At 47.4% G+C, this 71,237-nt stretch overlaps 4 protein-coding genes, 1 long non-coding RNA gene and 3 pseudogenes across 6 annotated transcripts; 4 read left to right on the top strand and 4 right to left on the bottom strand.

Annotated features, from left to right (window-relative positions):
• Positions 1 to 5,398: 5,398 nt before the first annotated feature.
• On the top strand, positions 5,399 to 8,351 carry LOC125533106 (putative oxidoreductase At4g09670). Its single transcript, XM_087531053.1, has 2 exons — positions 5,399 to 5,993; positions 7,566 to 8,351. The coding sequence occupies exons 1-2, from the start codon at positions 5,505 to 5,507 to the stop codon at positions 8,184 to 8,186; spliced, it is 1,110 nt and encodes a 369-aa protein (XP_087387179.1). The 5' UTR covers positions 5,399 to 5,504; the 3' UTR covers positions 8,187 to 8,351.
• Positions 8,352 to 24,123: 15,772 nt separating this feature from the next.
• Positions 24,124 to 24,888, top strand: LOC147992585 (uncharacterized; annotated as a pseudogene).
• A 5,140-nt stretch (positions 24,889 to 30,028) lies between these two features.
• Positions 30,029 to 31,831, bottom strand: LOC125528674 (uncharacterized). Its single transcript, XM_048693120.2, has one exon. The coding sequence runs from the start codon at positions 31,748 to 31,750 to the stop codon at positions 30,353 to 30,355; it is 1,398 nt and encodes a 465-aa protein (XP_048549077.1). The 5' UTR covers positions 31,751 to 31,831; the 3' UTR covers positions 30,029 to 30,352.
• A 109-nt stretch (positions 31,832 to 31,940) lies between these two features.
• LOC125538696 (uncharacterized) lies at positions 31,941 to 33,712 on the top strand. Its single transcript, XM_048701971.2, has 5 exons — positions 31,941 to 32,086; positions 32,226 to 32,290; positions 32,498 to 32,586; positions 32,667 to 32,764; positions 33,406 to 33,712. Exons 2-5 carry the CDS (start codon positions 32,281 to 32,283, stop codon positions 33,527 to 33,529), a joined length of 321 nt encoding a protein of 106 aa, XP_048557928.1. The 5' UTR covers positions 31,941 to 32,086; positions 32,226 to 32,280; the 3' UTR covers positions 33,530 to 33,712.
• Positions 33,713 to 42,099: 8,387 nt separating this feature from the next.
• LOC147992584 (uncharacterized) lies at positions 42,100 to 47,438 on the bottom strand (annotated as a pseudogene). The gene is made up of 2 exons (XR_015615375.1): positions 46,106 to 47,438; positions 42,100 to 42,573 (listed from the first exon to the last, which is right to left on the bottom strand). The product of XR_015615375.1 is annotated as an uncharacterized LOC147992584 (transcript).
• Positions 47,439 to 54,363: 6,925 nt separating this feature from the next.
• Positions 54,364 to 58,676, bottom strand: LOC147992583 (uncharacterized). The gene is made up of 2 exons (XM_087539074.1): positions 55,373 to 58,676; positions 54,364 to 54,995 (listed from the first exon to the last, which is right to left on the bottom strand). Exons 1-2 carry the CDS (start codon positions 58,674 to 58,676, stop codon positions 54,364 to 54,366), a joined length of 3,936 nt encoding a protein of 1,311 aa, XP_087395200.1.
• Positions 58,677 to 58,708: 32 nt separating this feature from the next.
• On the top strand, positions 58,709 to 59,668 carry LOC125533105 (putative serpin-Z12; annotated as a pseudogene).
• A 4,630-nt stretch (positions 59,669 to 64,298) lies between these two features.
• On the bottom strand, positions 64,299 to 65,287 carry LOC147992582 (uncharacterized). The gene is made up of 3 exons (XR_015615374.1): positions 65,093 to 65,287; positions 64,844 to 64,944; positions 64,299 to 64,711 (listed from the first exon to the last, which is right to left on the bottom strand). It is a non-coding gene; the product is annotated as an uncharacterized LOC147992582 (long non-coding RNA).
• Between the last annotated feature and the right edge of the window lie 5,950 nt (positions 65,288 to 71,237).

Raw genomic sequence — 71,237 nt, 5'->3', positions numbered from 1 at the left:
TTTCTTTTTATTTGCAAAAGAATATACTTTCTTTGATATGTACACCAAAAGAACGAACGTATTCGGCGCCACGGCACCACACTGTCGGATCAGCAATGCAGCCGTGTGCGAGCCGTGGACGTGATGGATGTCACGGTGATGTTATGTGAACAATGGCAGACCTAATGAGGGTACCAAAGTGCGATCTAAACTCTAATATATATACTAATGCTAATCATACAACAATTTAATGCTATTGTGGAGTATTTGCTAGGATTATGATGACATTTAGATCAAATTGTGCTATTTGGCACCCCAAGACAACGATTGGTCTGCCCTGTATGCTATCCTTATATAAGTCTAAATTTTTTTTCTTAAATACGCACGAGTGTGCATACTATATATTAAAGGAAGAGGGGGACAAGAACCCCTCCACGTTGGCGGTTACATGTTACAATGATACATGTGGACCAACTCCGCCGGCATAGCCGGAAACCACTCTAGCCTAACTTCTCCCCTCAGCCCACCTGACTAGCCCTCCGAGGAGAGGCTCTACATTCCCTTTTAAGATGCCAGCTTGCTTCCATGCACGTCCCTCGGTATCAATTCTGTTCGTGAGCACCCTCGAAGAGAGGGGGGCACCATCGAAGACAATCGCGTTTCGGTACTTCCAGATCTCCCATAGCACGAGTAGTAAGATTGCACGCGTGTCCTTCACCCCTTGGCCATGAGTAGATGTGACGGCGCACCAGTCTCACAGCCTCGAGTTCTGGCTCGGCGTCCACTATGGCCTATCAAGTGCTTTGCAAATAATAGACCAAACTTCTCTTGCGCCCAAAAGAAGATGACCGATGGTCTCTTCGTGTTGATTGTAGAAGGGGCATGCGTCTTGGTGATCTAATCCGTGCCTAGCAAGTCTATCCGAGGTCCAACATCTATTATGCATCACAAGCCAAAGAAAGAACCTGCAAGATAGTGGGGCCTTGGACTTCCATGTAAATTCTGCTGTTGGCTCCACCTCCCGTCCTACGAATTTGGCCTCGTATGCTGATTTCGTGGAGTAGTCCCTGTTGGCCTCCCAGTTCCACCTGATGTGATCCGTCTCCTTCGGCATGAGCATTGTACTGGTCACCTGGCCCCATAGGAGCATGTACTCGTTTAACTGTTGGCCCGTGAGGTTGGGCCCAATGTCCAAGGCTCATTCACCCGTTGAGACTGCCTGGTAGACTGTCCGAGATGTCCGCGCGCTGGGTGCAACAATGGCGTTTTTTAACGGGGCCATGTCCTGGACCGTAAAGCCTGCAAGCCACCGGTCTTCCTAGAAGCGAGTGCTCATGCCATTTCCAATCACAGCTTTTGCCGCAGCCCTGAAGAGCTGCCTTGATTCCTTTGGGACTTTCATTTGAAACTCAGCCCACGAACGGGATTGATCAGTACGTTGGAACCATAGCCATCGGGCTTGAATGGCGATGTTCAGCCACCGGAGATTTGGAAGGACCAAGCCTCCCGCCCACTTTGGCGTGCACACGGCCTCCAAGGCCACCCTGCATTGTCCACCATTCGCGCTGTCACGCACACACCAAAGGAAGCCTCGACATATTTTCACCATGGTCGTGAGTACTTTCTGAGGAATGTCAAGTGCCATCATAGCATGTATCGGGGTGGCACAAAGGACCGATTTGATCAGTAGTAAGCGGCCACTCTTTGGCATGGAGGATGCCCTCCAAGTTGGCAGCTTTCGCGCAAGGCAATCCACATGTCTCATGAGCTGAGCCAACGTTTGATTTCTTATCGTTAGCGGGAGGCCGAGGTATTTGCAAGGATACGAGCCCGTCGGACATCCCAGGATTTCCTCCACCCTTTCCATTTCAACTGAAGTGCAGCGAATTAGCAATGCCATGCTCTTAGAGAGGTTTACCACAAGACCCGATGCCTCACCGAAGCTATGGAGGATCCAAGCACTGGCCCGCAAATCAGCGTCATTTGGTTTGATAAAGAGCATCACGTCGTCAGCAAACATCGAGAGCTGTTGTTGCATCCCTGATCTTGCCAACGGTGACAGGATAGCACGGGATGCCGCCAGCTGAAACATTTTGTGTAGCGGCTCCATAGCTAAGATGAAAAGCATCGGCGAGAGAGGTGCTCCTTGCCTCATACCCCTGGCATTGTATATGGGCCTGCCGGGATGCCCGTTCACCATAATCCACATAGATGAGGTGGCCAAGAGTCCACAAACCCACTCCATCCACTTCGCGCCAAAGCCCATCGTCCGTAGGACCTCAAGGAGGAAAGGCCATTGGACCGTGTCGAAGGCCTTCGTGATGTCAAGCTTGAGCATCACCGTGGGTTCCCAAAGGGCATGGAGCCGACGTGCCATGCATTGGACCAACATGAAGTTATCGTGGATCGACCATCCTGTGATGAAAACGCTCTGGTGAATGCCCACAAGTGTGGACAGCTCGGTAGCCAACCTGACGGCCATTGCCTTGTCAAATATCTTTATTGCCCCATGCATGAGGCTGACCGGTCGGAAGTCCCTAAGATCCACCGCTCCCTTGATCTTGGGAAGGAGTGTAATATATAGTCTGCTGATATACCGCTCCGTTTGTCTGAAGCAAGCAAGTAATACTGTTCTTATCCAATGCTCACTAATGTTAATATATATGCATTCATTCTTGTATGGCAGCCGAAACCTAGTACTACAGGGGCTCAGGAAGAACTGGAAATGCATTACCAGAAGAAGAAAAACGAGTTGTTCGATGTGCTCGTGGAGTTGACAAGGACAGGCACGTACCCAAGTCTCTCCTGGAAAGGCTTCCAAGTTAATCGCCTGATGACTCAGCTCTCTGCGCATGTGGAGCCTAGGCCTCATGACTCTTACTGGTATATATAGTCAGTCTCAAACATTCGTTTTATCGTTTTTCTTTCCTATTTATCTTTTTAAGAGCTTATTATTGTCGTCACTTGCAGGCGCAGTTATCGGTTTGATGCCAGACTCAGTGACTTCACAATTTCATACTTATTTATATATTATTTATATATGGAATACTTTTGGGAACCCAAAAAGAAAGAAGATGGCGTGACAAGCAACAACAGTGAAGCCAAGATCCTCCCTGACGGCAACAAAGACCCAAATAATCACATGAACTAGTACCACTTATGTAATACTATGACGTTCTATCCTAGTTAGATTGATTTCCATTGTTTTGCTAATGTACTGGCTCTCTCCATCTTGGGAAAGAGCCGGCGGAGGTTAGATGCTGATAGACTCTGAAACTCGATTTTCCAGTGTGGTTTTCTGTAGCTCAGGCTACATGATACCTTTTATCTTTGCCATCTATTTATGCATCGTGATTCGTGCAAACGCATTTGTCTTCTTTATTTCTCTCAAACGACACAACATATGAACTTCAAATTTTGCAGAACAACAATACATTCTAACTACAATCTGGGAAAAAACTTTCAGATGTTTATGCATTTTAAATACTTAAAATAATACCTTTAGTCAAACAAAATATCATTTTGTATATTTATATCAGACCAAAAAATCTGAAAGTTTTTTCACACATTGACGTTCTAATATTTGTTCGGTCTGCAAAGTTTCAAGTTCATATGTTGTTTCATTTTAGAGAAACAAAAAAGAAAGATCTTCTTGCTGTAAGTTAATTGAAGAGTACTGATCTCAAAGCAAGGCTGAGGGTTGAGGATAAGAGGTTTCATGTAGTCTGAGCTACAAAGAAACTTTGCGATGAAGTTCTAATTTGTGGAAAGATGTAGATTGGTCGTATTGACAGTCCTGGAGACATATGGAATTCTCCACATGATTTGCATCGCTGAGGCAGGAAGGATACAAAACATACCTTCCGCACATGAAACCCAACATAATGCATCCCTACTCTTTTGAAGCAAAAGAAAAAAAGGAAAAAACTGGTCATAACCTAAGCTGTAAAGGGAAAATAACGCTAACTTTTTTTTAGATTAACTAGATTTCATTACTGTGCAAGATGCACTCAGGTGATACGTGAAACCAAACTTACATAATTCCTGGCTAACTCCCTCTTCTTATTGCCAATGTTTCCACTATTTGAGGGTTCGTGATGTACCTGAAGATGATCGTCGAGGCGCCAAGATACACTCCATCACGATCCCTGCAAATCGCAGCCACATCTCCATATCTTCCCTGAGTTGATACCGCTGCATCCACATTAATTTTTGCACACCCCGCGTCAGGAGGCAGCCACCATGAGGGCCTCGGTGCAGCCAGCACCAACGGTTTTGGAGCACTATTGTTGACAATCTGAAGCCCAGACAAAAAGCTCATGATGAAGCCATGGGTCGCATGGGGAGACTGAAATATGTCCTCGTGGATGGCCTTCCTCCTAGCTCCCCATATTGCACATGCGGTCAGGACCAAACGAGCAAAGGTCAGCCTCTAGTATTTCATATAGAGCAAAGAGCCACTCCTTTGGACTTCCTTCCATGTGATCAATGATCTTCTCGACTAACTCCTCAACCGCAAGGGCCCGGCCTCTCCTTGACATGGGACAAGTGAGGAGAGCGTGCATCCATGTACCCCGTGCACCACACAAACAACAAGTATCCTCGTCGGCCGTATTATGGTGGTTGAGTACTTCTCCGGTAGGCATCGATTGCCTTGCTAAGCGGCAGACAAACATATGAAGTTTCAAGGGCACCCGAATATGCCACATTGCACTCGATTGTTTGTTCTCCTTAACACTGGAAGTGCCTTCGTTCTCCTGGAGCCAATCCTTCCTACTAAGCTTCGTTTGCATAATCATGCGGTAAGCTGAACTGACGGTAAAATTACCTCGATTCTCTTCATGCCATGCCCAGAAATCCGAAACTATCCGTGTACACAGGGGGTATCTTCAAGATCCCATTCACATCAAAAGGAGTAAACATAGACCGAACCAACACTTCGTTCCATTGTGCCCTTGTTGCATCAATAAGTTCAGCAACTTTCTCAACTGGGTTAGGAACTAGAGACGTGATGGGTCGCTTGAAATTGTCTCACGGAATCCAGTTGTGCAACCATATGTTAATAGTTTCACCATCAACAGAAATGGATAACGGTGACGGTAGTATCAAGTCTCATAAGACTACCCATAGTAGGTAGTAACTTAGACTAGTAACATGCATATATTACTAATCTATGTTACTACCTTTATAGTGAGGAGTAATATATATGTGGTATCATATAACACTTTATTTATTAGGTTGTAGACTCATCTTGTTTTTGTATGTGTGGTGTTACCTATAGTATGGATAAAACTAGCTATGCTACTTAAATCAATTGTCAAAACAAATTTACTGAGTTGGATCATATGTTACCACTGAAGTTACTCCAATGTGTAGTCTAAGCCAACGAGTGGGCTGTTGGTTTTCTCGCGGCCTTCTGTACATTTGTACATTTGGACACATTCGTCGCGCTCGCTCCAGCAGCTCACACACACACACACAAAGCCCACCCGGCGCCGAAGCAACACGCGCACCTGCCGCTTGCCATGTCGTCCGCCGCGCCGGCGCCGGAGGAGCAGCCGCCACGCCCTGTGCGTTTCGGCATCATGGGATGCGCCTCTATCGCGCGCAAGCTCGCGCGGGCCATGCTGCTCGCCGCGCCCGCCTGCGCCGTGACCGCCGTCGGCAGCCGCTCCGAGGCCAAGGCCCGCCTCTTCGCCGCCGACAACGGCCTCCCCGCGGAAGCGCGCCTGCACGGCTCCTACGAGGCGCTCCTCGACGACCCGGGCGTCGACGCCGTCTACCTCCCGCTCCCCACCAGCCTCCACGTCCAGTGGGCCACCGCCGCCGCCGCGCGGGGCAAGCACGTGCTCCTCGAGAAGCCCACCGCGCTCTGCGCCGCCGACCTCGACGCCATCCTCGCCGCCTGCGACGCCAGTGGCGTCCAGTTCATGGACTCCACCATGTGGATGCACCACCCCCGCACCGCCAAGATGCACGAGCTCCTCCCCGCCGACGTCGGCGACGTCAGAGTTGTGAGTTTTTCAAACTGATTTCTTGCGATAATAATTTTGCTCTCCAACTATCTAGAGAAATATACTACTATCCTTGTTGATGTGGTCCATTGCATTTGTGTTCTAGCCGGCCTAGATGGAGATACATTACCAATAATTTGTGGATCTTGTCAGGTTGCCTTAATATTCTATTGCATCTGCTTAAGCGCCAAAAGATTCTCTAGATAACTCTGAACTAGTTGCAGTTTGTCGTAGTATCCAGCCAACAAGGGCTAGTTAATTGCCTCTTGGTAACAAAAAAACTGAATTTGGTCTGTGAGATGATTTTGCCTTTTGAACAATGTGATTTTTTTGTCAGACATGGTGGTGGAAGATAAAATGATTTAGTTCCAAAATCTCTGTGCGAGGGGGTATCACTTACTGAGCAAAATTACATTGCAAAGTACTAATCTCGTTTGTTTGTAGCCACTTAATGTTCTTAAACTTCCCTGCAACAATTCTTACTAAAAATCATTTAAATATGGGATCTGGTATGAGAACAAATGCTTATTGACAATGAGCAAGCACACTGACAACATAAATCATGATAAAAATTGGGAGGATGCTCATAACATCAGAAAGGAAAATGACAAACTGACAGTGCGCAAAAACCAAAGACATGAAATAAAAAAATATGGAAACGTTATTAGGCAAGATAGGACAGCTACCTTCACATGATTACCTGATCTAGCTGCCAAATTGACCAGGATGAAAGTGCAGTGAATCATATTGTGTTTCTAGCACTTGATACCATATCATCTTACTTGAGGTGTAGGCTCTGTTCAATTTTCTCCTTCCCCCGAACTATGCGTAAGTTCTTTTCTCGTCGAATCCTATGTATTAGACAATTGATAAGGCTGTTATTAAGCAAAGCACGTCAACTAGCTTTCGATATATCAGTTGCCTAATTATTGAGTTCAGTGAAGATGAGTGACATTTTGTTGCTAGCAATTGGAACTAACCCGTCATTGTGTACCTCAAAACCAATTTGGCGGAGCCTTGATTAATAATTGAATATAGCATCTACCTGTCCTTGCTTAGTTTACTTGAAGGGGACAATGATGTCTTGTTTCCTGTTTCTTGGACTTCTCTCTTGATTGAGCTGTAGATTTTTGTTCATTCTGAGTTGTCCTCTACAACTCCTTGAAAGTCATTATCATGACCATCAATTTAAGATTAGCCAGTACAAATATTACGGTGACCAGGTTCCACGATGACTGTTTCCATTCAGTAGCAGTGTGATGTTACCTTTGTTGATGTAACTTCATAACTCTGGGCAGAACATATAGCAACAGCACCGATGTGGTTCCTGGTTTATGGCAGGGAGAAGTTTTGGTAAGGCCACAGGACCCTATAGCACATAATGGATTCCAAAATGCTTATGAAATGATCTATTTCCCATTCTGTGCGCCTCAAGTGTTTCGCCACTGCAGTGTGATGTTTCCTTCCTTGATAGAACTTCACAGCTGTTTGCATTCAGTTAAACGTGGACACTTCTACGGTTGTCACAGTTAGTGAAAATAAATCAAATGTTTTTTTGTTCTGTTGCTGCAGGTGAACAGTCTGTTCAGCTTCCGAGCAAACGAAGATTTCCTCCAGAATGACATCAGGGTAAAGCCAGACCTCGACGCCCTGGGCGCGCTCGGCGACGCCGGGTGGTACTGCATCCGCGCGATCCTGTGGGCCGTCGACTACGAGCTCCCGAAGAACGTGATCGCGCTTCCTGAGCCTGTCAAGAACCAAGCCGGCGTGCTCATCGCCTGTGGCGCGACGCTCTACTGGGCCGACGGCAAGATGGCCACCTTCCACTGCTCGTTCCTCACCAACCTCACCATGGACCTGACCGTCGTCGGCACGGACGGTACTCTCCACGTCACCGACTTCATCATCCCGTATGAAGAGAAGTCCGGCCCGTTCAGCGTGGCCTCCAAGTCGAACTTCGCCGAGCTCAGCAACGGATGGGTTCCGCAGCCGAGCAAGCACGTTGTCATGACAGACCTGCCACAGGAGGCCCTGATGGTCCAGGAGTTCTGCAGGCTGGTGCAGGGCATCAGAGACGCCGGCGCCAAGCCTGAGAACAAGTGGCCGGCCATCACCCGGAAGACGCAGGTTGTGCTGGATGCAGTGAAGACTTCCATTGACAACGGATTTGGGTCTGTCGATGTTGTGAGCTAAAATACAACACGCAGCTGGTCGTATGTCTTCCAAGCCATGGCGCATAGCTGGCCATTCCTGTGATCTTCCAGGCCATGGAGTGTAGGTTGTATGTTTGCTCAAATCGTACTTGTACGCAGCGCAAAACTGCTTATATTGGAATAATAACTCGAATGATTCTTGTCATATTATGAACACACAGTTGAATGGCATATTATTATGGATTTATTGTGTGATATACTGGCAATATGGATGTGACACCCACGATGATCGGTTATTGCCCAACGGGGACGAAACCCATCGGGTTTTGCCTTCCCAAACTCATCCCCACGAGAAAATCGTAAACCCGTCCGCGTCCCCATCACCGTGCGCGGGGCTAGTTTTCCGCCCGTCCCCTAAACCCATCGGGTTTCGGGGAACCCACGGGAAACCCATAAGAAAATCAAAATATTTAAACAAACATAGTGACAACAAAGAATAACATTTCAGCAGCAAAACAAGCACATTTCAGCAGCATAACTTGATCAAATTTCAACAAAAAAATATAGTAGATGGTTCAACAGATATATAGAGTGTATTTCGGCATCATGATACCACATTTCAGCAACAAAGATGATCATATTTCAGCAACAAAGATGGTCAGATTTCAGTTCCATGGCTACTAGAACTGAACCTCAAAGAAGATTGGCTCAATGTTTTACCATTGCTATGGACCTTCTTCATAGTACAAGCCGCCAAATGAATATGAAGATGCTTTGTCCCATTCTTTGATTCCCCTCCAAGTTTCTTCTTACAATGAAGACATTGTGCCTTCCATCTCCCATGGACCTTCACTTTCTTGAAATCAACCCAAACAATTGATGTGAGCTATCTCTTGGAACCAACTGCATGTCCTTCCTCAGCCCCATCCTCCTCTTCATGCTCAACCCAACTGCATTTCGCGGGTACTGCTGGGTTTCGGGTTCGGGGACTACCGAAACGGGTGTAAACCCACGAAACGTGTCGGGTTGTATAATGTGCCCAACAACAGCCCCGCGGGGATGAAAAGATGTCCATCCCCGTCCCCTAATAGGGTAAAAACCCACGGGGACGCGGGTTTCGGGGCCCCGTTGCCATCTTGAGTCACGTACGCTGGGATGTGGGGAATTTCTGATTTGATGGTCTTGAGGAGGAAGAAAGTGTTCAGGGAGAGAGGGGGTTCAGCTTAGCTGTTTACACATCACACGCACACCCATTGCCCCTCCAGCCGGTGATATGCTCTTAGGCCCGTCTTCTTTGCCCGCTTGCGTTCCCTCCTCTCCTTGCCATTTGCTTCCTGCGCCTAGAAGGTTGTGGCAGGATGTAGTTCAATAGTTCATCTTGAACTCAGGATTTGTGGATTTTAGGTTTCTCTCTAATGTTGCTTGAGGAAAGGCTTTGCGATGTGATGGATGCAGTTCACAGGCGCAATCATCTAGTGGATTTGGACACATAAACCGAACTACCAAAATGCCTTACATTAGTGTACAAAGGTAGTATACCCAAAGATGATCGGGATTAATTCAGTCGCTTAACGATATGCGTTTCACCCTAGCCAGACACATGGCGGCTAGGGTTTATATCCAGATACAAGGAAATGAGCTCTATCTGCTCCGATCCATTGCTTGTATATAGCCTAAAAGTTGGTAAAAGTAAAGAAATGAACTGAAAAGTAAAGTATAGAGCTACAACGTTCATTGTCGGAATTTAAACAGGGCGGGTGAATCTCAGGAGCACCGTAAATTGGTAAGCAGCCATTGGATGGGAATCGGATGGCTGAGGTGAGCCGCAGATGGCGCGCTCGATGGAGGTGTTAAAATCTTCTCCAGATCCAGATTAAACAGAGCAAGTATTGATTTCGTCATACATGCTTCAGGGCCTAGCACTAGCAGCAGTGAAAGCTTCCATGGAAAATGGATTGAAATCGGATTTATTGTATAATACTTGGCGTGAAGAGGGTCCAACTCCTAGCTAGGAGAAAGGAGAGGGGAGCAACACCTACATGAAGAGAGATTACAAGAGGGACACGGTGATTGGGAGAGGTTTCGCGAGGTCGGCGGTGTGGGAGAGGGAGGTCCAAGGGGGTGCCTCATTGCCACGGCAGCTCGGTTGATCAATCTTGAAATGGTCAAACATGGACAGGTCATGAGAACATCGCAGAGTTATACACGGTCACCTCAACTCAAAGCCATTTTTTCCCACTTGGTGACCATTATGCCTCAGCTCCCTGTCTCAGATCAGGTTTTTCCTGATTTAAGTTGGTATACTTAACCACATAATTTAGTTTGAAGGAGTATACATTTTTATCATAATATAATTACTTAACCACATCATTTAGTTGGTATACTTAACCAGTATTTTGTTATCAGTTGTAATATATATCTCTGATTCAGTAATGTCTCAAGTTATATCCGGTCACTTTATTTATACCAAACATTTATATTTATTTATTTTATTTTCATGATACAACAATTTTAAGGAGTATACATTTTATTATTTACTTAGTATAGTTAATCACATAATTTTATTAGTATATTAATCAGTGTTGTTTGATGTATCTACGATAACTTTGTATACTTCAAGTTCAATGGTGTCGCTGAAATTATCTTCGAAACATTTTTGTGACAATTACACAAATTATATCATGCACACATACATTTTTTGTATGTGATTATGTTCATGTATATTTTAGTTCCATTAAATATCATAATAGAGGTTTCTAAACAATAATGTCCAATGTCCAACTAATATCTTAATAGTGAATTCTGGTGTATTATTAGATTTGTATATTCATAGAACATTGTAGTATAAATTGTACTAAGAGTAAAGTAATGTACTGCACAACTCAACAATTTGGTGTTGGGATTTGGCAAGTAAACTACACTGAAAAGACGTATGAAGTAAACCTGCTTAACAAGAGTTATGTGGTGTTCCTTGTGAATATGCTTGTGTGGCTATATTTAGGGCCAAGGAATGGCATGAGATTATGTTGATGATTTCTTCAAGTTCGAAACTTACTGGAAAGCATATGAACACATGATATACCCTTTTCCACATGAACCTAAGTGGGTTAAGCCATCCAGACCAGATATCGAACCACCAGGGTACATTGCTCAGCCATAAATGTCAAAGTAAATTGGAACAAAAGGGCCTAAGGAGAGTGGTACTACGTATGCAAGAGAAAAGAAATAACATTACGGTGTGAAAATTGCAAGGAACTTGGCCACGATGTCAAGGGATCCAACAAGCCACTCAAAGCATATCTTTGCTCTTATGGTTAGAAAACATGTGATAAGCACTCTCTTTTCCTTTAGAAGCAATTACATTACTAACTTGCTGTAGTTATTTTACCACTAAAAACCTATTTTACTCTACAATGCAAGCCTTTGGCAACAAGGACATATGGGAGCAACGTGTTGGGGAACGTAATACAAAATAAAATTTACTATACATACGGACATGCATGGGAACACTATGAAGAAGCATGGATAGATCAACCTCACCAACACAATGCAGCGAAGATGGTGTTTATGTTGATGAAGATTTACAGATTACTGCATCTACGTATTACCTCCCAGGCGCGAGAATTTTCCTGACTGAGAGTCAAAAGCACGACCGCTCTATGGTATCCACCCGTCCCGTATCAATGATTTGGCTGCACTTTAAAGAGACACCAAAGAAGTAGAGGAACAACAGCCTAGCAATGTATCGATCGAACCAAGAGAGAGAGAGAGAGAGAGAGAGAGAGAGCTTGCGTAGGGGGCGTCTCTTTTGGACGTGTGTGTTTGGAGGGGGCGCACCTACCATCTATTATATGGTTGGGGAGCGCGGCTTGGAGAGGGGTTGCCCCCTCCTAGGGTTGGCATACCAAGGGGAGGAGGGTCCTCCCAGGATCGCCTCTCATATGAAGCATCTTCTTGGCTTGGCCCCCAAAGCTTGGGGGTGCATTACCACTTATGGGCCCTATAGCCCATGTGGTTGCTTCCCCTTAGGCTAGCTAAGGGTGCATCCCACTTTGGAACATTATGGAAACTTCAATAGTCTCCCAAATATCTTTTAGGACCTTACGAGACACTCCCGGATTCACCTGGACATTCTCGAAACCCCTCGGAACATTTCCGAAAGGGGTAATTAGTTTTGTGTTCACGGTTGGATCCCACCCGTTTGTTTTTTCCCAAGCGTGTTTGCTTCTCTTATGCTTTTGCCCTTTGGCCGTTTGAACGTCACTTTTAAAACTTCATAACAAATTCATATAACTCGGAAAAATAAGATATCAAAATGATCAGAAAGAGATCACCTATATGTGCATCTCATTTGCATTCATGACAACAGTCTTGTTTAAGCCACATGAGGTTACTAATATTATTAATGTTATTAAACCTAAAAAGTTATGAACAACACTTGTGTCATGAATGTGTTTAACCTGGCTAATGGCGCTAAACGGGTGCCACACCATCTTAAAAATCCCTTTCCTTGTGTGCTCGAGTCATCAAGGCAACCTTGGACGTGCTAAATGATGAAGCCAGGCTTGAGCACGGTACCATATGCAATAGAAATTAAAGTCCTTAAACTGGGTTTAATCACGAGGGTGGGAATGGCGTGGACATTGATATTTGTGAGTTAATTGCATAAAGGTACCACAACTGTGGCTAGTTACTGAATTAGTACTGGCTTTGAATTTTTATGCAAATCAGTACCGGTTTCGATCCAACCATTATGTTCTACAGCTCGATCATAAGCTTCACTTAATTTGAGCTCGCTCGAATTTTCATATGAGTTGAGCTGAGCCAACTCCAACTCGCTCGAGCTCGACTCGTTTGCAGCCCTAACTGTGGCTAGTTAACGAATTAGTACTGGTTTTGAATTTTTATGCAAATCAGTACCGATTTTGGTCCAACCATCACATATTGGACTGATCCTCATTTGATCACATTTTGACAGATAAACCTGACAGATGGGCCCCATTGGCCAGGGATGATGTGGCAAAAAAACGCGTAGACATATAGTTGACTCATCGCTCTCACACTTCCTTTTATTTTCTTCCAACTGAGGCATGCCAGCGCTGCCGCCGCCCAACCTTGCCGGCCAATCAGTGCCGCTGCTGCCCCTGTTTTTCGTGCCTACCAACGTCGCCCAGCCGACCAGTGTCGCCGCTAGCCCCATTTCCCGTCGACCAGCGCAACCCAACGTTGATTCGGAGCACCGAGTAGCAGCGATGGAGCAGACCGTTGATGACGGGTTAGAGTGGGCCAGCGCGGGGACATAGCCGAGACGTGCGTGCTGGCGGAGACGCGGGCCGTCGTGCCGCCGCCGCCACAAACAGCTTGTGCGGACGCCAACAAATAGTCGTCGGTCGGTTCCTCATCTACCACGATGGTCGCCTTGGTGTTCGCCTCCCCAAGCTCTGCAAGGCCTCGGGAATTTTGGCGAGCACCCTGCATGCGCCAACCAACGAAGATGCAAAGCGCGAGAGCCTTTGCAGCTCCATCGAGTCGTACCGCGTGCACCGATGCTAAGCCATGCCGCCTGTTAGATAATAACGAGATAAAAGAGACACGAGAGCATACAGATTTTTATATGGAAACCTTCGCGGGAGAAAACCACGGACGCATGAAGGCGCAATCACTATGAGGAGGAGTATTACAAGCACGAGACGACAGGCCGTCTGAGGTGCGACTACATGGGGTATATATGAGGGGCAACACATAGGAGTCCTTATAGGACAAGTAAACGAGTTGTACTCATACGCGTCGGTACCAACGCAAAAGGCCCACACCGTATGTACTATGTCTAGTCTAATACGGTACTAGAATTTGGATCACAATTTAACAATCTCCACCTTGAGCCAAATTCCCTCCATTAGTCGAAGAAAGTGAATAACTCCATCCAAATCAGCTTAAACACCTTGTGCGTCAAAGTCCATAGGACTAGTGAGAAATACCAACTAAGCATGAGCAAAGCTCAAACTTATTGGTCGGAACTGGCTTTGTCATCATATCAGCTGGATTATCATGAGTACTTATCTTGCATACCTTCAAATCGCCTTCAGCAACAACGTCTCGAATATAATGAAATCTGACATCAATGTGCTTTGTCCTCTCATAATACATTGGATGCTTTGTAATATATATAGCACTTTGACTGTCACTAAATATGGCAGGGCAAGATGAATCTCCACAAAGCTCAGAATACAAACCTCTCAACCAGATAGCTTCTTTGCATGCCTCAGAAATAGCCATATACTCGGCATCAGCAGTGGAACAAGCCACAATAGACTGCAAAGTTGCTCTCCAACTCACAGCACAACCACCAATGCTGAAAACATAACCTGTGAGTGATCTTCTCTTATCCAAATCACCAGCAAAATCAGAATCAACAAAACCAACAAGTGATCATCTCTAGTTTTCCCAAACTGTAAATAAGCATTAGAAGTACCACGCAGGTATCTGAAAATCCACTGAACTGTTTTCCAATGCTCGTTTCCAGGATTAGCCATGTATCTACTGACAACACTCAATGCATAAAATAAATCCGGACGAGAACAAACCATGGCATACATAAGTGAACCAACTGCACTCGAATAGGGAACTCTAGACATGTACTCAATATCTGCATCTGACTTAGGACATAAAGCTGATGATAATTTGAAGTGTGCAGCTAACGGAGTACTTACTGGCTTGGCATTATGCATATTAAAACGACGAAGAACTTTATCAATATATCCCTTCTGACTTAGATACACTTTTCCAGACGGTCTATCTCTGGATATTTCCATGCCAAGTATTTTCTTTGCTGCACCCAAATCTTTCATCTCAAATTCATTACTCAATTGCTTCTTTAGTTCATCAATATCTGACATACTCTTTGCAGCAATTAGCATATCATCAACATAAAGGAGCAAATAAATAGTTGAACCTTTGACAGTTTTCAAGTAAACACAACTATCATAATTAGACCTTTTGAAACCTTAAGAGAGCATAAAGGTGTCAAATCTCTTGTACCACTGTCTCGGGGATTGCTTCAATCCATAAAAAGATTTCTTTAACTTACAGACAAGCTTTTCTTTTCCAGGAATAACAAAACCTTCAGGTTGTTCCATATAAATATCCTCTTCTAATTCTCCATGTAAAAATGCAGTTTTAACATCCAATTGTTCAAGCTCAAGATCATGCATGGCAACAATACTAAGTAAAGTGTGAATAGAGCTATGCTTCACAACAGGAGAAAAGACTTCGTTATAGTCAATACCTGAAATCTGACTGTAACCTTTAGCAACTAACCTTGCTTTATATCTTGTCTCATCATTTGGAGAAACACCTTCTTTCTTTTTGAAAACCCACTTGCAACGAATAGGTTTCTTCTCTCTAGGTAATTTTACTAAAACCCAAGTGCCATTCTTTTCAAGTGATTCCATCTCATCATGCATAGCGGTCATCCACTTATTACTATCACCAGAAATAATAGCCTTGGAATATGAAGAAGGTTCGGCATTACCTTCAATTTCTTCTGCAACAGATAAAGCAAAAGAAACAATATTGCACTCTTCAATTAACCTGTCCGGTTTATTAATACCCCGCCTGACTCTGTCACGTGCGAGATTCCAACTGGGTGGAACAATAGGCTGATTTGGAGTGGGAGTGACATTATCATCATCAACGACGGGTTCATCATGTGCATCAACAATTTCATTACCAGATGTATCACCTGAATCAATAACATGCTCCACCTGAACAGTAGGCTGCTGAATAGGAGGCTGTTGTTCACTCTCAACAGGAACATTAGTAGATGAAACATCATGTAACATAGAAGATTCATTAAAGATAACATTTCTGCTAATAACAACCTTCTGGGTTTCAGGATTCCATAATTTAAAACCTTTAACACCAGACTTATAACCAAGAAAGATGCACTTAACAGCCCTAGGCTCCAATTTTCCATTATCAACATGAGCATAAGCAGTGCAACCAAAAACTCTCAACTGTGAATAATCAGCAGGTGAACCAGACCATACCTCAATTGGAGTTTTCTTATTAAGAGCAATAGATGGTGAACAATTAATGAGATAACAAGCAGTGGAAGCGGCCTCAGCCCAAAAACGCCTATGCAAACCTGCATTGGACAACATGCAACGGGCTCTGGAAATAATGGTCCTGTTCATGCGCTCAGCAACACCGTTTTGTTGAGGAGTATAAGGAACGGTGTAGTGTCTGACAATGCCTTCAGACTTGCAATAATTCTTAAATTGCTTAGAACAGAATTCCATACCATTATCAGTGCGAAGTATTTTTACCTTCTTTTCAGTTTGTCTCTCAATCATAATCTTCCACTCCCTAAAAACTAAGAATGCTTCATATTTATGCTTCAAGAAATAAGGCCAAACTTTTCTCGAATAATCATCAATAATAGTCAACATGTAACTAGCACCACCTAGTGACTTTCTGCGAGATGGTCTCCATAAATCAGAATGCACATAATCAAGAATACCTTCAGTTGTATGGGTCGAAGTATTGAACTTCACCCTCTTGTGTTTGCCGAAGATACAATGCTTACAAAATTTCAGTTTACCAGGTTCATATCCATCAAGAAGACCTCTCTTTTTTAACTCTGCTAAACCAAGTTCACTCATATGTCCAAGACGCATATGCCAAAGGTTAGCAGCATCACAATCAGAATTCTTTGAAACAACCGGAGTAGCGTTACCTGAAACGGTAGAACCTCGAAGGTAATAAAGACCATTGGTCGAACTTAAGTCACCTTTCATCACAACAAGGGAGCCTTTGGTGACCTTCAAAACACTATCTCCACCTGAATACTTGTACCCCTTTGCATCAAGGGCACTCATAGAAATAAGATTTCTCTTCATCTTCGGAATATACCGAACATCTGTCAAAGTTCTGATTATGCCATCAAACATCTTGATTCGAATAGAACCTATGCCTTCAATCTTGCATGGTGAATTATCAAAACCCAAAACAGAACCAGCAGAAGTTGTGGAATCAAAAGTATTAAACCAATCTCTATGTGGACACATATGAAAAGTGCATGCAGTGTCAAGTACCCACTCATCATTGGTCTCAGCACATCCAGCAATAACGACAAGAGCATCATCGGAACTATCATCACGAGCAACGTTAGCAGAATTTTCACCTTGTTTGTTACCTTTCCTCTTTCCTTGTTCTGCAACTTGAAACACTCAGAGATGTCATGACTGTCTCTCTTGCAATACCTGCAATACTTCTTGTCTCTAGATTGCGACCGGCCCCTGTAGCCGTTCTTACTTTTGCCTCTGTTTCCATTATGTGAATTCTTCTCCTTTGTCCTGCCACGAACAGATAATCCCTCGGCTTGGGATGAACTTGAACCATCATGAGGCACCATTAATTTCATCTTCTCCTTAGAGTTCAAAGCTTCATAAACTTCATTAAGTGTGAGAGTATCACGACTGTATAATATGGTGTCTCGAAAATTGGTATAAGAACTTGGCGGTGAACAAAGTAACATTAGAGCAGTATCTTCCTCTTCATACTTAACCTCCATTGCAGCTAGATTAGATATAATCTCCTTAAATTCTGAAATATGATTCAAAACATTACCTCCCTCGGGTAACCTGTGCAGGAATAATTTTTGCTTCAGATGCATCTTGCTGGTGAGATATTTAGTCATGCAAATCCCTTCCAGCTTTAACCATAGAGCAGCGGCAGTTTTTTCGCTCAAAACCTCCTGCAAAATATTATTATGCAAATGGAGTTGAATTTGTGACAAAACCTTACAATTAATTCTTTTCTCCTCAGCAGTCCAGTCCTCAATTCGGTTTTTCCCAAAACTATCCAGTGCTACATCATAGTCGGCCTGTGCCAACAACGCCCGCATCTTGACTTGTCATAGGGTAAACCTTGTGTCACGGTCCAACAGCGGAAAATCATACTTCATGGATGCCATGAGTTGATAAACTGTGCACAAAGTAGTACAAGTCGGAAGTAAAAAATTTTAGATAGAATTAATTCGCGGGACAAAGAACCAGAAGAATAGCACCTGGTAGCTTTCTGGCGTAGATGTAGCGACTGGAGTTGGAAACACAGGAGCCCGAACTAGCAGGCTCTTGTCTTCACGTGAAGAGAACCCAACTCATACTCTGTAGATGAAAATTGGCTTCGATCGTGGGAAGTACTAGGAGCACTAGCGATTAATTAAAAACGCGTGAGTAGTAGCAGCAGCAACGCGTAATCTCCTCGGAACTTGAAGCCGTACGTGGAGAGGCAGCCGAACTCGGCGACTTGCTGATTTGCTTTGGAGCCTCGGGACTTGAAGCTTGCACCGATCAATCTCAACTTGATCTGGACACGGGCGATTGCTTCGATCTTCAAGTGGAGTTAGTGGCGGCTGATAGTTGTTTACCTCGGGACTTGAAGCGACCAACACCTGTAACTCGGCGGAACGGCCAGGGACGGCTCGATTGATGTAGTAGCAGCGGCAGCTCACGCACCAGCGACGCTGCGTGTGCCTGACGGCAGCGGATTTCGATCGGCTCAGCTGAAATCTTGTCGAACTCGGCTTCCTGCTAGGGCGGTGTAGCAGAAATCGATCCGGACGGATCGCCTGGCCGGCGTGCGGCGGTGCACGCGGACGAAACCCTAATCTCTCGATCTCAAATCTCGTATCTGTAACCTCAGCTCTGATATCACTTGTTAGATAATAACGAGATAAAAGAGACACGAGAGCACACAGATTTTTACGTGGAAACCCTTGCGGGAGAAAACCACGGACGCACGAAGGCGCAATCACTATGAGGAGGAGTATTACAAGCACGAGACGACAGGCCGTCTGAGGTGCGACTACATGGGGTATATATGAGGGGCAACACATATGAGTCCTTGTAGGACAAGTAAACGAGTTGTATTCGTACGCGTCGGTACCAACGCAAAAGGCCCACACCGTATGTACTACGTCTAGTCCAATACGGTACTAGAATTTGGATCACAATTTAACACCGCCACATCTGCTCCAGGCTCCCGCCGTGCACGAGCTCCGGCCATCCAACACACGCACGCATGGAGCAACAGGCAGAAGCGGTGGTTGGGACAACGCAGGCGAGGCCACAGACGCGGGTCAACTGTGATGCATTGGTTGTGTTGGTACTACGGGTGCTGGCCGATGATGCCATGAATACGTTTGTGCGGCGCAGGTGGAGTTCAGGCGGTGAGGTACTGCCTGAACTCATGTGGAGTTCAGGCGCTGATGATGCCATGAGATCGTATCGGTGCTGTGGGTGCGTGCAAGGATACGATCTCATGTCTCATGTGTTTCTTGTAGACGTGTTTTTTTGCCACATCAGCCCCGACCAATGGGCCCTAATGATTAGGTTTCCTGTCAAAACGTGATTAAATAGGGATCAGTGCAATGTGTGCTGGTTGGACCCAAAAGACGGTGTACGTACCTTTATGCAATTATAACTCCATGGCTCCATCAAAACAAATACTCCCATGTCCCAGCCATCAAAGCAGAGTAAACCAGTCGCACCAAAGCAATAGAACCGACAACACATAATAGCACCTCCCATGTCCCAACAAGCCTCTCTTTGCAAAGATCATTCCTTTCGAGTTTGGACGGCAGATGGGGATGGTGATGCTACTGGGGGTCGTTCCCTTGTTAATTGGTATGTGGTGTGCCGGCCAAAGGATTTGGGTGGCCTTGGCATCCTTGATTCCGAGCGTTTTGGGAGGGGCCTTCATCTCGGCTGGCCATGGTTACGGTGGACTGCCCCGGACCGGCCTTGGCATGGTTCTGAGCTTCCTTGTGATGCCATTGACATGGACCTTTTTCGTGTGGCAACCAAGATTGAGGTGGGCTATGGGATGAAGATAAGTTTCGGGTTTGATCATTAGTTGCATGGTTGCACCTCTAAGAGATCGCTCCTTCCCTGTTTGCTATTGCTCGGCGCAAACGTCTCACTGTTTTTCAAGCTCTTCGCAATAATCGTTGGATACGGACCTTTGGAATTTTCTCTCCGACTATTCAAATTTGTGAGTTTCTTGGCCTATGGATTTCTCTTCAAGATGTGCATCTTGACCCGGCTACTCCGATGCCATCACTTGGACGGCTTCTATGTATGGTATCTACTCTGCGGCTTCAGCCTATAGGTTGCAATTTGAAGGTAAGTCGACTCCTTTGAGGCACACAAGATTTGGGAGGCCAAAGTTGAGCCAGAGTGCAAGTTGTTTGTTTGGCTCCTCCTTTACCGGAAAGCGCTAACCACAGATCGTCTGGCTGTCCGTGGTTGGCCTCACGAGGAGGTTGGCAGTCTATGTAACACTGAATTTGAAACAAACGAGCATCTCTCTCGGGGATACCTTTTTGTCCGAAGCGTTTGGGGTACCATTGCTGGCTGGTCCACGATCTTGCCAAGCTCGGCCCCGGTTTTTTCCACACTCGAGGACTGGGTGGAACAGAAATGTTGAGGCTTTGGACTCGTCGAGGCGGAAGCATTTTGGCAAGGTGCTCATTTATGTGTTGTGGCATGTATGGAAGGAGAGGAATCCGAAGATTTTCCATAATGCTTCTCTGTAGGTGTTAGATGTTGCTTACCTCGTCAAGGAGGGCCTTGTCCAGTTGGGTTTAGCTATGGCAAATGAAATGTAAATTCTAGGGCTTTTTTGTCTTGTAAATATCGTTTGAACACTTCTTATTTTCCCCTATCTATATGAAGTCTGGCAAAGCGCCTGCCTTTTATCTAAATAAAACTCCCCAAGAAAATCCCAGCCAGCCATGGATGATGTTGCTCGAGCTAGGCAGTGAACTCTGACAAACCAATGTTTGCGCTACTACTTGACATTTTCCAAATGTACTACTATCTATTACTAGCATTCCCAAATCAACTAGCAAGACTTGAATTAATAAATTAAGAACATACAAGAGCTAAAGTTAACCTATACTTGAATAAAGGGACAAGGACATCAACTCATATCAACATCAAATTCATTCCCTCCCGCTCTCGGATGAAATTCATCAGTCACTGTCCTCATAATACACGGGGCAAGATGCAATAAACTGATTCTCACCTAAATTGAACTTGTATTAATAAACTAAGCACTCTTTCCTTTGATATGTCACTACAGGTGATGAGAATGGGGGTTGGACTGATTGAGTTTGTTTTTCAGCTTGCTTGTCTGCATATTGTCTATTAGCTTCATAGTTGAGTGGCCAATACCCTCATGCTTGGAATAATTGAGCTCGTTCTTCGGCTTGTCTTCCCGCAAATTTTATATCACCTTTATGGTTGAATGGATAAAATCCTCCAAGTATCTCCTGCCTAGATAGAAATATCAGAAACTCTGCCTATTAAGAATTCTAACATGGTAGTGGTTCACACGTGTATGCAGTGGGGATGGATCCAAGGAGCAAGGGGCTCCTTTTTTGCAAGGGCATGCTGGCCATAGGTTTATTGCTCATGTTATTGTAATGATAAGCTAATTAATTAATTAACTCTGACAATGACACAAACGAACTGCTCTGACAGTAGCTAGCTTAGTTTAGCTTTCATCTGATCGATAGTGTGTAAGGTCTGGGCCGTCTCCAGGAATTTGAGGCCCCGGAACGAATCACAAAATGGGGCCCTAAAATTTAAAAAAACTATAGAACTTAAGAACTATCCCCAAAATACAGCATAGCTTTATAAGAAATACCTCACAAGAAAGCATACAAAAATCTACTGGCTGCACAATATATGTAGAACTGAAACTATCTAACAAACTAGATTAAACATGACAAAAAGATACAAATAATATTAATGGATACAAAAGAATACTAAATTAATAGCTTGCTTCATCTGTGCCTCCCCACATGTGTAGACACCATCTTCATCTTATTTTTCTGTAAGATGAATTCATCAATTTGAGTCTAATACATACATATACACGGTGATTTTCAAATTCAATATAAATTCAATTTCAAAGGCATCAATTTAGAAATCAACTTATACAGCATCCAAGTTCAAATCTTGTCTCGGACCAATAAATTACCCAAGATTAGTGGCCAAGGCAACGAGCATTGTGGTTATTTCTCGGCTTTGTAGGTGCTGGCAAGTCCTGGACGTAGCGTTGGCATGGCCAACGCCCGTAGGTAGAAAGCACGATGGCTGGGGCGGCCGGGGAGCACTGCCGGGAAACGGTGCGGTGGCGCCAGCGCAGAGCAGCTAGCGGGTGGGGCTGGTGTAGAGGAGAGCGGCCAGCGGTCTGCAGCAGACCAGCAGTCATCGATTCGTTGCACCGGAGCATGGGAGAAGATGCGAGAGAGGCGGCGCGCGCGTGGGTGGGACTGGGGGCGGGGCTGGGGAGGGTCGACGCCCTAGGGCTCGGTGCGCAAATTATGCAGAACATCGTCGAACCATCGATACTTGGAGGCGTCCGGGACAAAACTGAAGCGCAGTAACTCTGACTTTCTCTTCGATCGGGGGCCCCTGGTTTTTGGGGGCCCCGTGCGGTCGGCCACTTTGGCCCTCCTTGTCGACGGGCCAGTAAGGTCAGCCATATGAAGATCGTACAAGGAACAAATACTTGTGGGACAATCACAAATGAATTTCTTCATGTTCAAGTGTGTATGCTGAGAAGTTGTTTGAACGAAATGAATTATTCACAAATTCTTGCTACAATTGTTTACAAAGTTCATTTTTCATTATAATCTCATAATCATGGTGGCATCCTCACCGCCTCAACGAGAAAGTAACCAAATCTATCAGATACGGACAGATACATGCGACCAGTCTCAGGAGAGTTTCCAGCAAAGCAATTATTAACCTACTACTGATTCAAGAGTGAGGTGTGTCACTCAGCGTTATTCGGCATCAGGGTCTCAAACTTAGACAGATCCTTACTTGCGCCCCCAAGCTCACTACTATTCACTTCCTCCACATGCTCCGGTGCCCTAATCAAAACAAGCACGATGATGTGTCAGTGACTATTGTGATGAAGACGGTGGAAATATATCTAGGATTTGTTGGCATTTTCTATTTTTTCCCATGAGAAAGACAGTGCAACAAATAGTTGCTACATTGTGATTTCTGACGGATATCGCCACAAATGTGGGAGATCAATTGTTTAGTGCAAATGCCTTTGACTCGCATTGGCGACTTGAACTTGTAAGAATGCGGTGTACTAGGTGTAATTGTGTGCTGGATGCAGTGCTGAACTCCTGTTCATAACTCGCCGATCAATGGATGGTGCTCTGTTTTTTTTTCTCTTCATGCTTCTTGACTGGGCAAGAATACCAAAATGTTGCAGGTTACAGCACGACACGAGCATCGCGTAGAAGAACGGCTTGGCCCCCAGCTACTACCCGATGACCAGCAGGTTGCGACAAAGGCTCTCGAGGATGAGTTACACCCGCAGGCGGACGGGTGCGCCAGGATCCGTACATGCGGCGGTGGCCGGACCGGAGGACCCAGAGGAACGGGTGCCCGCTGCCCTCCAGCCCCGCGGCAGCTTCGTCATCTGATCGGCATCGACGCTGTTATGTGATGCAAAGGATGTGTACAGAGTGGAGCACGTTGTTGACGAGGAGCGCGTCGGCCAATGTGGAGCTCCCTGATTGCCTGACGGGGGTGGCTTGCTCGGTGGAGTAGAGTGACTGGAAATGTGGAACCATGGAGGCTCATCTTTCAGAAAGACACAAGTTTAACAGCAGGTTATATGCAGAGGCAGCAGCAGGATGGAGAGGGTCATTACGCACTAATGAATTGGTCAATCAAGCTAGATTGTGCGTAAATGAAAAAATGGCATATTCAGAGTACTACTGTATGTTCCAGCAGAAGCATATATTCACATAATGGACCCAATTCTATGCAAGAGGCACAACACCAACGTCCAGGGGCAACTTTGGCTTTAATTACTCAGGGGTTACTTTCTGGACTTATATAAATATACATCATCAGCTATCCTTTCTTGGAAGAATGATGAGAAGCAGAGACGAGGATGCAGAGCTCGCTCAGGCCCTATCTTTCGACTTGCTTAAGAGCATCTCCAACAGCCACGCTAAACTAGCGTCGCGCCGCAAATTAGGCCGTTTTAGAGTGCGCGCAACGCGGCGGGTCGCTCCAGCGGGCGCGCAAAAACGGCGCGCGCGCTATAACGGGTTGGGCGCGCGGTTAAAAACACTTACCCGCGCGGCGTATTTCGGGCGCCAGCTACAGCGCACGGCACACTCGAGCACTCGCGCCGCACTCTCTCCTCTCCTCATCCTATGCCCCGCGCGCGCCGGCGCCGGCGCCCTGCCACCCACCTATGGACGCGCACACCGGCGCCCCGCTCACCCTGCTGTACAGCCGCGACCCCCCCCCCCCTCCCCCGCCGCCGCCGGAAACCCTAGCGCGGGAAGCGCTGGCGTCGCCACCGCCGGAGCTCCGCCGAGCGTCGGCCTCGCGCGCAGCCTCTTCTTGCCGCCGCGGATGAGCACGGCGCCGGGTGGCGTCGCGCCGGCGCCGTCCCGTGCCGCCGCCGCACCGTCGAAGAAGGTCCCCAATGCGTCGCGGACGAAGAAGGGCAAAATATCCGCGAAGAAAAACAAGGCGGCGGACGGCTCCGGCACCACGAAGGCGAGGGGAAAGAAGCTTGCAGGGCGTTCGACGGCCGCGGCGGCTACCAAAGCGCCGGCGAGCTCACTCGTTGAGCCGGCCGCCGACGCGCACCACGTGTTCGACGAAATGCCCCCAAGGTGAAAAAATTTCCAACTTTTCTTTTCTTCTTATTTTTTCAATGCATCATCATCACATATAGATAGCTTATTTGCATTGTTCAAAAAACTTTGTAGTCTCAACGATGATGCATACATGTCCACTATGGGTGTTGGGTCCAACAATTCGCATTGGTCTCAAACCAATGACATCCATTTCGAAGACCATGAGTTTGAGGTGGATGAGGAGGGTGAGGGAATTGTTGAGGCGCCGAAAGAAAGAGCGGGCAATTACTCAACCAACGATGACAAGTTACTATGCCATACTTATTTGCAAGTGTCGAGGGATCCATCCATTGGAGGAGATCAAAGTAGAGACGCGTATTGGGGGCGAATGAAAGAACACTTTGATGCTCACAACTTGAGTGGAATTGACCGCTCCGAGAGATCACTTCGGTCCCGATGGTCGAAAATCAACTCGGATTGTCAAAAATGGGCGGCCGTACAAAAGGCAGTTGACAAGATTAACCCAAGTGACACAAATGAGGATGATCGAGTAAGTGGCATCTCATATATGTTCATCATACTTGTTTTTGGTGACCGAAGTGCTAACTTGTTTTGTTTTTCTTGTAGAACAACATTGCACAAAACTTGTTCAAAGAAGAGATAAGGACAACCAAGAAGGGGAAGATCAAGAAAGGCAGGGTCTTTACCTTGCCTCATTGCTATGAAGTGTTAAAGGATGATGAGAAATGGAAGAAGCGTGATGGTTTGGAGGATTTGCATTTGAGCAACAAACGGAAGCGAGCAATTGAGATGAATGATGAGGAGGAGGATGATGCATCAAGTGATGACGGCAAGAGAAGCCCCACACCCAACTCGGTTTCATACTCGAAGCCAAAACGACCGGATGGGTGCAAGAAAGACAAAACCGAAAAGAAGAAGAGAAAAGGAGATGATGAGCTCAAAATGCTATGGAAGCTATTGTGAAGGCAAGGGTCGAAGCCAATGAGGTGAGGAAAATGGCAAGGAACCAAGATGCCGTGGCCGAGGAGAGGAGGTTGGCGGCCAAGGAGAGAAAGGTGGCTTTGGAGGAGAGGAAAGTGAGCAACGAGGAGGGAGCTAAGTTGTTGGAATGGGAGAAGCACTTGTTATTCTTGGACACATCTAACCTCAATGCGGCGCAAAAAGAGTATGTCAATCTTGCCCAACAAGAAGTCTTGATTCAAAAAAAAGCCTTGGTTCGTGCAATGGGTGGCGGTGGCCTCGGCGCCATGGGTGGCGGTGGCTTCGGCGCCATGGGTGGCGGTGGCCTCGGCGCCATGAGAGGCATGGGTGCACCTCCGGCCGCCATGGGAGGCATGGGTGGCTTTGGAGCACCCTCCGACGCTATGGCCGCCATGGGAGGCATGAGTTTTGCTTCTCTCATGGGAGGCATGGGTGCAATGTCTTTCGATGTGCCTTCTCACACACATTCCCATGAAGATGCCGTTGAAGATCTTGCCAACACCGTCGGAGCTTCACATGATGCGGTACGTGATGCGGTGCGTGATGAGGAGAGGGAGGAAGATTCATCTTCGGAGGCGGAAGAGTCGTCTTTGGAAGATGAGGACGAAGACGAAGACGAGGAAGATGAAGATTGATGTGTCTTTCATATCTTGAACTTTAGTTTGCATTTGAACTTGGTTGGATGAACTTGTGGGCATGATTTTGAACTTGTGGGCATGAACTTTTATTCATCAACTTGTTTGTGTCAAATTTCACATGTTCATTTTTGTCCAAAATATTATATATGCAAAATACCCGGCGAGTCGCGCACGCTGTATTTTTGCGCTCTGCTGGAGCGGCGCGCGCGCTGCATTATAGCGCAGCTGCTGGAGCCAGCGCAGGCGGGCGCGCAAAACCAGCCGCAGCGCGCGCGGTAAACATGTTTTTTGCGCGCGGCGCTTAGCGCGGCTGTTGAAGATGCTCTAACACAAGTACAACATGCCGCATCAGCAGTCCCTCACACGGCGACAGGTAACTACTCTACATAGCAGAGCAATTTTCAACAACTCAATGATAGACGGCGACTTTATCTTCCAAATCCAGATTAGTGTCGAGGATCCCTGGGTCTAGAGAATTGTCCCTCATGTGATTTTTCGGCCCATGCTACGAGATCGCCTCCCAGTTATATTGGTCGCACAGGTGCACGACCTGTTAGCAGCTCCAACAGCACAACGCCATAACTGTGTGTCAGATTTCTCACCAACCATCATGGTGTACGCATATTCTGATCAAATGACAAGAGCTGGATCAGCCCTTTGTACATCAGCAAACCAGTAAAAATTCCTGAATAAATGACAGTAAGGCAGGGCCAAAAATCCATTGGAGCTGAGTAAGGCAGGGCAAATCCATTGGACCAGTAAAACAGAACTACAGCAACTGCTCTTTCATAACTCATACGTAGAATGGAGCTCTTAACAACAATCTACAGTAGGATTTACTTACTGGTTGGTCAGCTGCGATGTACTTACAATGGTGTATGTAAACTGGAAGGTGATCTTGCAGACGCGATGGTGCGGACTGACCATGTTTCATCATCACAATGTAGTTCTTGCTTGAAGAACCGAAGTTCTTTCTGATTGACAACTCATGCATTTCCTGTACTAACCAACAAACTGGAAGAAGTTCATATACAAATTTGATCGACAATCATGTACACTGGAGACTGGACACCCTATCGCCACATCAAGAAGTTTAATTCAGTATAAATCGCTAAAAAGCTTGATCGAACCAACCGTTATAGAAATGCTCTCATGTATCACCCGGCAAGTTTACTCTCTACACTATATCTTAGCTATTACTTCAGGTAATCAGTACCCAAGCAGAGTAAAAAATTGGTGGGGTGGTAAATCCAAATTCAAAACTGATGCATTATAGTGGTAGAGATATTGATATACACATAAGACAGAACAGGAGACTGCAATGATCAAGTAGTGCTGTAGTTTTGTAGCACAAAAAGAAGTGAACAATCCGGTGATCCAAGTCTGAAGCCAGAGGCTCAATACAGAACTTAAGAAATTAGAACAGTAAGATATAGTGGATTATTAGGTTCAGTCACACAGGTCTGAGAATACAGGGAGTAGACAGTCAAATGCAAAGAACTTTGAAGCTCCCCTCCAGCTGATTTTCCAATTGCATACCAATAGAGTTTAGGCTCTGTGGCCTGTGCGGCCTGTGCTTGTGACGAGGCAAAGGAAGGAAGATGATGTAAGAAGAACAAACCTCAACACACGAACGGGGCAGAGGAAGCAATCCATCGCCGCAGACAGAACGAAACCACAGGCGACCGAGAGGTTAGGGGTTCAGTGAGATCCAAACGGTAATTCACTGCATATGAAGAAAGTAACATTTTATCAACACTATTTGGTCTAAACTCTGAAGTGATTCAGTAACAAAGAATATGCTAATGGCGCACTACCAAAATCTCTTATACCACTTGGATATTACAAGGAATAACCAGTGGTTGTAGTACACACTTCACAGAAAATGGCAATATGGGCATATGCATCCAAACGACCATTGTTAGAAAGAAGCATATATACACATGCAAGCGGGCAAACGACGTACAAACAATTGCATGGATACACACGGACAGAGACGGAAAAAAGGTAACGACCTGATCCCATGGCAGCATTTCTGTCATCTGTGTCGTCTAAAGAAACGAGCGGGACTGCAGCAGCTAGCTCACTGGAAAAAGAATAGTCACATCCAACTTAGATATAAGCACAGACGACACACGTGGACAGAAGAAGATCAAGGGCTAGAAGAATCACCAACCTGTAAACCCAGGCAGCAAGTTGCAGCAAGATCATTACCTGCAAGTAAGAAACTGGAGCACCAGAGCACCCAGATTAGTAGAAAATCTAAGAGAAAGGAACTAAAATAATGAGCTCCAGAGAACAACGGTCAAGAAAAAATCAGTCTAGTTACTAGACGTTACTTTGCGTAAATTATTAGAACTGAAGAAATGGAAATAAATCTTCAGGATGTTCAATATATCATGTATGCCTCAAATAGTATAATAATGTAGAAGTAACTACAACCGAGAGGAGCACAACACAAACCATAGGATAGAAGATGAGCTGCGACCAATCATCCAAAACCATGGACATCATAAGTCAAATTAGTAGAAGCAGGACTCAAAATATGCAAATCCAAGTGTATCTGTGGTAGAAAGTAGGGCATAAAAAATAACACTATGATTCCATGGTGTTCCCACCTAGAGCAATGAATCACACATAGTTTGGGGAAAATTATCCCATCTAGGAGACATCAGCCATAAATACTTGCTGATTGATGCTGTTCCAATTCATAATACGAATGCATGCCTCATAAATATCTGTAGGTCATCATCTCAAAAAAGTATCTTTGGGTGGTAATACCCAGGGGATCCTTCATGGACAAGTGGAAGTCAAAACTACAAACAATTCAGAATATCTAGACGCAGTTTAAGGAAGAAGAGAGAGACGGGGTCTACCGTTTATTCACTGTAATCTATATATCCTCTAAAATGATCTGCATTATAAGGCTGCTTTAAAACTGAAGGAAGAAGCAATTAAGATGAAAATGCATTAGAACCATTTTGACCCAATTGATGCATCAAGTAGTGTTCAGACTTCAGAGAACGCGGAAAATGAATATATAAGCATCTAAAAGTTAGGATCTAAACGCTCTTCTATTTCTTTACAGAGGGAGTATATACCAATGAAAAAGGAATCCGTTCTCTGTGGGAGAAAAAAAAGCTCTGCCGTTTCAGCAGCAGTCACCCCTTTCCTGCTGCACCGAAATAGACCAAGAGCTTCTGAAGAGAAGGGAATGGCAGAGTTAGGATCTCTGTCTCTCTATGGCGAGGCATTTCATCGAGCAGAGAGATATGGAAGTCCAGCACACAATATATCAAGTCACAAGTGATTGATCGCCGTAATTAGATATGAAAGCATGAATTCTGTGTTATTCAAATTGGATAAGCACATGAAGTAAATAAAATGTTGGTAAATCATTCTTTGGTTCTATACCTGCTGACTGTCACAGATGTTGGATCATGTAATAGTCCAGATGACTGTCAAAGATGAGTACCTGCTATCCAGAATCATCAATAAGCTACTATTAAAAGGGTGCATTATTGAAGACAGACCAACACGTGAATGGTAGTATCAGACTCGCACAAAATTGTTGCATACCAGATGGATTACAAAAGATGAAAAGAAAAACAGTTCCACATAACTTTTACCACAAAGGTTTCAGCTACTAAAATCTGAAGAAACTACCTCCAGAAATTCCCCCTCGCCCCCGTATTACACCCAGCAGTATAATCTCAAGTGCAATCTCCTAATACAAAACAGAAGCAGATTCGACAGTAATCATATTAACCAGCTTAACTATGCATGGAACATGCAGCTTGGTCTCAATTCAAGAGATTGGCATTCAACTGACAAGCATCAACTTCAGGAAAAACAACTACAGCCTTAGACCCTTGCCCTGGATCTCTTCATCTTATCACCACTTGATTTCTTCCCCCTGCTCTTCTTCTCTTCCTTGTCAGCTATAAGGGCAGCAGGAGTGCTTTCCCCATCAAAAAGGATTTCACCATCATCAGAATCACCCTTCAGGCTCTTCTTCTTCTTCCCTTTATTCTTCTTGCTGCCAACATCCTCCACCTCCTTGGGTGCTTGCTTGTCCTTACTTTTCTTGTTGCTGGCTTCCTTCGATGCATGCTCACTCTTCTTACCCTTCTTTTCTGCAGGACTGGCATCATCCTCCACCTCCTTGTCCAATGCACGCTTCTTATCCTTGCCCTTTTTTGGGGTCTTCAGGTCTTCACCAGCAGAAAGCTCCTCAACCGACTCCTTCTTCCTCCTCTTCTCAGTCGCCTCTGGGGCTTCTTCCATCACAGCATCTTCAGTCTGATCCTTCTTGTTCCTTTTCCTCTTGTACTTCAAACCTTCAGCTCCACCATTGGCATCTTTCAGCGCCTTCATCTTCTTGTCCTTGCGCTTGCTGCCAGTCCCAACTTCTGCAGCATCGATGACCTCTCCGGCACCAACTCCTGCTTCCAAACGCGCAACCGGAGCCTCAATCTTCATGCCCAACTCCGGCACAACCTGGTAAATTGGCAGGGCAACCGAATCCACAGCCTTCAAATGCAGAGCCCTCACGTTTTCCCACTTCTTGGGCACCTTCTCCACGGCGGCCTCCACTGCCGCCATCACATTGTCAACAATCTCCTCCTCCTCCATGTCCAGCCTGCCCACCTTGATCCCCGAGCAGGTCCCGGTCCGCAGGTACAGGAAAGTGGAGCTGAGGACCTTGCGGACCTGCTCCGGCCAGCCGGCGCGGGTGAAGTCGACGGCGATGGGGGCCTTCTTGGTGGAGTAGAAGGACTTGCCGAGGAGGCGGGGCAGCATGGGGAGCAGGGCGCGGTCGGCGAGGAAGAGGTCGTAGGAGGCGGCGAAGCGGCGGCGCGACTCGTAGGGGCGGTAGTCGGTGCGCAGGGCGGAGAAGGGGACGACCTCCGAGACGGGCAGCTTGAGGGACCTGGCGGCGTCGAGGATGGCGGCGGCGGCGGGGGAGCCGGAGCCGGCGCGGTCGTCGGAGATGACGCAGACGGAGGCGGCCGAGTGGGCGACGACGGGGTGCGGGAGCGGGAGCAGGTGCGGCTTGGTGGTGGGCTTGGGCGGGACGCGGCGGAGCGAGAGCTGGAGCACGACGAGGTCGTCGCGCTCGTCGGCGAGCAGGTTCGGCGGCGCCTCGGCCGCGCGCTGCCGCATCCACTTGGTGAGGGACGCCACGGCGCTGGCCGCCGTCGCGCGCGGCACCTCGTGCGCCGCCTTGTCCTTCAGCTGCGGCTGCGGCGGCGGCGACATGGCAGCGGCTGTGGCGGCGGTTTAGGGTTTAGAGTGGCGGCGGGAGAAAGACGAGAGGAGGACGGGAGGAGCCGGGCTGCGATGCGAGACCTTATTATATGTGAGACGAGACTGCACCTTACGCGGCCCATCCTGCGGGAATGGCCCAGCCCAATTGCCCAAAGGTCGTTCGGACGTACCATTAGCTAGCCCAGCCCATTTTGTTAGCCCCCTTTCCGATCGAGAAGCCTCTCGCTCTCCTCCTTCGCTGGCCGGCTTCATCCATCCGCCCGCGCCCGCGCCGTCCCTCGCTCCGGCGTGAAGAGTTCTCAAGGGAACCGCGCAGACTCCACCATTGTGAGTGTCTCATCTCCTGGCGTCATGAGCTTTGGTGGGCGAATCTGTGCATGGCATTGGGCTCGCACCTGACCTGTTCGATGAAATGCGCATGATGTCTGCACCTTGCTTGACTTGTGCCGCCTTGTGTCACCTGCAGTGTTGGTGCTTTGCAAGCGCCGGCATCAACATCTGGATCCTCAAGTGCTTGGGAAATGAGTGCGGGTGAGGACGCGTCTTTCCGATTCATCTCCTATGCAATGCTCATGTCATGCATGTAGTGGGTTCATGCTCACTCTTGTTACATTTAGATATCTGGCGGTGGCCAACAAATTTGTGCTCCGTCAGCGTGTTACCCGTCATCTACCCCATCACTAACTTGACATCATAGATCGTATACCAGCCGCTGCATAACCTTGTGACTTCTCACAGGCGGCGCGTTTGGTGGAAACAGGGGAGCGAGGCCTGTACCTCCTGAAAAAGGTGTATTCCCCCTCGATCACTTGCATGAGTGCGACCTGGTAAGTTGCGATCACTCTTGTTTTTCTCGTAGGGGTGTAATGTTTAGCAAGTGTTATATGAGAGTTGCCTGTTCAAACAGGAGAAGAAGGACTATCTTGCTTGCCTGAAATCGACAGGAGCTCAGTCTGAAAAATGCCGGATGTTCTCGAAGAAATACTTGGAATGTAGGATGGAGAGGTTACCATGCTTATCCCTCTGTACTAATTTCAGAACTACTGTACTGTAGTGATGTAGCTGACTCAACCTGTTTTTATTTCGCACATCCACCAATTTATGTGTAATGATTTAGGGTGCACTTGCCTCGAAAGCAAACTTAATATTGACCTCACCAGGCAAGGACAGGTGTTTGGTACTTCAACAAAAAATTAACTTTGCCAAGCAAGCTAGCATGGGCAAGAAAATCTTGCCACAGTAGAAATACAGTTTATTTATTGCCGCAACATCATGTCCTGAACCGTTTTTAGTAGTTGAGTGAGGAAACAGTTTATTGCTTCATTAGCCTACAGCAAACCAAGCCTGGACTCCTTACATGTTTGGTTATTTGCCTCCTCTGGCGCAACACATGTGTAATGTGCTATATCCAGGTTTGTCTACTTGTTTTAGCCTTCTAGGAGATGTTTAGTGCTTGCAGTAGTCGATATTTCTTATGAATGTTATAAGCTCAAGTTCTGACTTGCATTGTGAAGGGTTCTTGCCAACTTTGACATCTGAAATTCACTGTTCAGGCTCATAAGCAAGATGCTTTTCATTTTTCATTTTTGGTTTGATGCTGCTCTATCTAGTAGGATTTCTAATCACGATATTCTTTTGCAATCCAGGAACCTGATGGCAAAGCAGGATATGTCGGAGCTTGGGTTCAGTAACACAGACGTTGTGGTTACACCTTCCGAGAAGAACAGCAAACTGGAGAGCCCAACAAGTGATTCAAAAGAGAAGAAATAGCTGTTCAATTTGCAAGTTCCTTATCTGACGGTTAACATCATTCGGTACTTCAACACAAGTTTTGGGAAGCACTGCCTCCAGAAATTAAGGAGTACCTCCGTCTTAAGGGCAAAATGGTAACCATGAGAGTATGTAATTCCTTGGATTAAGATTAAATAAAAAAGAAAAATAACTTACTTACTAGTGTTGCTGAACCTAATAATCATGAGTTGCGGAGGTGACCAGACCACCGACAGGCTCGAGAGCGTTCCTAAAATCAGCACCTTCCGTTCATGGTTGATTGTTTTTTTTAAGAAATATCTAAATTTCCTATGGCATGTATTTTCAGCGGCATAATAAAGTCTGGTAGAAACTGATGGTAACCCCTAAACAATGACACGATAATACGGCAGGCCACCATGCCTCTTCATGGTGGCTGGTACTGGAATTGATGTGCTAACTGCTTATAATTTTGTATCGAGGAAACATGTTATCCGTGGTCTCTCTGCAGTTATTTTTTGACCCCGTCGGTCCGATGCTTTTCCTTGCTCCTGTAAATCTGTTTCAGCCACATTCGATGATATTTCCATTTTGGGGGTGAAAATATCTGTCGTGTTTTTTTATATCTTGGCGAAAATCAAATCTCCTAGCTGTACCAAATAATATTTCCATTTATTGGGTTTGGACTTGTGTACTCTATCAGAACTAGAGTATAAATACCACCAGATTTCATAAGGAGCAGCTCAATGATCCAACCATTAGTCAATACTCTACATCCTTCTCAATGATCCAACCATTAATCAATACTTGTCATTTAGTAGCATAGTTTTCTAATCCGGAAGGTTGTAAGTGACAGATTAAAAATGAGCACGTTGATTAAGCCCAAGTTTACTGCCAGCAAGGCACAAGCTTCATTTACAGAGGAAGCACACCACACCCAAAACACAAAGTAGCACAAACAAATTCACTTCACTTTATTTACAGAGGAAGCATGTTGATCGTTTTGCTGCACCTGACTGGGCTGATTAGTTCCATGCAGCATGCAGCAAGATCACAATCACTCTGACAGTCGAAATTAACCTACTGTCTGTACAGAAACTAAATGTTGGTACTGCTCTTGCTACCTCATCTGACAGACGCACCGATCATTGTCAGATCAAGCCACACCAGATAAGCTCCAGATCAGAGCTGTCCCAGAGCTAGGATTTGCACATGCAGATCTAAGTAATGCAGAACGATACTTTTTTAGAGAAAAGGCCTTGGCCCGACTTTATAAATAAAGCCACACGGCAGCGTCACAGACCCGAATAACCCAAACAGTTAGCGAAACACCGCGAATTCAGCGAACGAAAGCCTGGAGCAGGCGAAAGAAGTTTCAGAACGATACATGGCACCCAGCCATACCCGGCGCGCAGGCCGGAAGGGGAAAGGAGACTACCACCAAAGAGACAGAACCACCGCAGCAAAGATCATCCGTTTGGGCCCAGCCCTGAGAAGAAGGATGCCGAAGCCCGAATTTTGGCGATGAGCACGTCCAGGGCATCCCGATCGTCTTCTTTAGTCAATAATCTCCACTGCTGCAATATGATACAAGATTTGAGAAGAACGTCAGCAGGTTTAGATGGAAAGATATGTTCAATAGTAAATTTGTTCCTAATAGTCCAAAGAGCCCAACATAAGGCACCCAATCCAACCCAGAACACCCTCTTGGTGATCCCAACCAGAACCTTGGCTAGGGTCCTAAGCTCAGAGAAGGACGAGGGATTCCAAGAGACCTGAAGCCATGAACTGACACAGTTCCAAACGAACTTAGCCAGGACACAATGGAAAAAGATATGATCCATGTTTTCCAAAGCACCACAGAGGTGACAAAATTCCGATCCCGGACCATTGCGCTTGTGAATCTGGTCAGCCGCAGGAAGCCGGCCTCTGAAAGCTTGCCAAAGAAATATCTTAATCTTAGGAGGCACTTTGGACTTCCAGATATTAGAGAATCTATTCGAGGGGGTACCTCCGATTAGCCTAGAGTAAAGTGACTTGACCGAAAATCTGCCAGAAGATGAATGAGGCCAAACAATAGAATCCGGAGCCTCCGAGAGCACAAGGAAGAGGGCAGAAAGACTTTGCCAATCCTCCAACTCTTCAGGAGACAGGGAGCGGCGAAAAGTCAGGTCCCAATTATTATCCGCCACCTCTGCGATGGAGATGTCCGGCTTAGGACAGTAAGAAAACAAAACCGGGAACTGAGCAGCCAGAGGAGCATCCCCACACCACCAATCCCGCCAAAAACAAACAGACCTACCATTGCCCACGATAAATTTAACATGCTCCAAAAAAATTGGTCTGACTTTGACAAGGTTCTTCCAGAATTGAGACCCTCGTCTAGCAGAAGCAAACAAGGGGCTAGATTGAGGGAAATACTTGGCCTTGATGATAGAGTACCAAAGAGAATCAGCCCCAGTAGTCATAATTTTCCACCACCACTTAATTAATAAGCATTTGTTCATCACCAACGTATTAATAATGCCTAACCCCCCAAGGTTCTTAGGCCGACACATAAGCTGCCACTTGACTAGTCTATATTTCCGCTTATTATCCGCCGTATTCCAATAAAATGCACCTCTGTGTTTGTCAAAGCCAGCGTGAGTGCCAGCCGATAGGAGATAAAAGCCCATAAGGAACATAGGAAGGGATGAAAGACAGGAGTTGATTAAGGCCACCTTGCCAGCGTTAGTATTGTATCTGCCGCGCCAAGGAAGGACCCTGTTCCCCACTTTAGCGACAGCCGGGGCAAAGTCCTTAGCAAGAAGTTTAAGAGGGGAAATTGGGAGGCCCAAATATTTGAATGGAAAGGAACCTAAAGAGCAGTTAAGAAGCCTGGCCACACGCAAGGCTTCCGCATCATCAACACCAGTAACTAGAACCTCACTCTTGGAGAAGTTAATCTTCAAGCCAGAGACCGCTTCAAAGCAAAGAAGGATGAATTTCAAATTGGCAATACACGCATCATCCAGCTCAACCATAATGATCGTATCGTCGACATACTGAAGGTGAGAAACCCCTTCTGGAATTAGATGAGAGACCACCGGACTTATGTGACCACATTGAGCCGCCCTCATGAGGATACAGGAAAAGGCATCAGCCACAAAGTTAAAAAGAACAGGGGAAGCAGGATCCCCTTGACGAAGACCCCTGCCATTGGCAAAAAAATTGCTAATATGCCCATTCACCGACACGGCAGTGTGGTCCCCAGTGACCAACTGCATGATACAATGCACGTAAGCTCCATCAAAACCTTTCGCGAGCAGGACCTGCTTCAGAAAAGACCAACTGACCGAGTCGTATGCTTTCTCGAAATCTAACTTAAGAATAATCGCTTTAGAGCTCCGAGAGTGCAGATCATGCACAATTTCGTGCAAGGAAAGAATACCATCTAAAATAAAACGACCCTTAATGAAAGCAGATTGGAAGGGGCTAATAACTCTATGAGCAACAGGAGAAAGGCGGTTAGCAAAGCCCTCAGCCGGGAATTTGGCAAAATTATTAATCAGAGCAATAGGACGAAATTGAGAGATTAAATCAGCCCCCTTGACCTTGGGAATCAGAGTAATGACGGCGTAGTTCAAGCGGGAAATATCGATATAACCAAGGCAAAAGCCCTGTATGACACTGCAAACCAGCTGCTTTAACTGAGGCCAGAATTTTCGGAAGAAAGGGATAGAAAAGTCGTCAGGCCCGGAGGCCGCATTCGGGTTAGCAGAGTTAACAATGTCCCAGATTTCCTGATCAGATAGGGGGATCATCAACGAGGCGTTGTCCTCGGCCGAAACTTTTAAACCCATGTTCCAGAGAGAAGGGGAGATCGAGAAGCCCGAAGGAGGTTTCGCCCCAAGCAAAGAAGAGAAGAAGTCCCGCACGTGATCCATAATAACAAATTGGTCCGAAGACCGCGCACCATTGATGATGAGATTGTTGATGCCACAACGCCTCCTCCGACCGTTCGCTATGGCAAAAAAATAGGCAGTGGGGGAATCACCTTTAACCGTCCAATTGAGCGTACCCCGCTGACGCCAATACACCTCAGCTTGATGGTGCAACTGCAGTAAGGCAGCCTCGAGGTTATACCTCACAGACCACCCATCCTCGGATAGTCCAGCAGAGTCGACAGTCAAGTCTAGGGCCGAGATTTGGGTCTCGAGAAACTCTTTGGAGCGGCGCTCCTCCGCCACGCGATTCCGAGACCAGCCTCTAAGAAACTTACGCATATTGTAGGAGCAAGAGTGCCAATCATCCAGAGGACCGAAAGAGCGCGAATTAGAGGAGAGCAGGTGGGATATCTTCACGGCTAACATATCACAAAAATCATCAACGAGAAGCCAAGAGGCATCAAATTGAAATCTGGCCGGGGGTCTAAGGTTAACAGAGCCATCGTCAACAATTAGAGGGGTATGGTCAGAACCGACAATACATTTGGCACCAAGGGAAGCCCTAGGAAAGAGGGAGTCCCACCTAGGACATATGAAAACTCTATCCAGAACAGATCTAATAGGGATAGCCTGGTGATTGGACCAAGTAAAGCGGGCTCCAACCCGGGGAAGTTCACGAATAGCATTGGAGCTAATAAACTCGTTAAAAGCATTCGCCAAAGGCCAAGAGAAAATATCGTTGCTTTTATCAGAAGGGTAGCGAAGGAGATTAAAATCACCTCCGATAACCATCGGGAGGTTACAAGATTCGATCTTCACAAAAAGTTCGTTAAGAAACAAAGAAGCAATAGAGTGGTCAGCAGGCCCATATACCACGATTACCTCCATGAGCGTATTCAGCGCTTTAAGACAGAGTACAGCACTAACCCAAAAGATCCCATGGTCATAGGCAACAACATCAAAAATGCCCTTATTTGAACCTATCAAGATCCCACCCGAGTGGCCCGAGGAAGGTAAGACATGCCAGTCAAATCTATCCATACCCACGATAGCAGAAAGTTCATTAGGGGAAAATGATTCCTTAAAAGTTTCAACCAACCCCACGAAGTCAATAAGGTTCGAGCGGATCATATGTCTAATTTGGTCACGACGCCCCCTAGCGCCGAACCCTCTAATATTCCAAAATAAAGCTTTCATTTATATGAAAGATTCTTAATGCGGAGACTAGACCTGCTAGGAGCCGCGCAGGTTTTAACTCTTTTAGAAGTGCCCCTCCTGGAGGAACAGGGCTGGGGCTGGCCATAACCAGCACCCACACCCGCCTCCGGACCTAAAGGATTGATAGAAACAGTAGCGTCAGAGGCAACGGCCTCTTTGGCTTTAGCAATGGCCGCCTGAGCCACCTCGTTAGCCCGAATACTTGTAAGAAGAGAACTAGGAGAACCAACATTAGGATCAACCACCACTCCCACATCCGACATGACTTTAAAAAGATGATTATCTGAGAGAGTAGGTAAAACCAGGCGAACCGGAGAAGAACCAACGGACTGAGAGGGATGAGTACCTGGGGTAGGAAGATCCTTCGCGACAGTCCGCTTTTCCGCCCGCTCCAGAACAGATCCACCCGAGTTGGCCACCCTCCGGCCTTTCCGAGCCGTAGACACCGGCGACCGAATCGCCTGCGCCCGCGGCAAGGGGGAGGCTGAAGATGGACCAGAGCGAGACATGGACCCGAGATCCTTGTCGAGACAACGGCAGACACCGGTAGTGGATTGTTTAGATCCCAGAGAATTCCTGCTCTTAGCTGAGAATTTGCGCACCGAGGATTTCTTCTTCCGCTGAGACTAGGCACCCACCGCATCACGCTCAGGGGAGGCAGGCAGATCCTCAATCCCGGAGCGAGTGGGGGAGATCGGGCAAGCCGGGAGGTTGGAGCAAGCACCAGACATGGGGGTAGCCGACACTGGCGGGATCTTCAGAGAAGCATCATCAGGAGCATCCACCATGGAATCAGAAGGAGGGATCGCCAAAGCCTCCCGAGGGCCAGCACCAGAGGGAGCTTGAGACTGGAACAGTTCCCTTTCAGACTCAGCCAAGCCATCCCATTCAGATTGGGTGAAACGGAGATTGGAGCCATCACTCTGGTTGTTCCCACCCATCTATCCATCCCCGTCCTTATCGTGTTTATCCGAGGGATTAGAAGGAGGAGAAGGGGGAGGAGGGGGTTGATAGGCAGCCGCCCCCTCCACCCGCACCCTGGGCCTGATACCGTTGGGAGAGGGGGAAATGTCGACCGAACCATGAACACGACCCGGATCCAGACACCAAATCTTCATCCTAGCGGGGCCAACCTTATTCAGAGATTCCATATCCACCTCCACGGGCTTCCCAATAAGAACCCCCACCGCCATGAGAAAGGCAGATGAGCGGAGTCCAGCTGGTAAATCATCAATTAGAACCCAGACCTGAGAAAGAGGGCCAACCGCCGTACCATTACAAGATGTCGGCTTGACCGAGACGACCAGTTGGTTGAGGGGAAGGTAAAGCTAGTGCAGGAAGCAATCATCCGCAGAAACTCCTTGGAAGGGAACACGACTGAAAACTCATGATCAGAAATCTGGGCCACTTGCCAATCCCATCCAGCCTCATCCAAGATCCGGAGCCCATTGAGTAAGGTCTGGGGAGAGATCTTCTGGTCCTTCACCGAAACAATAGCAGCATTCAAAAGCGAGGGGGCCACCTCCAGAGTAGGCAGATCGGAATCAAAAGCAAAGAAGGCACAACCAGGGAGGCCAGTGCCAAACTGGAGGAGCGAGGGAGGTTTTAGTCTATTAGAGCAGTTGACCGTGAGGTGCCCCTCAGATCGGCAAATCAGGCAGAACGGGGGGTTGGTACAACGAGATTGAAAGTGGTTGGGTTGGTGGCAGGCGAAGCAGGTGAGCGTCGAAGAGTTGCTGTTGGAGGCAGATGAAGGGCGGGGATGCGGAAGGGGAGGAGGAGGAGGCAGGATCCCGTCCCCCACCACCGGAGGGGAGGAAGATCCAGGGAAGGGGCCGGAGGGGCGCCGCGCCGGCCCCATGAATGACCGAGGCGGCGGACGGGACCCCACGCCCGCACCATCCGGACGAGGGGGAGGGAGGAAACGCCCCGGGGCAGGCGCGCCACGCCCCGCGCCAGGCACAGGCAAGGATCCCGAAGAGGAAGAACCCCCACCACCAGAGGCCGCCACCACATCCCATGGATCCACCACAGGAGGAGGAGAAGGACCAGACCCAGGACGCGGAGGGCCAGAACCAGGGGCGCGTCCCCGCTCCGAGCGCTGCGACCACTCCGGACCCGCAGTCCAGGCCGCACGTTCCCGAGCCGCCTGCTCGCGGGCCGCCTGCTCCGCCTCCAGCTTGGAGCGAAGCTTGGCCTCGAACTCCAGATCCACCGCCGACGCAGGTGACGCCTCGCGCGGCCGCTTACTGCCCGACACGGCCTCGCACGACGAGCCCCGAGATTTGTCCATGGAGAGCACCGCAGTAAAGGAGAGGAGAAGGGGGGAGGGCTAGATCTGACGAGACGGCGGATGGGAAAGCGGTGGCGGCGCAGATCTGCAGCGGAAGCCGGAAACCCTAGCAAAGGGCGAAATGAGCCATGAGGGATCCATAAGTAGCCGGTCGAAGCCGTGCCCACCTGGGCCCGGCGGGTTGAATGGGCCAACGAAGAGGAGGGAGGAGGCAGCACAACGGGTATCCTAACTGGGCCAGTAGAAATTAGAGGGGGAAAATCGACGATGGACGAGAGAGGGGAAAGAGAGGGCCTACCTGGTGGGACAATAGCGAGAGGCCCAACAAGCCCACCAGAGGGCGCATCCAGCGGCCCACTAGCCAATGAAGCGGCCACCAGATCTAGGTCAAGCATCATCGGCGGCACCAACCGTCCCGGGAGCACCGCCGCCGGCGGCGCAGCAGACGGGGAAGCACCACCGGAGGAAGAGGATGATGGGGAGCCACCAAGCACCCCATCAAGAGCGGCGCCCAGAATCCCCGAACTAGAAGAGGCAGCCGAGCACTTACCGAACTTGCACCGACGACGAGAAACCCGGATCCAGCCAGCATCGGGCTCCGCAGTCGCCAGAGGCCGTCCCCTCCCACCAGGAGCAAACTTGCGCGGAAGAGGCGCAGGAGGAAGGGCCACCGGCCGCCCCGGATCCGCCGGCGAGCAGCGCGGGGAGGGAGGAGCAGACCACGGCTCATCCTCAACGGAGGCGAGAGCCCAAAAGCGAGATCCCAATGCGGGCAGAGAAGAGGGAGGAGGGGAAGACAGCACCGACACGCGGGCAGGGGAAAGGGGGAGGGTCGCATCAGCGGGGGGAGGGGAAGACGCCCGGGCCGCCACCGGCGACGGGGAGGGGGATGGAGGGGTGGGGGTGGATGGAGAGTGCCTCGGGCGAGAGGGGGAGAAGGGAGAGCCATTGCCCCAATTTGATCGCAGTTGGTCTTTGCTATCCCCCAGAACGATACTCCCAGTCCCAGATAAATGCTATTCATGCTGTGAAAGTTTGCAGGTAAAAAATTAGCCCAAAACAGACGAGGCTATAATTCATCAAGCAACTTTTCCTACCATCACCATCCCGTCAGTAGGCGTGGCATTCATGTACTACGATATATTGTGCACGACTGAATCATCTCTGCATGCAAATGCAACCAAAGTAAGAAAAATAAAGGCCGACTATTGACGGACCCTTGGCATATCACCTGGTCTCCAAATTGCGCCTCACAGGCTTGTAGCAATAACAGCTACGGCGATGTGCAGACACACTGGACAAGGTCAGAGTCAAATTCTTTGACTTGCTACACAGCCTTAATTAACCTACTGACTTCAGAAACTAAACACCCTGTCAATGCTCTTGCTATATACTACTGCCTTATCCGGCAAATGCGCCAATCATTTGCCAGATCAAGGAACACAAGCGAAACTCCAGGCTACAGCCAAACAGAGCGAACAGCGCCCTACTACAGACCAACCAGTAGCAAACTCTCCCGTTGCAGCACAACCTTGATCAACATTCAGCATTAGCACCATCGCCGGTCCTCAACTCACCATCTGCTCACAGCGCCTCCGCGCCATGTTCCATCACCGCTTCCTCAGTGCCTGAGCAAAAAAGAACAAACTGTAGGTTTACATTGGGCAACACTTGGTGAATCGCTTAAGAGGAGAACGTTGGAAGAAGCAGAATAGCTGAGGTAAGATACTACGGCTTAATACGAACCACACACAAGACATGGGAAAACAACCTTCAGAGCTCTTTTACCCATGTCCCATGGTCCAGCACTCGCTTAAGGTGATTCCTTACCATTGTAATTTGCAGTACAAAAGTAAATACATAGCCACACCAAGGCATGTAAACATTCAGAAATGGATCATAGAAGAATTTAGAAATCATCAGAGAGATGGTGGCGTCATGCCACAAGACTTCAGTATACCAAATTTCTAACTTAAGTCAAGAGAAACATACTCAGGGATCTCAGTAGTGACAATCAACAAAACATGTGTGTCATGTACCATTCCAGAAAGACTGATTACTTGCATATGGCACACGCCTTGTAGGACTGAGATAAGGACACGTGAGAAGCTCAAACTATCTAAAAAATATGGTTGCCTTGTCTCTAATTGATCTTGTGAAGCTTATATCACATCAAACAGTTCCTGAGCACAAGCTATTTTTGCAGTTTGAATGGCAACACCCCTGAGCAATTTTTTGCGCAATTATAGTCCCATGAGAAATTAATCGAGCTCACCAGTTCAATATATGCTCACATACACAAGAGATGCATTAGTGGTAGAATTGTTGATTTTATTTGCAACCATATCATCTATGCTTCCTTATCTTAATCGATTAAGAGGAAAACACGGGAAGAAGCAGAATAGTTGAGGTAAAATACTATGGCTTAAAACAACCTTCAGAGCCCTTCTGGACATGGTACAATTGGTAATATTGACCGCAAGGCGCAAGCATTCGCTTTTATATGTTTAGCCTTGTAATTTGCAGTACAGGGGTAAATACACAAGACACATGTAAACATTCAGTTCAAAGAGGGCATGTAAACATCCAGAAATGAATCATGGAAGAAGTTGAGGGTCATAAGAGAAATGGTAGTGTTATGTTGCGGGGCTTCATAAGTTACAGAGAAGTATTACTAATTTTCTAATTTCAGTCAAGAAAAACATACTCAGGGATCTCAGTAGCGACAAGCAACAAACTACGTGTCCTCTGTCATTCTAGAAAGGCTGATTACTTGCATTTGGCATATGCCATGCAGGACTGGGGTAAGGACAGGTGAGCAGCTCAAACTATCTAAATAACATGTTTGCCTTGCCTCTAATTGATCTTGAGAAGCTTATTTCAAATCAAAAAAATCCTGAGCACAAACTATTTTGCAATTTGAATGGCAACACCATTGAGCAATTTTTGGGGGAATAGTAGTCCCTTGAGAAATTAATCAAGGTCGCCCCTTCAATCCATGCTCACATACACAGGAGATTCATTAGTGGTAGAATTGTTCAAGTTTTTATTTGCCACAATACCATCCATGCTACCTTATATCTATCTGGAATCAACATGGCAGAATAAATATGTAGGTGTAAAGATGACCAAAGGGATTTTGCTAGCTACCTCATTATATCCAACAAAAGAATAGCAGACAAGCTAAGTCCCGCTAACTGGAATAAATCTTTCCAAGGTGGAAAAATCCAATGATGCACACAATTTTAAATTTGTATTCCTTCTCACAGGGTCCGTCTCTGTAGTGTAAAGTAGTACTCCTTACTTGCTGTCTAACTGCTGAAAATATATGCCCATGTAGACACATTACAAGGTGATTTGGAAATGGCATTGCCATACAAATGACCACCCTATGCAGAAATCATTTCATTAGCATGTAGGTGCAACTAGCATATTTCTTTCCTTTCTTAATTACACCACCGAAGGAGCTCTCCTAGAACAAGTAGCTAAAGCATAATCAGCAGTCTTAGCCGACCCAGGTTCGAATCTCCAAAAGCATAAACGTTGTAGTGCGCGTGAATAGCTGTAATGAAGCATAAAAATATGTCTTTTTTACACAAGCCACAAAAGATGTCCTTCTTCATCGAAACTTGGTGCACGCACATATAATGTCCGGATTTACACGCGAGATTTTTTCTCAATTTTTTTTAACTTTTTAAAATGTGTATTTAGACAATTGGTGCATATACACCTATGAGTCAAAGTGAATTTCCGCTATCATGTACGTAGTTCTGTCCTCTGACAGCAAAATGTACACTATCTAGACAACAAACCAATTTTTTTTCAGTGGAAATAAATAGTTTCTCTACAACAAACGTAAAACTATTTATTTCTCTATAACAAACTGACATGTACAAAAGGTGTGACAGCGACCTCTCCCTACGGGTATTGAGACACAGTGCGACATTAAACAACGGCCGTATTGCTCCCATTAAACAATGCCGCGCCAATCACGAGACCGAGACGTGTGGTGCTGATTACGGGGGGCATCTACCGCCCGGTTCCAAACGTTTGCTCCCCCTCAAGCACTCGCTTTATATTTTTGCCACTGGAATTTGCAGTGCAAGAGCAAATACATAGCCACACAAAGGAATGTAAACATCCAATTCCAATAAGGCATGTAAACGTTTAGAAATGAATCATGGAAGAACTTACAGATCATAAGAGAAACTGTAGCATCACTCACGTTGTGGGACTTTATAAATCACCTAGTAGTATACCAATTTTCTAAATCAAATTAAGAGAAACATACTCAGGGACATCAGTAGAGACAACCAACAAACTACATGTGTCCTCTGCTATTCTAGAAAGACTGGTCACTTGCATTTATCACAAGCCTTGCAGAACTGGTATAAGGACAGGCGAGAAGCTCAAACTACCTTTAAAAACATGGTTGCCTTGCCTCTAATTTATTGAGAAGCTTATTACAAATCCAACAAATTCTAAGCACAAGAGATTTTTGCAATTTGAATGGCAACAACCATTGTGCAATTTTGGGGGGAATAGTAGTCCCCTGAGAAATTAATCAAGCTCACCCCTTCAATCATACATAGGAGACGCATTAGTGGTACAATTGTTCAGGTTTTTATTAGCAACCATACAATCTATGCCTTCTTATATATATATATCTAAAATCAACGTCGCACAATAAATATGTAGGTTAAAAATGACCAAAAAGGACTTCGCTGCCTCATTATATACATCAAAAGAAAAGCAGACAAGGTAAGTCCTGCTAACTGGAATCAATGTTTCCAAGGATGAACATAATTTCAAACTTGTATGGTTGTATTCCTTCTCCATTAGCTTGACAAAAAAATTGCTTCTGCAAAATAATTGTTGTGATCTTAGTGTTTTGTTCGAGTTCACAATGTCTCAAAAAAGGTGCATGTAGTGTTTAAGATCCTTTCTCTTGTCTGATTACCTTAAAGTAGCACTTAGGACAGGCTGAAAAATAAATTACAACCATGTTCCATAGCTTGATCAGCTTTGCAAAAGTACAGAAGTAACAACTACCAAACATGTACACAAGAATTAGTGATCACAATAACTAACTATCAAACATCAAGATGTAAGATAACTGTGGAAGACAAGGGAATAACTAGGAAGCAACAGAAGGTTTACCACTTGGTACTGTCGGTGACGACAACGATGATGGATAGTTGCTATATTCATGGTCATCCACTGTGTAAGCACAAACTCTCTCAAATTGTAATGTTCTGATGTCCAACGTGCATAAGCCTGGCCCAAGCAATGAGTTCCCCCAGTGATTCAGGACCAAGTACTTCCCTATTGAACGTCTGAGCACATACCCAGAGCCCGGTGAGGGTGAGATTATCTTCTCCTTCTGCCAATGGCTGGAACCCCCACCATTGTTTCTCCAAATAGTATACACGCGGTCAGATGTGTCATGTCCACGGACAAGCATCCCAGGCCTGCCTTCTCCTGCCTCCACCATAATTATATCAAGACCCGATGCACATTCGAATTCGGATGGGGGGTCAGCAATGGAGAACTCCATCCTCTGGGTGTCGAGCACCAATATTTTCATTTTGTACTCGAACATTGTACTCTGGGCGTGCGACAGCCAGTAAAAGCAGCCATATGCGTATTGGCGCCAGTAGAAGAGAGTCTTCTCTGCCGACAAAGCACTGCAGCTGTGGGATGCAATGGCTCGCCATTGTCTGGTGCTGGAAGAGAAGACAAAGGCAATGAGCTTAGCTTCACACTGCACCATACACATGACTCTGAATGATGTCTCTTCCGTATCTGCTGCTGCCTCGTCTTCATCACCGGAAATCAGGAAAGCCTCTCTCAAGAATGGTTCCTCCACCGTAGCAGCTAGGTGGTGAGGGATTGGTGGAAGCAGAAAGGTATCGCCGGTGCAGGGGGTCGCACACCGCCATGGCTCCACAAAAATATCCTCGGGGGCCGAGGAGGACGCGGCCGTCGCGGATGTCCTGGATGAACCAGCAGGTAGTGGGGGCTGGGGAAGGGACGAAGGAGAAGGTGAAGTCGGCGGCGAGGGCAACGGCGCCGGCTACTGACGCGGAGGGGTGAGGCGGCTCAGCGGGGTGGAAACCGGTGTTTGTACTGAGGAAGCCGAGCAGGGGCGGGGCGTGGAGCTTGCGGTACTGGCGGAGGAAGGAGCGGTCGGCCACGACGCGGCGGAAGGAGACGCAGGCGGCGGAGGCGCGGAGGAGGTCGGTTGGGGTGGGCAGGTGGAGGAAGATTTGAGCCAGGAGCTCGTCGGGGATCGGCAGAGAGGCCGTGGCCTGTGGGCCATGCCGCCGCGGATGAGTAGGGGGCTGGCAGCTGCGCTCGAGGATGGCAGATTCCAGGCGGTGGGCCGCCGCGTTGCCGCCCATCCCGGCGCCGGCGGTGAGAGAGAAACCCTAGTCTGCTGGTCTCGGCTGTGGACTGCGCGAGGGAGGGATTTTGGAGGAACAAACAAGACGGGAGGCGCTTATGACCGGAATTTGGACATTTTGAAGGGCCCTTTGGCGAATGTACAAGGTTCCATTTCATCCCGTTCCTACAAGTTTGTGCTTTTTTTCCCCTCAAATATGCACGAGTGTGCGTATCATATATACTGGTATTATAAAAGAAAGGAGATAAGAAACCCCGTCACAAGTAATTTACATGCTATGATTGCAGTGCAAATCACACCTTACTCCACACGTTACAAAACTCTGGGGACTACTCACTATGTGCCTACTCTACGCCGCTACAAGAAGACGTCTAACTCTTCTCGCAACACACGTGCTTGTTGCCAAATCCTACATGTAGTCGCTCTACGGCGCAGTATCTGTTGTTGTCACGGTGTCACTCCATCAAATACTATGGCGTTCTGATGCTTCTACATCTTCCATGTGCTAAGGAGACAAATGATGCGCACCATCTTCTCCTGGCGGCCCCGATGCCCCTTCCTAGTGCGCCACTCCAACAATGACTCTCTCACTTGTGACGCGCCTTGTACCATGCCTAAGGCCGAAATGACCTTGGTCCACACTTTTCGAGCAAAGACGTAATCAATGAGGAAATGGTCGATTGTCTCTCCGTGTTGGTCACAGAACAAACATGAGACTTGATGCAGGAGGCCTCTGCACGCCAATCTATCTGGAGTCCAACATCGGTTCTTGATTGCAAGCCATGTGAAGAAAAGACATCTAAGTGGAGCTCGCGATTTCCATGTGAACGAAGCGGTGGGCGATACTCCATAGCCGCAAATTTTGTTGCATAGGACGATTTGGCAGAGTAGTGGCCTTCTTTCTCCCAAGACCAAATAATACGGTGTCTCTTCTGATAAACGAGATGAACCGTCGCAACCAAAGGCCAAATGGTCATATACTAACCCATAATTTCCACGTCCATTAATGGCACAACATCCCGTGCCCATCTGCCCTCGGTTGGGGCTTTGAAGATAGTACATGAGCTCTTCGTGTGATTGGAAACTCGTTCATACGCTTGCGGTGCTAGCTCCTGAATTCGAAAGCCATTGAGCCATCGGTCCTCCCAAAACAGTGTGTCACATCCATCGCCCATCTCAGCTCGAGCTGCCGCTTGGAATATTTGCTTTTCTTCTTTCGGAACCGAGAAGATGAACTCAAACCAAGGCCTACTCCAATCCGCCCATTGCAACCATAGCCATTTGGCCTGCAGAGCCACATTCATCCAGCGCATATCGAGCACACTGAGGCCACCAGCCCACTTTGGCCTACAAACTATCTCCCAGGACACAACACACTTGCCCCTTCCAGCCTCAGCCTTGCCGCACTAAAAAAACCTGTGACAGATCTTAACCAATGTTGCAATTGTCTTCAGAGGGAGGTCCATGGCAAGCATCGAGTGAATCGGGATCACATAGAGGACTGACTGTACCAACAACTGCCTACTGCTCTGCGGTAGCGTTGCCGCTTTCCAGTGAGGCAAGCACACGGCAAGGTGACCTACGACGCCCTTAAACTGAGCCACCATTTGCTTCCTATGGATAATAGTAGACCGAGATACTTGCATGGGAAAGTCATGCCAGAACAGCCAAGTGTTCCACATACCAAGCTCATCTCCTCCTGAGAGCAGCGGATCGGGATGGCTGCACTCTTTTTCATGTTGATAAAATGAAAAAAAAACATTACTCTTGAAGAATGAAGTTTCCTATGAAATAATGAATTAGTGGCATCGATATAACTCTTGAAGAAGAAAAGGGAAATGAAAAATAGACAAAAAAAGTTCCTTTTTTTCAAAGGTGAATTAATTAGTGGCATTGGTTTTACACTTCAAGAAAAAAAGTAAAGCAAATAATGACAATATTTACACACAATTTACACATAAATTGCATTTTTTAATAATACGCAATAAATAAATAATAGTGAAATTTTCATGAACAGTTCTTGAATGAATCAGTGGCACTGGTATTACCCTTAAAGAAAACAAAATGCGAAAACATCACTCAACTTTGCACTTGTATTGGATTTCTTTTTATGCAAAGAATACTCATATAATAATGCAATTTTCACACATATTGTATATTATTTGTGTGTAAACGTTTACAGTGACCTAACATCTCAAAAATACCCACAAAATTAAAACATCAACTAACAAAGAAAAGGGAAAAAGAAAAGAGAAACACGTAAAAATAGAAAACAGAAAAAAGATAAAGGGTGAGAGGAGAAGGGTAGGAGTCAGATGGGCTAGATAGAGGCAGCCTGTGAAGGAATTGACTGACCCAAAAAATGGTTCGGTAAAAAAAATCAGCCCAAAACAAGACTACACCACACACAACAGAGAAAAAAAAACATGAATCTTTAAGCAACAATCAACGTTCAGAAAATCGATTGACCCAAATTCAATTCACAGAGGATTTACATATAGCTAAAGTGTTTTTAAATGTTGATGCAGACTTGGCATTCATTTTTAACGGATATACTTTACATCATGAGTTTTTTTTAGAAAACCCAATGGCTGTCTTCTGTTCCATAATTCTTGTCGCGGTATTAGTTTAAATTGAACTAAAATCATGACAAGAATTATGAAACGGAGGAAGTACTTTGGTTTACCAATTCCATGTAGATAATGTCCTCTAATTATGTGTTTCTAATTATACGAGCATTTGTTACACCAGATGAGTATAGCATATGGCTCACTGTGTGACATGTTTCTTTTGTCATCAGTAGATGGCATGGAGAATACAACTATACAAGAACATGTAGTTTCCTCTACTAGTATTTTGTAGATGCTCATGCCAAGAAATCATCTGTTCTTTTGCCATGTGATTCTGTATATATGTTATCAACTATCAAGCAAGGTGCAAGTGCAACCAATCACAAGCAGAGTAGAGTAGATGGCATAAGATTCCGATAACTTCTGTCAGAAAACTGACATTCATTCATACAATATCCTGTCTTTGAGAGGGAGAGGGAGAGTGTGTCATGTGTGTCACTGACGAAATGAGTGCTTCTTCTAGCTAGCAGACACACGGGGAGGTGCAGGTGCGATTGCAGCAGCGATATGGATTTTTTTTCAAAAAGGGGGATTCCTCGGTCTCTACATCAGAACGATGCATACAACCATATTTATTAAAAATAGTAAATAAGGTTTAACAAGGTCTTAAAGTCTGCAGACAAAAAGAGCGGCAAGCTCACCAAGAGCCTCCATGCCAAAACAGAAAGTCTAAGAAGCCACAACCGGCTGGCAAATTAACAGATAGGTAAACTAATCGCCTATCCTATTACATGACCGCCATCCAAACCGGTTGAAGATATCCCACGCTACCATCTCCCACCGGACAGATCCAGTAACCAAGCGCTTCCTGGCCTCCGTCGGAGTGAGTAAGGACCATATACGGATCAGCGCAGTAGCCCGAAATAAAACCTGCAAAAAATGAATAGTTGTTGTTCTGTTAAAAGCCAAATCATTTCTGCAGTTCCAAATTGCCCATAACAACGCACAAACTCCTACACGAATGTGTCTAGCTGTTTCGGAGTCTATCCCAGCAAGCCACGTCCCGAATAACGTGTTGTTCGAATTCGGGGGAGTAATGTTAAAGGCAATTTGCACAGAGCGCCACAAGCCTCGTGCCAACGGGCAGTCAAAGAAGAGGTGCTTAATGGTCTCCTCCCGATCACAGAAACTACACCTAGTAGAACCTGTCCAGTTACGCTTAACTAGATTGTCCTTTGTTAAAATTACTTGTTTATGTACAAACCACATAAACACTTTAATCTTTAAGGGGACCTTAACTTTCCAAACCTCTTTGGAACTAGGAATCACACTTGAGTTAATGATATCAATATACATCGATTTAACTGTGAAATCCCCAGATCTAGTAAGCTTCCACCACAACTGATCGGGCTGAGGATTTAACTGAACCCCCATCAATCTCTGAACCAAGTGAAGCCATGCTTCCCATCGGTCCCCCACAAGCACCCTCCTAAACTGAATGTTGAGCGGAATGGACTGCAGAACCGTGGCAACAAGAGCCTCACGGCGCTGAACAATACGATAAAGGGACGGATACTGGGTCGCCAAAGGCTCATCGCCAAGCCACGTATCCTCCCAAAATCGAGTGTCATTACCATTCCCGACAATACGCCTAGTTCTGTTAAAGAAGGTAGCTTTGATTCTCATGAGCCCCTTCCAGAACGGCGAATCATTTGGTCTCATAGTGACCTGGGACAGGGTCTTGGACTGCAAATATTTACTGCGTAAGATCTGTGCCCATGTTGCCTCCGTCTCAAGTGCCAACTTATACAACCACTTACCGAGCAAGCATCTATTCTTGACTTCTAGATTTTCAATACCAAGCCCCCCCTGGTCCTTTGGTTGACAGATAATATCCCATTTGGCCAGTTGGTATTTTCTCTTAAGTTCATCACTCTGCCAAAAGAATCGGGATCGATAGAAGTCCAGCCGTTTCCTAACCCCAACTGGGACCTCAAAGAAGGATAAGAGGAACATAGGTAAACTCGTGAGCACCGAGTTAATAAGGATCAACCGTCCTCCATACGACATGAGTTTTCCTTTCCAGCAACTCAGTTTCTTCTCAAACCGATCCTCTATGCACTTCCACTCGCTGTTTGTTAGCTTACGATGGTGAATGGGAATACCTAGATACGTAAAAGGTAGAGCCCCAACTTCACAACCAAACAATTGTCTATATGCCTCTTGTTCATCTTTGGCTCTACCAAAGCAGAACAGCTCGCTTTTATGGAAATTAATCTTAAGCCCCGTCAATTGTTCAAATAAGCATAACACTAACTTCATGTTTCTCGCTTTGGCCAAATCGTGTTCCATAAAGATGATAGTATCATCAGCGTACTGCAGGATGGACACACCACCATCTACCAAATGAGGCACCAAGCCACCCACCTGACCGGCCTCTTTTGCCCTTCCTATCAGGATTGCCAACATGTCCACCACAATATTGAATAATATTGGAGACATAGGATCGCCTTGTCTCAATCCCTTATGCGTTTGGAAATAATGACCTATATCATCATTCACTTTGATTCTAACACTCCCTTTTTGCGTGAATGCTTCCACCTGGCATCGCCAAGCTTCATCAAAGCCCTTCATGCGCAAGGCCTGTTGAAGGAACGGCCATTTGACTTTATCATATGCCTTCTCAAAATCCACTTTGAAAATAACCCCATCAAGTTTTTTCATGTGGATCTCATGGAGCGTTTCATGAAGGACCACAACCCCTTCCAGGATGTTCCTGTCCGGCATGAAAGCCGTTTGAGTAGGCTGTACCACGGCGTGCGCAATCTGTGTTAGCCTATTCGTCCCAACCTTGGTAAAAATTTTGAAACTGACATTCAGAAGGCATATAGGCCGAAATTGCTCGATTCTCACGGCCTCTGTTTTCTTAGGAAGCAGGGTTATTGTTCCAAAATTAAGCTGGAAAAGCTGCAAATGTCCCGAGAACAAATCATGGAACATCGGCAACAGGTCCCCTTTAATAATATGCCAGCATTTCTTATAAAACTCAGCCGGGAAACCATCCGGACCGGGTGCCTTATTATTTTTCATCTGGGAAACGGCCTCGAAAACCTCCTTTTCCGAAAAAGGGTCGGTTAATATATCGTTCTCCACCGCAGTGAGTTGAGGTACATCTTCGATTCTAGACTCATCCAGAGACACATAGTTCTCCTCTGGTGGTCCGAACAATCGTTTGTAGTATTCGGTAATGTAAAGCTTCAAATTATCCTGCCCGATAATCGTACCCTCATCTTGTTCTAGCTGGAAGATTCTCTTCTTCCTATGTTTGCCATTTGCAATCATATGGAAGAATTGAGTGTTCGCGTCCCCCTCGACCACTCTTCGAACCTTGGCCCGCAGAACCCACTTTAGCTCTTCTTCCCGAAGTAGTTCTTTCAACCTCTTCTCAGCGTCAAGCTTAGTATGAAGCTCGGTGGCTGGCAACACCGTGGTTTCTGCTTTTACATCTAAGGACTGAATGAGGGCAAGGAGCCGTTCCTTTTCAACCCTATATATCCCACTTAAATGTTTAGCCCATCCACGTAGGAAACTTCTCAGATGCCTAATCTTATTCTGCCAGCGCTTAAGCGCATTCCTACCGCCTGCTTCCTTAGCCCACTCTCTGGCTACGAGATCCAGGAAGCCTTCTCTTTCAAACCACGCAAGCTCGAATGAGAACAAATTCTTGTTGCCCGAGTAGGTAGCCCCACCAGAGTCAAGAAAAAGAGGCGTGTGATCAGAAATCCCGCGAGAGAGAGCCTGAACAGTTACTAAGGAAAACTTATGTTCCCATGCGACACTTGCGAGTACCCTATCCAGCTTCTCAAACGTTGGATTTGGCATGGCATTGGCCCAAGTAAACTTCCTACCTAAAAGCTCAATCTCTCTCAGATCCAAGCTTTCAATGATAGTGTTGAACATAAACGACCATCTCCCGTCAAAATTATCATTGTTCTTCTCATCACGCCTCCTAATAATGTTGAAATCACCCCCAACGAGAATGGGGAGCTGCTCAGAACCACAAACTCTAACTAGGTCGGCCAGGAAGTCCAGTTTGAATTCTGCCTGCGCGGCGCCATACACCGCCACCAAAGCCCAGTCAAAACCGTCGACCTTGGATCGCACCCTGAATTTTACAGCAAAATCTCCCATGACCACACTTCGAACTTCGAGAGACTCGCATCGAACACCAAGTAAGATCCCTCCCGATCTCCCTCACGGCGGCAGACAATGCCAGTCAAACTCAATACCCCCCGATAGAGTGTTAAGAAAGTGTGGTGAGAAATTTGCTCTACCAGTTTCCGACAACGCAATAAAATCCAATCGATGCTCGACGGATGCATCTGCAAGAAATCGTCTTTTAGCCAAGTCCTTAAGACCTCTGCTATTCCAAAAGATTCCTCTCATATCTCGTCGTGGAATTTTTTAGCAGTGCGGATCCTAGCACTCCTACGCACAGCAGACGTTGGGTAAATCTTGCGCTTCCATGTGCGCTTAGGGCCGGTCCTCGCATCTACCCGGTCCTCACTCCCCGCTACAGGGGGACCAACAACATCCATCTCTACACTCTCATTCTCCTCCTCCTGCTCCGGGAGGGGAGGTGCGAGATCGGCACAAAAATCATCGAGCACCCGAACTCCCAAGGCATCAATCTCGGAATCATTCATGGGTTTGACGGCAGCTAAGTTTCGAATCATATCTAAAGCCCTCTCGACTTCTAGATCTAGCAAATCATTGATGGAGTTAGAAATTTCACCCTCATTATTACCTAGTGAAATCCCTAGTTGGTTCGCATTATCAACAATCTCATCATTCGAAAAATGCAATATGGAATTAGAAGTATTGACCGACATACCAGTAGTGACCTGGACGTCACGAAGCTTGGCCGCCCTCACGGCGCACCGTTGCTGCATGTCGTCCACCTCCGGACGGCCCTGAAGACGGCAGCTCACCCGTCGGCCCTCGGATGCCTGGTCCGGAATCCCGCCGAACTGTATAACCTCCTCCCGAGTGAAGTTGCCCGGGGATTGACCGCCTGTCACCCCCCGAACAAGCAGCTGTTCCCCACGGTTGTGGGAGGGCACCGAGTGAGCTGATGGGGAACCAAAGGCCACTTGCCCCCGCTCCCCATCCACCCCAGACCTTCGGTCAGGAGTAATCACCGGCGCCAACGGTGGGGCAGTCCCCCTGGGCGCGGAAGGTGAGGGTGAAGAGGGTCCCGAGGCCACCCGCCCCAAGCTCCCTCCATAGGCCGGTCCGGCCACCTGCAGATCGGCCCAACGACCGGTGAAGAGGGCGCCGAGGCCACCCGCCCTGACCCCCCTCCCGAAGGTATCTCCACCCTCACGGTCTCATCGACCTGAGCGAGAGGAGAAGGGGGCGCCGAGACCACCTGCCTCGACCCCCCTGCACAGCTCGGAACCACCACCTGAAGTTCCGCTGTCTGAACACAATCCGGCGAAATCTCTATCTCCGGAATCTCCTCCGCGCTAGACTCCTCCACGCCCGGGCCCTCAAAGTCCAAAGCGGGTAGAGAGTGCTCAAAATCATCAAAAGACTCCACTCGCTCGCTCCAAAGCATGGGAGGTGCAGTAGCAGGCTCAATAGATCCAAACCTCAGAGTGGTCGACGGCACTGAAGCAGAAGGCGCCGTCCCATTTACGGTCGTCTGATCAACAGACCCCGGTCCCTTGGACAACTCTCGTCCAGGATCAGCGGCCGGAGTCTCCTTAGCTCCTGCACTCTCATCATCCTCGTGCATATCAACATCAGTGGCAGTAGGTGCCTTAGCAAACAAGTTGACATCCTCAAACTCAATCTTAAGGTTGTAAACCTGGCCTCGATAAGCCCACTTGACCACATCAGGCACAAACTCAATGTCCAAAATACTGACCAGTAAGCGAGCAACCCCATGAGCTCTAGTAAAGGCCATATCCACACGGTCAGGCTTTCCCACCATGATGCCCAAACTCGCAACTACCCTAGCATCCTGCATAGGTTTGGAAGGAGCTCCCGAAAACCGTAACCAAGCCTGGGTAAGAGGTGTACCCTGAGGTTCAATCAACTTCCACTCATGGAACTCAAGAATGCCCTCAGTACCTGGCACTTTGCACATCCCGAAACTCAAGAGCCTCTGTAAATCCTCTACTGTCGGGAACTCAACCCTGAACAAGTTCGCCTCTAGACTGACAAGCTCCCAGTGGAAATCCCCTGGGGCCAGCTCCCGGAGCCGCTGCACAATCTGGGTCTCAGATACTTCTCCTTTAGTTACTTTAACAATCCCAGTTGTCACACACTGAACCTCATCAGTAACCTCCCTCTCGGTCGGAGACTCAAAGAATGTGAGCTCAGCACAGTACACTCCATACATCATAAGGTTCGGTACCTGCTCCCTCATAAGCGGACAAACCCCCGACTGATGGGCTGGCTTGCCACACGTATCGCATAAAACAGCCACACACTCAGCAATGAAATGGCCCTTATCTCCACAACGGTAACATAACATCCTTTCTTTCTTGCACGCATACTTGGCCGCTCTGTCTTCTACGGACATAGACCCAATATCTCCATTAGCAGGGACCACCACGTCAGCCAGTGCCGTCACCACCTCCATAGCCCGGCAAGACAACTCAGGTTCCGCAGTAACCTCGCCAACAGGTGTCTGGTCCACAGTAACAGGATGCTGTCGTGGACGGTAGCGGCCACCATGGCCACCTCGGCCGCCACGGTTACCACGGAAACCACCGCGGTTACGATGAGCCGGTCCAGACGCCCCTTCGACGAAACCGCCCGTTGGTCCCAGGAAGGGCCTCTCAGCCGAGCCATCGCTCTGCCCGGCATACCCCCGTCCACCACCCGTAGACGAGGATCCCCGGTGTTGTCCCTCTCCATACGCATTATACCCATCATCACCCCACTGTCCACGAGGCGCCGATTGAACATCTCCACTAGCAGAAACCTGCAGCGCCTGTGCCTGCTGCAAAACCGGCCCTGTCGAGTTGTGCGCCTGCTTCGCCACGAAGTGCGGCGGTCTAGCCCCGGCCTGAATCGCCAACGGTCGCTGGCCATTAGAGGCTGGAGGGGGCGGCCTTGGGGTCGGCACACCGCGGCCCGCGACAGCCACAGGGTTCGGCACCGGCGGCCGAGGTCCACCTCGACCCGCAGTAGGCTGTGGCAACACCGGCGTGGTTGGTCGTGCACCGGCAGCACCAAACCCGCGGCCAGCAGAGCCAGCCCCACGCGCGGCACCAACTAGAGGCGGTCTTGGGCCGCCTACGTCCGGCGCCGCACGGCCGGTTCCAGCGCCCGGAAGCGATGGCGCACCGCCCCGGCCAGCCCCGAGCGGCCCACCCGCGCCGCCGCGACCCGTCCCCGCAGGCATACCACTACCGCCGCGGCCACCTCCGGCCGACAACGTTGGCCCTCCATGACTGTCAGCGCCCGGAGCGGCAGGCATGGCAGGGGGGACTCCTCGACCGGCCATGCCGCGGAGAGGGGGGATGCGCCTGGCACGCCCCGCACCACGATCAGAGAAACTCGGTCGACGCCCAGCACCGCAAACCCTAGGTCTTTCCGATCGAATCCACAAAGGAGAAACGTCGATGCATGGGGGTGTAGACGTATGTGCCTGGTCACACCGGGCCTCATACCCGGCGACCATAGGCCCAGCAACGGTCAGGCCCGGTTCACTCAGAACCGGCCCATCCCCATGCAAACCGAAATCGCGGCCCAAGAGCGCGTTCAAACGCGCCTCCCGCATGCCTGCGATCCCGATCGGCCGCCCCGCCGGCGACTGCGCCGTGGCCGTCGCCGATCTCCGGGATGCAGCACCAGAATGACTCGATCTCTTCTTCCTCTCAACTTTAATCCACGAATCCGGCCGAATCAAGTCAAAAACGGTGAGGTTTGGAAGGCTAACCTTCGGAAGGGGTCCTTTCCATGGCCGGACAGCCGTCGCCGCCGTTCTCCAATGTACGACGCGACGCACCATCTCCTTTCTATTGTCCGCGTGTAGCCCAACCCTCGCCGGATCGTCCACCGGCAGGATCCTGTCCACCGTAGAGGCAACCTCATCCTCATCATAGCCTGAATGAAATAACTCACAGAATAGATCAGATGGCGTCGGCGTTGGCGGAGAGGATGCCGGCTCATCCCCATCCTCGTCCGCCTCGTCGTCTTCCGATCCGGCCAGCGCCCAGAACCGGCCACCAACCCGTTGATGAGCCACCGGCCCCAAGGACCGAGTTCCGGTGATCGCCGCACCGCATCCCGCGGGGTATCCCGCCTTGTCGCCATCCATCCCTCTCGGTTTTCCATGAAGCCTCGTATCCGTCAGGTCAATCAGCTCCGGTCTCTTCGGACGAAGATCCACCTGCACATAGTCACCAACCAGCACGTTAAATCCATCAATCTTGAAACGATGCCCTACCTCGATCGAGTCGCCGTCCGGCCAGAAGTCGCCGGCAAGGATGTCATTCTCCAAATCGAAGAGAACCAGCCAACGCGAATGAGGAGTAAAACGGACGCGGCCTTCAATCCAGATCGCAGGAACCGTCTCGGCGCAGAAATGAACACGCCATTGCATGAATTTCCCCTGGCCCCGCCCGATCTCAGCTCGTGATCCCGCCTCCGTCGCCTTTTCGCCCGACGCGAGGTCGGCCGGCGATGGCGGGGCGTCCGCCGGGACGCCGCCCGGCTCCGCCTCGAGATCCCTCATCCCCGCCGGCCCTTGTGGAAGGGATGGATGGGATGTCGCCCTTGTGGAAGGGCGTCCTCTGCTTGACACTGTTCGCCGCATGGCGGGCGCAGGTCGAATTCAGGGCAAAGACTTCGCCATCGCGGCGCCTGCTTGACTGCAACCAGCGCTGCCCTTGCAGCGGCCGGAGCTACCTCGACGGCCCTTACCACCATGCCGAGGCGCAACCACGCGACCCCATGCTTGCCACGGTGAGGCCCTTCGCACCAGGTGGCGACTATGACTATGTGCCCGTGGGCGCGGCGCTAGGCAGCGTCGACGCGGGCGGGAAGGCGTCGTGCCTGCCTCTCGCCAGGGAGGTCGGCGTTAGGGCGGCGGCCGGCGGGGGAGCCAACTTCATCGTCTCGCCGCTGTCCATCAACGCGGCGCTCGCGCTGGTGGCCGCCGGCACGCGGGGAGAGACGCGCGGCGAGCTCCTGGCGTTCCTCGGGTCGGCGTCGCTCGACGACCTGCACGGCGCGCCGGCCACGGAGCTGGCGCGCAAGCTCAGCGGCCTGGCGCAGACGTCCTTCGCCTGCGGCGTGTGGGTCGACCGGAGGCAGGCGCTGCAGCCTGAGTTCGTGGCCACCGCCGCGTCGAGCTACACCGGCCGCCACCGCGGAACCCGTGGATTTCGTCCAGGGCGCCGAGCAGGCGAGGCGGCGAGTGAACGCCTTCGTCGAGGGCGCGACCAGCAACCGCATCCGCGACGTCCTCCCTCCACGGTCGGTCGGCTCGTCCACGGTCGTCGTCCTCGCCAACGCGCTCTACTTCAAGGGGGCGTGGTCCACCACTCGACCAAGTCGGCGACCTTCGTCGGGCCGTTCCATGTCCCGGACGGCACCACCGTGCGCGTGCCGTTCATGACGACGGGCCGGTTCGAGTTCAAGCAGCACATCGCCGTCTACCCGGGCTTCAGGGCCCTCAAGCTGCCCTATCACAACGACGGCGACCACGCCGCCGCCGCATTCTAGTGACTGGGAGTGGGTATAAAGAATTATGGTGACTGCAGTCTCCAGTGGCAATATACCATCCAACTTGATAACTGCAATATTGTCCTCAGTGTGACAAGAATCATTTGAGTTAGTTCAGCAAGTAGTTTTGGGCCACGTGTCCAAGTATAAAGGCCACTTCTTTTGCTGGCTTCTTGAAATACCTAATAAGTATTCTCTCCATCCCATAATATAAGACGATTTTTCATATTACACTAGTGTCAAAAAAGATCTCACATTATAGGACGGAGGAAGTAGCTAATAGGTTTTAAGAATAAATTTTGATTGAGCTTATAGAATAAGCTGAATAAAGGACACCTTATTCTAAAAGTCTAAAAAAGCCACCAAAAAACTGGTCCTAAATGGTTCGAGACAACATATGATCTATACGCCATATCGTGTGGAAGACGTGTTACTGGAATGGCCAGTTACGTGCTGCATTAAGCTGGCGACTTCGACCGATTTGAATCCATTGTCAATGGAGAAAGTACCCAAGCTTTCGCTGCTGTCTGTCAGGCCCTGAAGCGCATCTGACGAAATCAACACTTCCCCTGTTTAGTCTGAAAGAAGATTTTGACACCTCCATTGAGGGCGCCATCTCCGACTTGCCTTAGGCGTCTAATTCCCATCCAACGGTTGCTTACCAGTTCGTCGAGGAGTTACGACGCTCCTCAGCCTTTCACCGTGCATTTCCCAAAAAAGCGCTTTATTACTTAAAAGGTTTAAGTATTACACTCGGCCTCTGCATAATTAAGATACACATAATCAACAAAATTCTCATGACAAGCGAAAATAAAATAGGAAGGCGAAATACAAAGAAAAATGTATATCTGTATAGCGCATAAACCGTCGATAGCCCAATCCTAAGATCATGCTACCACCCATGTTGGGTAAAAATATCCCTCGTCGTAGCTTTTAATTGTGTACACATCTCCGTAAACAGGCCTCGATTCTTCACTTGTTGTAGAGTCCCGATACATCTGTAGATAACCTGCATAAGCGAAGTACTTTTATCGTTAAAAATCTTATCATTTCTACATAGTCAAAACGATCAAATCACGGCAAGCGCTCTCACCCTAAGTAGAATTCTAAACCTGTGATCAATCCCATATAACTAGTTGTCAAATATATTAGCAACACTACAAGGAGGATACAAGCCAAAAGCTATTTTGATGGCTGGCCTTATAGAACAAGACAATTTACATTGAAAGAACAAATGTTTTATTGTCTCATCATGTGGAAAAAATACACATTACGTATTTCTATGTCAATTCCTTTTAATAAGGTTATCTTTAATAACAATGACTCCGCCGTGCATGGGACGGCTCTGCTGGATTCACCTGCCCTGTTTAAATTCCGACAACGAACTATGCTTTTACTTTTCAGATCACATTTCCTTACTTTTACCAACTTTCCGGCTATACAAGCCACGGATGTGAGCAGGTAGAACACATGTCCCTATATCCGGGTATAAAGCCTAACTGCCATGTTCTGGCTGGCGTGAAACTTGTATCCTTCAAGCGATACGAATCATTCATGATAGTCCTGGTATTTTGCTATTTCGTGCTGGAATTTTGTCTACTTTAGCCTAGTCCAATAGCAGTTTTAAAAATTCTTAATGAATCCTAGAGGCCCACGCAGCTCATTCGTGCATGGCAAGAGATGGAACTAAAATTTAGTCCCACATTGTTAATTTAGAGGGAGTTGGACCTTTTTATAAGGGAGGTTCTTTCCCCACTAGTATGAGCATGAGAACAAAAGGGGCATCCATGCGCGCTTCTCCTCCGCCCGCCTCGTCACGGCGCGGGAAAAGATTTTTGCGAAAGTGGAGTTCGAATGCGAACGGTGCAGCCCTTCGGCTGCTGGCTGTTCGCTTTATCTCCATCTCTTCGTTTCACCTCCCGTCGTTGCCCTCTCACCTCCTTCTTTTGCGCCTATAAAGGGGAGGTCGCTCCTCCCAGAGAGACGCACCAGAACCTTTCTTTCTCTCGCTGCTACGTTCTTCCCCATCCCTGCTTGCGGCGTGCACCACGTGTCGGGACAGTAGGCCTCCGAAACCGCACCTTTTGAGTCATGTACGGGAAAAGGGTGATGATGTTTTTGGGGAGCGCTCAGCGCGACTACTGACTTCTTCGTCACGGATGCCCCGGACTCCGACGACTTCTTCCCCGACGTTGACGACCTTCTCGGCGACATTGCTGGCGACGACACCAACCCCAAGTCCAATGCTACTGCTGCTGCTGTCCCGTACGTGTTCTTGCTCTTTCTGTTAAAAGTTCTCTCGCAGTTCTTTGCTTTAGTGTTTGTCCTACATATGTTAGGTTCTACGCTATCTATGCAACCTGTTCTACTATCTGCTTTAAACATGTTTGGTTGCAGTTCATACTAGATGACTGATGGCGCGCGTTGCTGCGTCCGTCTCTTTTATTGTGGAATGTTAGGGTTTGATGCCATTACATGGAGTATTTTATCTCGATGCTAATGCAATAGTAATATTATATATAATTTTGCTTAATCTCATTTACCTAAAACTTAAAACAGTAGTATTGTATATAAATTTATGTAATTTCAATCTACCTGAAAGTTAATGCAATAGTAGTACTATCAACAAGGCAAGGAGAGAATTCTGGACATGCAACATGAACACCAAGAATTCTCCTCTCCCTCTCCTAATACGGAAGCAAGCATGACAGAGTCTATTTTTATGCAGAGAATCAGTCTGCTAAGCATACCATGCATGTGGAATTTCCGCAACAGCTGTTGCAACAACGTCACAACAGACCCTGATAAGCTTTGGTCACCTCATCACACACCCTCTTTCCAGTAGAAATTATTATGATTTTGGATCGAAGCTATGCAAGACCTGAAAATTAGCATGAATCTCATAAAAGAATATCTACTAACACAGAATCTGCGCAAATCTTGGTATTTCACTTGTTATTGGATGCAACGTCATGAACCCTATGGAATACTGGTTCGGCTATCTTGGTACCAGTTTATGTAGTGCTTCCTCAAGACGGGAAAAGGGTACTAAAAGATACTGAAATGAATTTCTCCAAAAGAAAAACAATTGAAACACGTATGAGCATGTAAAAATTGTCAATATTGTGGACCCTTTGGGCATGGTCGAGTGAAACTAAGAATTCCACTGCCAATGACAATTACTATAGAAAAAATAGATCCTCTAGAGATGAAAATATAGCAACTACGGTCATGTACGTGCAGATGAAATCGCTTCCAAATCTTGCTTATAAATACCATGAAACAAGAAAGCATCACTACATTTGGAAATTCAATAATTTCAAGCACAGAGGACTCGTCTTATTTCACCAATAATATCACTTGAATATTTAGACTGGTTACACAAAAATAATCATCTATACAGAAGAAGGAAAGCTTCTATAGCGTCAAACGCTTAGGTAACAAAACAGGGAGATAAATGACTTACAGTCAGTGTTTAGCATTAACGTGGAAACTCTCCGGCGCCATTTCTGTCATGGGAGTATATTAAATAAAAGAGGAGCACGTTAACAACAAAATAACCTTTCTTCGGAACTTGTCCACTTCAATCAGAAGAAGTTGCATTCATCTGCAGTTCTGCACACTACAAGTCTATAAGGCAAAAGGTACTTTAAATACACACATTGGAGCTTGATCATGCTAATTTCAGAGAGACCATGCAGCTAGTTTGATAAATTGAAACCACTTATTTATGGCCAACTACTGAGACTGTGATGAGCATATAAAGATACATAGTTTTCAATAAGAAATTGTAAAAAGGTTATTCAGATGTATATATAGGGCTCCGGAGGACCTTAAGTCCATCAATTCAAGCATCCACACCAGTTCAGTTGCCTACCATGTCTTCTTTAGAGCCACTGATAGCAAGATAGATGAAATTTATTCTTGTGATCTGTGTTGGTTGTCTTGTAAACTACTAAAAAGATGATGACATCAGAGAGGCAAAGTTTAGTCATGAACATGAGTATTAACATGGATAATTTTCACGAGGGATAAATTACCTAAAGTGTCCCGTCTAGGCACTGACATCATATTTGCACATTACCTGGAATTGACATCAGAGAGGCAAAGTTTAGTCATGAATAGTGAGTATTAACATCATATTTCCACCGTCACCACTGACGCCATGAGCCGCCTTCACAGGAAACCAATGAACCATAAGAAAGGGAGGAACCTGAACAGATAGGGCAGCAAATCAATTTATACCTTGGATTTGGCAGAGTTGTGCACTGCACGGGAATAGAGATTAGCAGCAGCAGAAAGAACAAGTAGTCCTCAAGAAATAAAGGAGAAGGAGGTGAGCCGGCAGTAACGTCCACCACTACCGACGGGAAGGAGGCCCGGGAAATATTAGAAATATATGGGCTCATGAAATACATTATACTCGTACAAACATAACCTTATATTAATCAATAATCAATGAAAACCTCATATATACTTTGGTAAAAATATAAAGTTGACATATACGTACAAATTAGCTTGGCATGTAAATAGAACCAATCCATAATGCCAAGACGGATAATAAGCCGGAGCAAAAGTAAACATGAAACAGGAGACATAAATTGTCACTATAGATTGTATAATCTTCACATGCCTCTCTACCGAAAGGGCCACCATGTTCCGCAACAAAGAAGAATTAGGCGGGCCTAGTGCACCTAGACATTTCTTGTATGGAGTACATCACATTCACTGAGAAGACTGCTAACAAGGATTTCATTTCGTTAGGAAATCAAATAAACAATATCCTAAATACCATACAAGCAACTCAAGGGATTGAGTCAGCAAAATGGGCTGTCTTTGGTGGAATTCAGTAGAATAATAAGAATGTCTTTAAACAAGTATAACTGAATTCAATTTATATTATCAGTGGAACACTTGACTTCTTCATTTTACATACTCAAGTTTAATACTGATTATTTGTCGGGCTGTCCTCGATTTCCATCCACTGTAGTCAGGCTTCGCGTGTACTCATGGCACCTCTCCCAAGGCCTCTGACACAACCACCTATGATTTTTTTTAATGTCTCATAAACTGGATCATGATTCTAAAACATGATTACAACCATAGAAGGTAAATGGAGTTGCACTTGGTCAAACATTACAAAGTTAATTATATGAAAGCGATGTGAAGACTTACCACGACATCGGCTACAATATCAATTGAAATTTTGTTGATTCAGTGGACGCATAGCAATCACCGGCACTTGAAGGTGCAGCGTCATCTAGCTTTCACTTAATCTGATAAAGAAAAAACACGTGAGAACTAAACTAAAGATGCAATATAAAGAATGATATAATTTGTACACGCATGCTCTTCACATTACCACTACAGTAGGTTCACAAGAAAAGAAAACGCATATCACCCACTATAAGAAGAGGAAATTACCACTATTGTAGGCCGCCTTTTTATGCTCAACAATTTCTTTCCAGTCCTTCAGAAATTGTTGTGTTCGCCATCCACATGTTTCCAGTAGTAATAAGTAACAGTAGGCACAATTACATATTCGAGAAAATATTATTGAAGTTCAATATGTACCTTATTATAAGTCAATTTTGATAGAGGCATATGACAATGATCTACATTATTGGCATTTTTACCCACTACTGTCCTCCAGATATCAAAAATCAACAGATTGCCTCTAACCATGCATAGCAAGATTATCTATTTATCTGCATTAAGCAATAGAGAGCTCTCATTTTTAGGTGAACAGTTTATGCGAATAGCATATCCTAGCTGCAATGCAGATGTTTCAGGCAAAAAAAATTATTGGCACATAAGAGGAAAACACATATTTGAGAATTGCTTATGCTAGCAACAACAAAGATCTATGTGTTTTTTCTCAATCATCTTACAACTTGGAAATACTAATTGTCATTGATGCATCCTATTAGCAACAAAATTTTGCATCATGAGCCCTACAGCTTGGGATGGGCCTAAACTTGTCAATTATATGTACACATGCCCAAGTAAATTCAAGCCAATGTTATACAGTAATCTTTCTCCTTTTCATACTTAAGACCATAGGAAATAGAAACATAAAAGAAATATAAAAAAACACAATACAGAGAGACAAGTACCTTTCACGGGACACTTGACTGTCCTGGTATATAAAAATCTTCATCATTGTCATCGTCGTCTTCAATCCGTTTAACATAATCTTCTAAGTTCTGCAATAACCAACAGCATGACAGGGTTAGAAATAATTTCAAATGCAAGTTTGCACATGCATGTACATATGAAAGTTGACATAGAGGATTACTCTGAAAGTGATTGATTTGATGAGTTCTTTGTCTTCTTCATCTAGTTCTGTTACTGTTTTTTCCTCCTGTAACCGCACACAAAATGACCAATATTAGAGAGAATTTTTTTTAAGAAAATGATGCCACAGGACCACCATGCGTGCTACATATTACCCAAAATGTGAAGCGCTACACTAAAACTTTTATGAAATATATAGAGAAAACAAAGTATGTGAGATCTTTCCTTTTGATGAGCGGAATGCTTCAAAATTTCATGCATCTGGTCAACGGAGACTCCAACATGTCTAGACTGTATACAGCACAATAAAACAATGTCAATAGTCAATAAAGTCAAAATTTCATGTGCATGTACAAGTACAGGTTAACTGAACTTAAAAGAATGACAAGATGCCTAGATCGTACTTTCACCGACGGCATCTCTTCCAAAGCGGCAAGTATGTCCATGTCTTGCTTTGAATACATTGCTTTGTTCTCCAGTGCTCTCATTGCATCTCCCATCTCCCCCACTTCTTGCTTTCTATTCTCTTTATCCACAACCTGAACAATGGAAAATAAACCAATATTATGATTAAATTGAAGCAAGCGTGATGTACCTACAAGGCTGCAACTCTGCAAGGGGGCGCGTGCTCTGGCATCAAGAAAGGTGGGTTGTGGCTCGAAAATCCTATAGATCCTTCACCCACATCCTCTCCCCTAGTGCTGCAGCTTCAGGGGAAAAGACAGGAGAAGGAAGTCGGCGGCGGCTGAGGGAAGACGAAGGAGTCGTTCCACCACCGATAGGGGCGATCAAGGACTGCTACGCCATGGCATGTGAGCCGAAGGAGATGGCGAAGATAGCGACGCAACCTGTATCGCAGGCGAGTGGATGAGAAAAGAGAGAGATGAGAAGTCTGGGTGGAATACCTAGCAGACGAAGGAAATACCAATAGGCAGCGGCGGCCTGGAGAGTCTAGGCGGCGGGGAGACGGCAGCGGCGAGCGACTCCCGTCTGCGGCGGCGGCGGCGGCTGCTCGTTCGTGCAGTCGCCTAGACCACTGTTGTCGTGCGAGCGAACCACGCAACTGTCAACCGATAAAGCAGCAGTGCACATGTGGAGGAGGCGGCTGGAGCGGTGCTGGTAGGCCGGGGAAGAGCGGCGGCCGAGGAGAAGAGGTAACCGATCTGAACGCGGAAGGAGGAGCCACGCACTTTTTTTATAGATGTGTGCGTATGGTCTGTTCTTTTCCAGATGACTTGGGCCAAGCCCATTTGCCCAAGTTTACGACATACGTCTGAATTTGTTACCGGAGCAGCGGCCCATTAAAGTGCAGCGCTCGGTGCTCTGCGGAAAAGCCCATGCGGAATTGGAATGGCAAAATGTTAATGGTCTGAGAGAGCTTGATTAGTGCTCAGTTTTAATATATCTAAATATGAAGATGTTATTTACCTTCTCTCTGTCAGATTGTATGACTATTTTTTATCCATGTTATATTAGTCATGCTTTATTTAATATTTTTATTCATAAAATCATTTGGTAAATTGCTCATATTTTCAACATTTCGTGTTCAAATCCACTGGTAGTTGTTAGACAAACCAGTTGAGCCCGTCAACTGCATCCATCACACCGCTAAGCCCGACCCCCTCGAGTCACTTCCCCAGGCCGTGATTTGTAAACCATAAAATAAAGTCAAATGTTGACTAATCAAGCGCCAACTTCATCAAGGTGGTAAATACATTTGCAACCTGCCATACTTACTTGGCTAGCTTGCTAGCTAGGAGAAAATGTTCATGGTTCGTAAGTGAGATGGCAGGTCAATCTCCAACAACGGTGAGCAGGAGCCCCACTACGCATATCCTTTGTCTCCAAATCAAGAAGTACACACGCCCGATTGCGTACCCGCAATACAAATACAACCACGTCTCCGTCCATGGCTTAGGATTGGGTGAGAGGCGGTCACGGCAGAAGGACATGGCGGCAGGTGTGACGGGCTGGACCACAGTCAGGCGAGGTTCGTTATAGGTGGAGAGGTAGGCGAGGATGCAAGGAGCCGCCTCTAGGGTAACGCGATGCATGGATAAAGGGCGGGCTTAGGATGTCACGGCGGAGGTACTTGCAGAGGGCAGCGCAGCGGACAATGGTGAAAACGTCGGTGCGTGCCACGATCTTGAGGAGGAGATCGGCTGGGGGCGTGAACACTGAGGCAATCTCTGGCGCCGGCTCCTGCGTCGGCACACATACGTTGTTCCGTCGGCGTTTCCCTGGCGCCATGGTTCGTGTGCCTTTGAGTACGTAGAGGCACTATCTGTCGTGGTTCTAAATCTAACAGTAGAATGGAGGGTCGGAATAGGAATGTAGAGGCAAGATCCTAGCTATGGAGGAATTGTACACGCGAGTTTTACGAGTTCAGGCCCTTCTCGGAGGAAGTAACAGCCCTACGTCTCGAAGCCGAGAGGCGGTCGACTGGATTATATGCGTGTGAGTTACAGGAGGTGCGAACCCTTGTCCCAGAGGAGGGGGTGACTTATATAGAGTGCGCCAGAACCCCAGCTCCCCTCCGTTACACAGGGTTCAATGTTCATAAAGAGATAGCGTTATAGGTAACGTCTGTAATAAAGTGCTACGAATGATTATTAAATATATGAGTAAATGCCCGACCGTTGTTGTGCAGAACGGCTTTAGGTCTTCTTGTACGTCGAGTGGTCTTTTACATGGTCGAGTGGTTGAATAGTCGAGTGACTCAAAGAAGTAGTCTCCGAGTGAATGGTAGGTCGAGTGGATTGCACTCGACGCCTTTATTGGGTCCACTTTGTTTACTCTTGAACTTCTTTGCTTCTAGGGCAAGGACCTTAGGTAGGGCGTATAGGTCAGGCCTATTACCCTCCCCCAGGTCTATGTCCTTATCATTAGCCCCCGAATGGATTGAGGTCTGAGTGAAAAGAAGGTTGAAGTTGATCTTGCCTTGACTCTTTTCTTTCTCAAGAATTCATCTATGAATGGAGGCCAGTGTTGGAACTTTCGGCTTCGTTTCAGTCGCCTTGATCGATTCAGCAATTACCGATTGGTTTTTATAATGTCGCATGTCGAGTGTCATCTTTGATGCGAAATCTTTGGCGTGATCAATTGCCGAGGATCCCGGATTTCGCGGGATTCGAAATTTCGGTAGGAGCGCGCCAAACGGAACGTGCCGTGGTAAGCGGAGTGGATAGATAGGGCGTTTTGATTTCCGCATCACCTTTTTCGCCACGTATCCCGCGCGTGACTGTTTGAGGGATTTGACAGGATCGCCCGGACCCACGCGTCAGCCACTCGGAAGTGGGCCTTTAAAAGCGACGAGACCGATGCGTCCGCACTGTGCGTGCCCATTCTCCTTCTTCTTTCTCTTGCTCCTTCACCCCATCCGGCTTCTCCGCTCTCGACGCCACCGCTTCGCCGCCATGGGGAAGGAGAGAACGGCAGCGCTGGAACGCGCGAAGAAGGCGACAGGGGCGGCGAAAAGCAGGAAGACGAATCGGGGGTCTTCATCGCGCTCGGGGCTGCCGTCGGGTTGGATCCAGGGAGATTGGATCCGATCTTCGCTTCGACAGGAGGACTTGGACGATACTGCCGAGTTAGGGCTGATCGTCCACAAGTCTGCGCGGCTGCCGGAGGGGGAAACGGAACCGCAACCGCGACCAGGTGAGTGCGTTCTGCTCGCCACCCATGTCGACCGCGGCTTCTCGCTTCCTTCCTCCACACCCCTTCTTTCGGGGTTTCTTGCATTTCTTTGGGGCCCAACTCCATCATTTTACTCCCAACACCATCACGTATCTTGCCGCGCTCGTATCCATGTGTGAGAATTTCCTGGGGTGTCGACCGCACTGGGGTCTTTTCAAGCACATCTTTACCATTCGCTCCCAAACAGTGAAGAAAGTGAACTCGAACGACGAGAAAACCCATGTTATCCAGATGTGTGGGGGTCTGGGTATTCAGAAGAGGAAAAGAAGTTCTTTTCCCTCGATGACTCTTCCGGAGTCGGTCAGGGGCTGGCAGTCGACCTGGTTCTACTGCCAGGACATCATGACGCCAGGCCAGTCGACTGGACTTCCCCCTCTCTCTTTTGATCATGTTCAAACTCCATCTTCGTTGAAAGTGACTGCCGCGGAGAAGGCGGAGACATGCATGCTCGTCGAGAGAGTGGTTCAGTTGATCAACCAAGGTGTCACTGGCATGGATCTACTAGAGGTGTTCCTCAGTCGGCGCATCCAAGCACTCCAAGCTCGTGACCACTCCATGTGGATGTACTCCGGGGCTGGTGACACCACTCGGGTTCATCCGGAGGAGGTGGCGGCCAAAACAGTGGCCTAGTGGCTGAGGGGTATCACCGAGAACAAGGACAACCCCAGGGGCGCCAGGAGAGTCAACCCTTTCAGCGACAGAAACCGACCAGACAAGGTTTGGCCCTTTCAACTCAGCTTTTAGACGTGTTTTCCGACTGTTTGTTGATCCGACTGACTTGCAGTCGTGTAGCGCCCCGAGACCGATGTGCCAGGTGTCCTCCAGTTATTCGCTGTTGTTGCCTTGTCATTGCTTGCGTGTCATGCATTGCATATCATGTCATCATGTGCATTTCATTTGCATACATGTTCGTCTCATGCATCCGAGCTTTTTCCCGTTGTCCGTTTTGCATTCCGGCGCTCCGTTCTCCTCCGGTGGTCATTTTTACCTTCTTCTCGTGTGTGGGGATTAAACATTTCCGGATTGGACCGAGACTTGCCAAGCGACCTTGGATTACTACCGGTAGATCGCCTGTCAAGTTCCGTACCATTTGGACTTCGTTTGATGCTCCAACGGTTAACCGAGGGACCGTGAAGGCCTCGTGTGTGTTGCAGCCCAACACCCCTCCAAAGTGGCCCAAAACCCACCTAAACCTCCTCCATCATCTCGGTCGTTCGATCACGATCGCGTGGCCGAAAACCGTACCTCATTTGGACTCTCCTAGCTCCCTCTACCTATATATATGTGATCCCTTCCAAAATTCGCGGATGAAACCCTAGCCTTCCTCTACCTCGCGCCCGGACAAAAACCCCCGCGCCACCGGACATGTCCGCGCCGCCGCGCCGGACCAATCGGGTCTCGCCACGTCAGCGCCGCTACCCTCTCTCTCCTCCCGCACCGCGCCCGGCCCGCCGGGGCCCGGATCGGGCCCCCCGAGCCCATCTCGTCGCCGCCGCCTGCCCGAGGCGACCACCACCTGCCTCGTCGCATCCTTGCTCATCCCTGCCGCCTCGGGAGCTCGCCGCCGTCTCCAACC

This window comes from Triticum urartu, chromosome 1A, assembly GCF_056163025.1.
Source record: "Triticum urartu cultivar PI428250 chromosome 1A, HENAU_Tu73, whole genome shotgun sequence".
In the NCBI taxonomy this organism is placed as follows: Eukaryota; Viridiplantae; Streptophyta; class Magnoliopsida; order Poales; family Poaceae; genus Triticum; species Triticum urartu.
This window is presented reverse-complemented; position numbering and strand designations above follow the sequence as displayed.

Bases quoted from the DNA above. Each gene is read 5' to 3' on its own strand.
- LOC125533106 (XM_087531053.1), top strand. From the start codon at position 5,505: ATGTCGTCCGCCGCGCCGGCGCCGGAGGAGCAGCCGCCACGCCCTGTG. The intron at 5,994-7,565 runs GTGAGTTTTTCA...CTGTTGCTGCAG, and splicing joins ACGTCGGCGACGTCAGAGTT to GTGAACAGTCTGTTCAGCTT.
- LOC125538696 (XM_048701971.2), top strand. The intron at 32,587-32,666 runs GTAAGTTGCGAT...CTGTTCAAACAG, and splicing joins ACTTGCATGAGTGCGACCTG to GAGAAGAAGGACTATCTTGC. The intron at 32,765-33,405 runs GTTACCATGCTT...TTTGCAATCCAG, and splicing joins TTGGAATGTAGGATGGAGAG to GAACCTGATGGCAAAGCAGG.
- LOC147992583 (XM_087539074.1), bottom strand. From the start codon at position 58,676: ATGAGGGATCTCGAGGCGGAGCCGGGCGGCGTCCCGGCGGACGCCCCG. The intron at 54,996-55,372 runs GTGCAGGGGGGT...GGGGGGTGACAG, and splicing joins TCAGGTGGTGGTTCCGAGCT to GCGGTCAATCCCCGGGCAAC.
- LOC125528674 (XM_048693120.2), bottom strand. From the start codon at position 31,750: ATGTCGCCGCCGCCGCAGCCGCAGCTGAAGGACAAGGCGGCGCACGAG.